The 72,089-nt window shown below is 37.6% G+C and overlaps 1 protein-coding gene and 1 pseudogene across 1 annotated transcript; both read right to left on the minus strand.

Moving 5' to 3' along the window:
* Positions 1–11,022: 11,022 nt before the first annotated feature.
* Positions 11,023–11,356, minus strand: LOC105943165 (60S ribosomal protein L35a-like; annotated as a pseudogene).
* An 11,980-nt stretch (positions 11,357–23,336) lies between these two features.
* LOC101538816 (non-histone chromosomal protein HMG-17-like) lies at positions 23,337–23,801 on the minus strand. The gene has a single exon (XM_055122576.1). It carries the CDS (start codon positions 23,707–23,709, stop codon positions 23,437–23,439), a length of 273 nt encoding a protein of 90 aa, XP_054978551.1. The 5' UTR covers positions 23,710–23,801; the 3' UTR covers positions 23,337–23,436.
* Between the last annotated feature and the right edge of the window lie 48,288 nt (positions 23,802–72,089).

Genomic DNA, 72,089 nt, shown 5'->3' on the forward strand with positions numbered 1-72,089 from the left:
GCCTGCTCGAGAAATCTACGATCAACAGGATTTCGTGATTCGTGATTCGTGAAAATAGGCTGTTATTTAATTTTGGACATAGGAATTCTCCTCATAAGTATTTATCCAATATAAATGAAACAAATGTTCCTACAGAAAATAATTTTAAAGATGTTAGCAACTGCTCCATTAATAATACAAAAAAAACCTCTAATGGAGTAGACAAATTGTGGTATATTTATATAACAAACTACTAGTTGCACTGTAGCACTGTAGCACTGTCCTCTTGTTGTTCATTGATTTGCTCAAGCGGGCACCAGTAATATCTCCATTGTGAGACTTGTTGTTACTGTTTTTGGCATATCAAATATGCTCTGCCATGCGGGTAAGATATTCTCAGTAGCTTGCCGGGCTCTGTGAGAGGGACGGAAGAATCAAACCCAGGTTGGCTATGTGCAAGGCAAATGCCCTGCCCGCTGTTAGTTACTGATTTATGCATCATCATTCATGATCACCACAAACATGCCCAGTAAAAAATTCCAGACAGAAATTATCTTTATGTCCATATTCAGCCAACTTATACCTTCACCCCCGCACCCCATAGTCTGGTATTTTTAATATCATATATTATTTTTGTCTACTTAGAAATGTAAGTAGAAGCATATGGTATTTGCTCTTATTAATATTTGAGATAACAAACGTGGTCTACGTGTGGATATAGAATGTGTATTAAACAAATATATATATATATATCCAAATTACACAGTAATTTGACTGGAGCGATAGCACAGCGAGTATGGCGTTTGTCTTGCATGCGGCCGGCCCAGGTTCAATTCCTCCATCCCTCTTGGTGAGCCCAGAAAGCTACTTCAAGTATCCCGCCCACAAAGAAGAGCCTGGCAAGCTACCCGTGGCATATTTGATATGCCAGAAACAGTAACAACAAGTCTCACAATGGAGATGTTACTGGTGCCCGCTCAAGCAAATCGATGAACAATGAGACAACAGTGCTACAGTTCTGCACAGTAAAGATTTTTGCTTTTGGTGTACATGAATTTTACCTCTGTAAGAAAATTCATATAAATAATTGAGTAACCAACAGAAATGTAATATAAAGTAAAAATTGATAAACACTGTAGCTGGAGATCAGTGACAGTTTTGTGACTTTTTTTGTATATATGTTTTTTGTTGGTATGCTTCATATTTTGATGTTTCAATGTCAGTTTGAGGAAAAGAAGAGTGTCATTAATTCATAGTCCTAAAGTAATTGACATTCTCAGCTTAAAAGTTCAATCTAGGCTAATATAAAAATGTTCAGTTTTTTTAATCATGTTTTATAAAATTAATTTTAAGAACCAAGTAAATGAATCTTTTAGGATTTTCAGGATAGTAAGTGTCCATTATGTGTTGTGGGAGAGGCAACGCTTACTTTTAATGATAGCAAGGCTACTTAATAATCCAGGCATTGCAACTAGTTATGACTATCATAGTAATCACTCAGAGAGTTAAACAATAATGGTCATCAGTTTACATTGGGGTAAAGTGACATCTGGATCACCATAGTGTCTCCCTAGAGTAATGTAAATACTTATTACCTATGGTAAATACTTCAGGCTCATCACAGTGTTTGCCTATAACAAATAAAATACAAGTAAATACTTGCTGGATAAAGAGCTAGTAGTCATGAAGCATATTCATACTGTGGCTACCTTGGATTTTCATATAGTCAGCAAACTTGATTTTCCTCTTTCTACATAAGAGGAGGTTCTAAAAAATGTATATCCAATACTCCCATTCATACCTATATACCCCTGTGCTATGTTGAGTGTTGGAAAAAAAGTATGTGAGGATATCAGACCAGTACTGATAATGAATGAACCAGAAATATATAATACTGACAGAATACCACAGATTTGTGAACCTCAAAGATTAATACAGATTGCAATGAAGAAGACCCATGAGATTCCCATAACAGAAGGAAGGTTAAGACAAATTCCTTGAGACTGTGGTCTAGGGTAGAGGATAGCGACAACAGATTGCTGGCCCAGTGAGGTGCCCTGGGAAAGAAAGATGGAAAATGGTGTAGAAACGACATACACACCATGATCCAGGTGAAGTTCATATGAAGGAGCTGGAATTGTAATATATAGACCAGGACCTGAACAAGGAGGAAGGCTGGCAAAGTAATATGCAAGTTATTCAGATGAAGGACGTGAGGGGCATACGATGTAAAAAGTTAATGAGTAAACTCTGTGATAACAGACAAATTCCATGATGAATGACAGTGTAATGATAATGGGTATCCCAGAAAAGAAAGAGAGAACATGGGGCTATTCAAAGAACTAATAGTGGCAAAGTTCTCAACTCCAGGAAAAGAACAGAATCTAAAGCTACAGAAGCAAGCCAAAACCAAACTAATATGAAACAAACATAAAACCTTATCATTTAAATGCTAAGATACTAACACCAAAGCATAAAACAGTGGAGCTATCAGGAGTTCAAGACAGAAAGGGGCTGGAGTTATAGTATAGCAGGTAAGAAACTTGCCTTGCATGTGGTCAATTTGAATTCAGTTCCTGGCATCACATATGGTCCCCTGAAGACTTCCAAGAGTTATCCCTGCGAGTAAACATAGACAAAACCAAAAGAAACAAATTCGAGAAAAAGAGAATATTGATGAGAGTAGGAGAAAAACAGGTGACTTTTAGAAATGCTGACATCAGAGAGTCTCTTGCCCCCCAACCTGGCTGTCTTGCCCAGGGACCCTTGGAGGAGGTGGGCTTCAGTTTTCCTCCCTGACCCGAGCAGAGCTCCTGAGGCCGAAGACCTCCGGAGCCTAGCCACAGCCATGCTCAAGGCCCTTCTCCACACATTTGGACGAGCCTCACGCATGAAGGAACCGGCAGAGGAACCCAGGTGCATGGGACCCGGGACTGAGACCTCCAAGCCTACTTGAATTGGGACTGGACCTCTTCTACCCAGATTCCCCATTTTCCAGTAGCTAGGCGGTCACACCCAGGGACTTCTCCCGGTGCCGTGTAATACCACTAATGGCCAACATCCAGAGACTATAAAACCAAGCTCCTGGAAGCTTGGACATTTTATAGCCTAGTTCTCTCTCTGGGAGAACCTGGCTAGCTACTGAGAATATCCTGCCCACATGGGAGAGTCTTGCAAACTCCCCATGGTGTATTCATATACCAAAACCAATAACAATGTTGGGTCTCATTCCCCTGACCCTGAAAGAGCCTCCAATGCGGTAACATTGGACAGGATGAATAAAGAGAGGCTTCTAAAATCTCAGGGCTAGAGGGGAAAGGTCTTTCTTTCTCAGCCTTTTTTTCCCTTTTCGGGGAAAGACAGCTTGGCATCTGCCATTTTATAAGGACCACTAAGGAGGTACAAACTTGGAGGCGCGGGAAGAAAAAAAAAAGAGGTATGAACGTGCAACAGCGGGACGCGTGGGTGATCTCGGGACAGGGGCGATACCGGAGTGCTCTCCGCCGAGATGCGACCCGGGTGACCGCACATTTGTTATGGGTGCTGCTCTGCTGCTGATTGACCACAATCTGGAGGCCAGCTAGACTACTTTTGGTACCAGCAGCTGCTTGCAGCAATGTCTCTAGACTGTAAACTAAGCCATAGCCCCATGCTGCCCCAGGAAGGGAAATGATGCAATTTCTAACATAAATCTCCCTGGACTTAGTTACTAAAATACTAAAATACAGAAATCCCAAACCTTCATATGTCTTCATTCTCAGCAATGGAAAACTAATTATCAAATGCTTCCTTTTCAGCAGGCAGGGCTGTTTTTTTTAGGGAAACTCCAATGACAATAGTGAGTTTTGCGTTGAAATATGGAATGTAATCAATGTAAAGAGAAACTGAAGTGAAATTTATCAGCTACACACGCGGGGGTGGGGGGCGAGGGGGTGGGAGGTATACTGGGGTTTTTGGTGGTGGAATATGTGCAGTGGTGAAGGAATGGGTGTTTGAACATTGTATAACTGAGACATAAGCCTGAAAGCTTTGTAACTTTCCACAGAGTGATTCAATAAAATAAATAAATTAAAAAAATAAATAAAATCTCAGGGCTAGGACTAATGGAGATGTTACTGAGACCGTGTGAGAAATTCGACAACCAACGGGATGATGATGATGATGATGATGATGATGATGATGATGACGACGACGACACCAGGTTATCACCAAATTTATTAGAATAAACTCCACAGGAAAGAAGACAGTGGAATGAAACATTCAAAATACTCAGAAATAAAAAACTTCCAGCCAAAAATACTATATCCTGCAATACTTTGAGATATGGGGAAAAATTCAGACCTTCACAGAAAAACAATATCTGAAAAATACCAACATAGGATTCCCCTACAAGAAATCTTGAAAGAAGCATTGGTATATAACCCATCAAAAAAGTTCACAAAGAAAATGAACAAGTAAACAGACATAAGCAACCAGAAAACTAAAGACAAAATGGCAGTAAAAATACTTTGTATATCAATAATCATCCTTAATATAAATGAACTGAACTCGCCAATCAAAAGTCACAAATAGACAAGATAAATTAAAAAGCAAAAACAGAAAGAAAATCACCAAGTGATTTCATTTCAAATCACTAAGGTATTTTAAATAGCTTAGTTATTTCAATCACTAAGTGTTTTCAAATCACTAAGGTGTTTATTTAAATATCTTAAATGAAAAATGAGTCAAAAGAGACTTAATATTTATAGAGAATAGCCACTCCAAAAACATTACAAATACACATTATTTCTAGTGCTCATAGAACTCAAGGATAGACACAAAATAAGTTTCAAAAACTGATAAACATCAAAAGCATGTCAAATAGCTTTTCAGATCATACTGGTAAGAAACTAGAATGTAGCCGAAAGAATAAATATGCTGTGCATAATTATTTAATCAATGGTGATATAAAAGGAATACTTAGAGATGAATGAAAATGAAATCCTAACAAAACCATAGAATTCAAAGAAGTAGTGCAAAGAGAAAAATTTTTATCTATACTGGTCTATCTTAGAAAACAAAAATAATCCACACACAAAACTCACCTCACAGCAAAGCTCTCTCCCCGGCTGAGGCCCCTTTGGAGCGCCTGGCCAAAGAGGGGCTCTTCAAGCCTCAGGAGTGCATCATAGGGAACTCCAAGTCCCAAGCAGGCACTGAAGCAGCCTCCACCCTGAAAGCAAGAGGGAGTCACTGATAGTGAACTGGAGGGACCCACATCCATACTACCACAGCAACACAAAGAAACAGCGCAGATCCCCACAATGAGGAGTGGATGAAGAAAAGAGCCCTGAAGCTTCGACAGGGAATTCCCACAAATATAATCTCTCCATAAAGAATTTAGAGATGAAATGTTGAGGATGTTCAATGAGCTCAAAGAAGCTCTGGAACAGGCATCTAGTAAATTAAAGGAAGACATGAAAGAAACAGTGGAATGGATAGCCAACAAAATATAAGAAGAAATGAGAGCAGAAGTAAGAAAGCTACAAACAATAGTGTCACTAATAAAAGATTCGGTAGATAAAATTTAAAACTCAGTGGGTGCCCTAAACAGTAAAACAACAACAGCTGAAGACAGAATCAGTGAGCTTGAAGATAGCTGCAGAAAGCATACAGGAAACAAGAATATAATAGAAAAAGACCTCAAAGTAATACTCGGGCGAATAAGAGACCTAGGGGATGAATTCAAGAGGACCAACATACGAATAATCTGAGTACCAGAAAGACAGGGAGGAAACACCGATGAAGTAACAATAGTTAAAAATAACAGCCCTGAGAAGTTCCCAGAGTTGAAAAATGCAGGAATCCAGATCCAAGGAGCCCAAAGGGTACCAGCTAAAAGAGACTTTATTAAAAAGCCTCCAAGACACATCACAATCCGAATGACAGATACCACAGATAGAGACACAATATTGCAAGCAGCAAGGTCAAAGAAGGAAATCACATGCAAAGTAGCATCCCTTAGATTTACAGAAGACTTATCAGAGGAAACCATCCAAGCCTGAAGGCAATGGTGGGATAAAGTGAAAAAAATTCAATGAAATGAATGCCTCACAAAGAATACTTTATTGGCTAAACTCTCACTCAAAATAGGAGGAACAATACACTACTTCACAACTAAACAACAGCTCAGAGAACTTCATAGACTCAAAACCAACCTTAAAAGAAGGAATAAAGGGGCTACTGTAAAACAAGAAAAAAATCTACAAGCACAACAAACCTTTATAGAAAGATGGCACAAAACACCACAACAATAATCTCTCTCTATGTAAATGGTTAAATGCACCAATTAAGAGACACAGAATAGCAAAATGTATTAAAAAACTGAAACCAACATTCTGCTGCCTACAAGAAACACATTTAACAGTCAGAGCAAACACAGACTCAAAGTCAAAGGATGGAGAACAATTCTTCAAGCAAATAACTCCCTGAAAACAGCTGAAGTGGCTATACTAGTATCTGACAACAGATTTCAGGATTAAAAAGATTAGAAGGGACAGTGAAGGCCATATTTTAATCACTGTCACTGTCATCCTGTTGCTCATCTATTTGTTCGAGCGGGCACCAGTAACGTCTCTCATTGAGAGACTTATTGTTACTGTTTTTGGCATATCCAATACACACGAGTAGCTTGCCAGGCTCTGCCATGCAGGTGAGATACTCTCGGTAGCTTGCCGGGCTCTCCGAGAGGGGCAGAGGAATCGAACACAGGTCGGCAGAGTGAAAGGAGAATGCCCAACCTCTGTGCTATTGCTCCAGCCCATATTTTAATAATCAAGGGATATGTACATCAGGAAGAAATCACACTCCTAAACATATCCTCACACAATAAGGGGACAGCAAAATACTTAAAACTGCTAATAGACTTCAAGGAGGACATTGGTAGCAACACAATAGTAGTCTGACACTTCAACACTTCCCTATCATCTCTTGATAGATCAACAAGACTAAAACTCAGCCAGGAAGTACTGGCTTTAAAGGAAGAAATGGAAGAGAGAGGGCTAATAGATATATGCAGGGCATTTCATCTCACCCAAACCAAATATGCATTCTTTTCCAGTGCACATGGAACATTTTCCAAGATAAACCACGTGCTGGGCCACAAAACATACCTCAATAGAATCAGAAAGATATAAATTGTATGAACTTTCTTTTCAGACCATGATGCACTGAAGATAGAAGTGAATCACACACAGAAACGGAGAAGCAAATCAGACACCTGGAAATTAAACAACTCAATGTTGAACAATGAATGATTGGGTCAGGAAGGAAATCAAGGAAGAAATCAAAAGATACCTGGAAACAAATGAGAATGAGGATACGAGGTAGCAGAGCTTGTGGGACACAGCTAAAGCAGTGTTGAGGGGTAAAATTAGTATTTTTATAAGTATTATTAGTATACTCTGCAAGTATTACTAAGGAAGGAAGAAAAGGCACACATAAATAACTTGACTTCACAGCTCAAGATCTTAGTAAAAGACCAACAAAAGAAGCCCAAACCAGGCAGGAGGGAAAAAAAAACTTAGAGCAGAAATTAACAACATGGAAACCCCAAAAAACAATCTGAAAGATCAATGAAACCAAGAGCTGGTTCTTTGAGAAAATAAATAAGATTGATAAACCACTAGCAAGACTCACAAGGAAAGAGAGAGCGAACCCTAAAAAACCAAATCAGAAATAAAAAGAGGACATCATAACAGAAACCAAAGAAATTTAAAAGATCATCAGAGACTACTTTGAAAATCTGTATGCCACGAAGCAAGAGAACCTAGAAGAAATGGATAAATTTCTGGATTCTTATACCTCCCAAGTCTGAACCAAGAAGATTTGGAATACCTCAATAGAAATTGAAGCAGTAATCAGAAGTCTTGCTCAAAGCAAAAGCCTAGGTCCAGATGGATTCACTAGCGAATTCTTCCAAACATTTAAAGAGGACCTATTGCCAGTACTTTTCAAGCTTTTCCAGGAAACTGAAGAAACAGAAACTCTCCCAAACAGTTTCAATGAGGCACATATCACCCTAATACCAAAAGCAAACAGAGACATCACAAAAAAAGAAAATTACAGGTCGATATCCCCGACAAACATGAATGCAAAGATCCTCAACAAAATATTAGCAAATAGAACCCAACAACTCATCAAAAAGTTCATACACCATGACCAAGAGGGATTTATCTGGGGGATGCAAGGATGGTTCAACATTCTTAAGTCAATCAATATAATCCATAATATCAATAAAAGAAAAGATAAAAACCATACACTCATATTAATAGATGCATAGAAAGCATTTGACAAGATCCAGCACTCATTTATGATGAAAACTCTCAGCAAAATGGGAAGTGAAGGAACTTTCCTCAATATAGTCAAAGCCATCTGCCACAAGCCTACGGCAAGCATTATCCTCAATGGGGAAAAACTAAGAACCTTTCCTCTAAAATCAGGGACAAGACAAAGATGCTGAGTCTCAACACTACTATTCAATATAGTACTGGAAGTACTTGCTATAGCAATTAGGCAAGAAAAAGGCATTAAGGACATCGAAATAAGAAAGGAAGAAATCAAACTCTCACTATTCAGAGATGGCGTGATACTATATTTAGAGAACTCTAAAGCCTCTACCAAGAAGTTCCTAGAAACAATAGACTTGTATAGTAATGTTGCAGGCTATAAAATCAATACCCAAGATTCCATGACTTTCTTATATGCAAATATGCAAATATGCGAGAGAAGAAAGCGATATAAAAAAAGAATTCCGTTCACAGTCATGACTCAGAAAATCAAATACCTCGGAATTAACTTAACCAAGGAGGTAAAGGACCTGTACAAAGAAAACTACAAAATGCTACTTCAAGAAATAAAAGAGGACACGAGGAAATGGAAACAGATCCCCTGCTCATGGATTGGGAGAATTAACATTGTCAAAATAACAATACTCCCCAAAGCATTATACAGATTTAATGCAATCCCTATAAGGGTACCCATGACATTTTTCAAAGAAACTGATCAAATACTCCTGAAATTGATATGGAGTAAGAAGTTCCCATGAGTAATTAAAGCAATTCTTGGGGAAAAAATGTTGGACGGGGGGCATGATCTTCTCTAACTTTAAGCCATACTACAAAGCAGTAGTCATTAAAACAAATTATTAGAACAAAGTATTGGAACAAAAGCAGATCAGTGGAATAGGTTTGAATATCCTTACACACACCCTCAAATATATGATCATATAATCTTTGATAAGGGAGCAAGAAGTGTGAAGTGCAGCAAGGAAAGCCGCTTTAACAAATAGTGCTGGCAAAACTGGACAGCTACATGCAAAAAAATGGGCTCAGACATATACCTAACACCATGACAAAAGTCAGATCAAAGTGGATTAAAGACCTCAACATCAAACCAGAAAGACCTCAACATCAAACCAGAATACACAAGGTACATTGAAGAAAAGGTCAGCAAAACCCTCCACGACATTGAAGCTAAGAGTATCTTCAAAGACGAAATGCCACTGACCAAGCAAGTGGAAATAGAGATCAACAAATGGAAAGATCTTTTTGTTTTCTTTATAATGAATCACCGTGAGGTACAGTTACAGATTACAAACTTTCGTGATTACATTCAGTCATAAAATCATCAAGTACCCAACCCTTCACCAGTGCCTATCTCCACTACCAGTGTTCCTGGTATCCCTCCCACCACTCCATCCCACCCTCCCCACCCCCTGCCTCTGTGGCAGGTGCGTTCCCTTTTACTCTCGCTCTCCTTTAGGGTGTTGTGGTTTGCAATGCAGGTATTAAGTGGCCATCATATTTGGTCTATAGTCTACTTCCAGCATGCACCTCCCATCCTAAGCGGGCCCTCCAAGCACCCATTATTTGATGGTCCCCTTCTCTATCTGAGCTGCATGTGAGGCTGGCTTCCAAGCCATGGAGCAATCGTCCTGGTCATTATCTCTACTACCCTTGGGTGTTAGTCTCCTATTCTGTTACTTTATATTCCACAAATGAATGCAGTCCTCTCTTTCTGACTCATTTAAGTTAGCATGATACCTTCCATGCTGATCCACTTATATGCAAATTTTACGACTTCTTCTTTTCTAGCAGCTGCATAGTATTCCATTGTGTAGATGTAACAAAGTTTCTTTAACCAGTCATCTGTTCTCCACACTGGGGTTTTCTCCAGATTCTGGCTATTGTAAATAGTGCTGCCATACACACACAAGTGCAGATGTCATTTCTACTGTACGTTTTTGCATCTCCAGGATATATTCCCAGAAGTGGTGTTGCCAGATCGAATGGGAGCTCAATTTCTAGTTTTTTGAGAAATGTCCATATTTTCCAAAAAGGCTGAACTAGTTGGCATTCCCACCAGCAATGAAGGAGAGTCCTTTTCTCCCCACATCCAGGCCAACACAGGTTGCCTTTGTTCTTTTGGATGTGTGCCAGTCTCTGTGGTGCGAGATGTTATCTCATTGTTTTGATCTGCATCTCCCTGATGATTAGTGATGAAGAACATTTTTTTCATGTGCCTTTTGGCCACTCGGATTTCTTCTTTGAGAAACTTTCTGTTCATAAGGGGTTAATATCAAGGATACGCAAGGCACTGGCTGAACTTTACAAGAAGAAAACATCTAATTCCATCAGAAAACGGGGAGTTTTACCTTTTAAATCTAAGCTTTTGCTCCAAAATTTAACAATATAGCTGTATCTCATCTCAAAATCTCTAATCTTGAGTATTTTATGCTTTTTTCTTCAGTCTGTAATAATATTAGACAAATCTATTTGTCCAAGTCATATCAGTGTAAAACAATAAACCTCTCATTCACACATATTGATCTGATTGAATTACATGTTGAACATCAAACTTGTAAAAAAATCAACATGGCATAGCCATATGGGAAACTTATATAAAAGTACAAGTGTGTGTTTAGTGTAGACTCTTTTTACATCTCAGCTTTAAGAGAATGTTGTCTTTTTTAAACACCTACACTTTATTTAGTTCTCAGTAAGTTTAAATCCTTGAGGGGTATACTATCACCTGTATTCTGTGACCAAGTGCCTTGGAAGAAAGTTTGCTTCAGAATTTGGCTCAAATCATGCCATTGTTTCCATGGACTTGAGTTACCTTTCCCTAGATCACTCTGGTTTTATTAAGTTTCCCACCAGGCATCACTGTGTTGTTCTTTGCTTTGTATACATTAAGTGCATCTCTTTCCCAGATAGAATTCAGCTTCATATCGATGATAAACACCTTCAGTTTTAAGAAGAGCTGAGTGCTCCCTCTGGTTCCTGAAACCCCATCTATAGCCAGCAAAAGTGTCTTTGGAAAAAGCCATTTCTGTCATTCAATTAAACCAGGCCACCCTGAAAATCTCAGGTGGAAAAAAGAGCCAGAATGATATCCCACATTATTTTTCTCTTGCTTTTCCAATATTAAAATTTTTCCAGTTTAAAAATTATTCAGATTATCAAAATTATTTTTAAAAATAAATGTAATATTATAAAAATATAGAAAACCAATAAATGTGATATACCACATCAACAAAAGGAAGGCCAAAGTCATATAATCATCTCAATAGAAATGGTATCAAATGCTTTTGAAAAACAGAATTTGATAATATTATTTACTTAGTTCTATTTACAGGGGCCATGCCGCAGCAATACTCAGGTAACACAAGGCCTAGTCCTGGAGATCCTTTGCTCAATTGAGTGGGTCTGATGCTTTGGCTCTTGGGCCTTGCATTGTGCTTATTAAGCCCAGTAGTGCTTAGGAGCTATCAAAAATCAAAGCCACACAGTAAGTGCTTGTGGACCACCAGGACTATATCCGGTAGTATTAAGGGAGTCTTGTAGTGCTGGGGATCAAACTCAGGGCCTTGCTTATGCCAGGCACATATTCCACTGTTTTAGCATTTTTCTGACTCCACGATTTCCCTTTATGACTAAACACTTCCAACAGACTTGAAATAGAAAGAACATATGTCAGCCTAATAAAAACCATATATGATAAGCCCGTAGTCAGCTTCATACTTAAACTATAAGATTTTCCTGTAAGATAAACAACAAGAATTTGCACTCTTACCATCTTTTACTCAATAAAGAGTTGGAGATCCAGTAAAAATAGTTAGAAAAGAATATGAGAATATGAGAAGAATATCTGAGGGCTGAGCTTGAGTGACAGATAGCACAGCGGGTAGGGCGTTTGCCTTGCACTCAGCCGATCCGGATTCGATTCCTCTGCCCCTCTCGGAGAGCCCAGCAAACTATTGAGAGTGTATCGCCTGCACAGCAGAGCCTGGCAAGCTACCCATGGCGTATTCCATATGCCAAAAACAGTAACAACAGGTCTCACAATGGAGATGTTACTGATGCCCGCTCGAGCAAATCGATGAGCAATGGGATGACAGTGATACAGTGACAGTGATCTGAGGCTAACGAGATAGTATACCAAGTAGGGCACTTGCTTGCACACACAGCGATTCTAAATTTGATCTGTGATACTGCATATGGCCCCCAAGTGCCACCAGGAGTGATCCCTGAGCATAGTCAGGAGTAAGCCCTAAGCACAGCTGGGAGTAGTGTTAAAACTTGAAGACAAAGAGGTTGGATAGATCACAAAACTGAACCCAACATCAAGAAACACACCTGAACAGTAAATGCAAACACAAGCAAAAGTTGGAAAACAATTTTATAGCAAAAATTGCCTTAAAAACACTGTGGTGGCCATACATATATAAGACAGCAGTCTTCAAATTAAATAAAACTATATGAACTCTGTCATCTCTTTAGTTCCTCAACCAGATCCCAAACCTTCTGCTTGTCCATTTATTTCTCACCAAACCCTATTTCATTCACATCCTAGTCCCTTAACTATGCTCACTACTGTTTGTATCCTAAACTGTGCAGCTAAATAAAGATGACAACTCTACTTATTGAATATAACAGTGCAAAAATAAACACAACAGGAAACTTGTCTCAAACATTTGGAAATTAAACAATTTACGATTGAGCAAGAAATCATAAGTTTTCTGGAAACAAACAAGAATAAAGACACCAGTCACCAAAACATATGGACACAACAAAGTGTTGTTAATAGGGAAGTTCGTAGTAATCCAAGTGTTCCTTGGAAACAGAATAAAAACCTAACAGCACATTTTATTTCTCTAACGTTTTAAAAATGTATTTTGATGTAGAAAAGAACGTACAACTGTTGACACAAATCTAGAAGTAAAATTGATTAGATAACAAAGTTGCAATATTGAAATCAATAGATTCTTAAAAATTAATTTATGTGAATAATGTTATATTTGATCTCAGTGTCGTTAAGTCCTTGTCTAACAACTCATTAAGCTTTTTGTTACTTTACGAGGTGTTGCGTGGCTACATATGTAGCTGCGCATTTCAGAGACTTCAGGATCTATGGTCTGGGCCAAAGCTGTATCAGGGTGAGGGTGTTACTGCCAGAGCTTCGGCTGGAGGAGTATTTGGCCTGCCCGCCTCCCGCTGGCAGCACCTTTTAAGCTACTAGAAAATACCAACAAAAGGATTTAAAGTAAGCAGAAGAAAGAACATAATAAAATTTAGAGCAGACATAAATGAAACAAAAAAATTAAAAACATAATTCAAAGGATCAAAGAAAACAGGAGCTAGTTTTTGAAAGATTAAACAAGACTGACAAACCATTGCTAGATTCATAAAGAAAGAGAGAAAAATCAAATAAACCAAATAAGAAATGAAAGAGAATGTGTAACAAAACCACAGATATGAAAAAATCATCAGGGATCACTATGAAAATGTTTGTACCACAAAATTGGAGAACATAGAATAAATGGATACATTTTGAACTCAAAAGTTTCCAATGCGGAATCAAGAGGAAACAGCACAAATGAATACATTTTGAACTCATAAGCTCTAAGGCTGAATCAAAAGGAAACAGAACACTTGAAAAAACATTACAAGCTAGGAGATTGAAATAATAACCAAAAGGCATCCTCAAAATAAAGCTGGGGCCCAGGTGAGCTTACTAGTGCGTTCTACCAACGCTTCAGAGAGAACACTTATTCCCAGTTCTTCTCAGGTCTTCCAAAGAGTAAAAGACGACAAAAATCCTCCCAAAAAATTCTAGGAGGCAAAAATTACCCTGATACAAAAAGAAAACAGATATCACTAAAGAAAATTATAGGCCTATATTCCTGATAAATATAAATGCAAATATCAAGTATTGGGGAAACACTTTTTAAAAAGAGGTAAAATGTAATTGTAAAGAAATCTATATTTTGCACGCGGCCGACCCGGGTTCAGTTCCCAGCATCCCATATGGTCCCCTGAGCACCACCAGGAGTAATTCCTTAGTGCAAAGCCAGGAGTAACCCCAGTGCATTGCCAGGTGTGACCCTCCCCCCAAAATAAAGATAAAGTAGCATTTTTTTAAAAAAAAGAAAACTATATTTCTCTACTAAAAAATGAAAAGAAGACCCAAGACAAAGGAAACTCTTTCTCTGTTCATGATTAATATTAATATTAATTAATTAATTAGATTAATATTATCAAAATGTAAGTCTTATCCAAAGCACCATACATATTCAACACATTTGCTCTAAAAATGCCCATGACATTTTAAGATATAAACCAAATGCTGTTGAAATTTATATGGAGTAATTTATATGGCGTAATAACAAAAACTTTTGAAAAGTACCACCACCAGTACTCCTATGAATAGCCAAAGCAATGCCAGGAAAAATTTAGATGGGATCTTCTCTTTCCCAAACTTTAAATGAAAGTATAAAGCTATGATAATCAATACTGTGTGGTACTGGAATGACAATATACTTTCAGACCAGGGAAATAGAAACGAGAACCCAGAGATAGATCCTCAGGTATTTGCATAGCTAATCTTGGACAAAGGAGCAATGAATAGGAAGTGGAGCAAGAAAAGCCTCATCAATAAATGGTGCTTCGAAAACTAGTCAGCCACATGAAAAAAAAAAACTCAAACCCCTTTCTAACACCATATGCAAGTCAATTAATAATGGATTAAAGACTGCAATGTCCCACCTGAATCCATAAATTACACTGAAAAAATATAGGACACTTCATAAAATTGAATCTAGAGTGTATTGTCCAAGCAAACAGATGCGAGATAGATGAGTATGATCACATCAAATAAGAAACTTCTGTATCACAAAAAGAAATGATGATCATAATAAAAAGACACCTTATGAACTACAAGAAAATATTTGTCTACTACTCATCTGGAAAAGGGTTAATATCCAAGATACATAAAGCACAAGTAAAACTTAACAAACAAACTCATCATAAAATGGAGGGAAGATATGAAAATATGTTTTAGAAAGGATATACAGCTAGCAATAGGTGTATGATAAAATGCTTTGCGTCAGGGAAATGCAAATCAAATGAATAATGAGACATCTCACATCATTGAGACTGCCACACATCAAAAACCAAAAAACTGAAACAATCAGTATTGGTGTGGTTGCTGGGAAAAAGAAACCCTCATCAACTGCTGGTGGGAACATCGACTGATCCAGCACTTTTATAGCAATATTGATGTGTCTCAAAAATCAAGCTATGAATCAAGCTTCCAAATGACCAGTAATTCTACTTCTTTAACATCTACCCCAGAGGCACCAAACCGCAATTTAAAAAATACATGTGTTCCTATGTACATTACAGCATCATTCACAAGACTTGTATGTAAAATACAGAGGAGAATACAAAAGTTATATTGTCCTTGACAGAAACCTTAAAAATGTGTTTGGGAACTCCACTGTAAAGGAAAAAATAACAAATAAATAGGACTACATCAAACAAACAGATTCTACTTAAGAAAATAACCTTGCATTCAAATGAAAAGACAGGGGGTCAGGGCAGTAATCAGTAGTTAGTTCGCAAGCGAGGCATGTGTGTTTAGTCCTGAATTTAATCTCTAAATTTAATTATTGGCAGTACATGATCCCCCAAAATATGCCAAGATGTCATGTCAATGCTTAAGAGGAAATCCACGTAATTAAAGCATTAGCAGAGCACCCAGAGAAACAGTTTTCTAAAGAGACATAGAGATGGTCAATAGGCACAAGTAATGATTTTTTTACAATTTTGTATTATTGGGTAAATCCAATTCAGAACAACAGTGAGATATCACCTCATGCCTGTAAGAGTAGCTAGCTATTTTACACAAACAAACAAATGAACAAAAACCACAACAGGTATCAAAGATGTGTGAAAGGAGCCCTTCCTTACACACTATTGATGGGAATGCAAACTGGTGCAACTATCCAGGAAACAGTATAGAGATTCTGAAAAATCAAGAATAGAGGGGTTAGAGTGATAGTACCATGAGTAGAGTGCTTGCCTTGCACACTGCCAACCTGAGTTCAATCCCCAGCACCACATATGGTGCCCACACAAGGAATAGCCTGGCATTATTCCTGAGCTAAGAGCTAGAAATAAGCCCTGAGAGCCTCTGGGTGTGGTTGTACCAAGGATTAAGAATAGAACTTATATAAAATTCAGTTATTTCACTTCTGATAGCTACTTGAAAACTACAGAAGCAAAAATTCAAATATGAGAGAAATAAGAAGGATATACAAACTCATGTTTATTGCAGTATAATTCATGATAGTATCAGGAAACATCTTAAATGCTCATCAACTGATGGATAGACAAAGAGTGGCATATGTTCACAATGGAATACTACCTGGCTACTGGAAAAGGTAAATTCCTGCTACTTGCAACACTATGAATAGAAATGATAGTATGTGAAATAATCCAGGTTAACAAAGATAAACACCATACAATTTTACTCACATGTGATATAGACATTTTAAAAAGCAGATGAACTAAAAAAACAAAAAGAAAATTTGGACTTTAAGTCCAATTAGGGGTTACAACAAGGGCAGGATAGAAGAGGGGTGGGTAAATTGGGTCAAAGGGGACAATTGTATGATGAATGATAGAATTGTACTTTCAGAGAAAAATTTATTTGTTTATCTTTCATTTTCTTCATTTCTTAGGAAAATAGTTTTACTAAGAAAATATGAGATAAGACAGATGTGGTTTTGTAATGTAAAGGAAGAAAAATAATGAGCCAAACCTGGAACACAATAGATTTCAAAATGGAGTGCCTAGAGGTAAGTTGAATGTAATATACACATGTTGATTTTACATCAACACTTCAAACTTTTATAAGAACAAATTTTGCTTTGATTAAAAAGTATATCTGAGAAATATACACAAGAATGGTTAGCAGCTACATGAGTTATTTAACCACGTCTTGGCTCATCACCTCACTTGTAAAATGGGAAGAATCCTAGTGTTGACTACAGAGTTATTGTGTAAGAATTAAATGAACCATTAAGTATAAAATATATAGAACAGTATTTGAAATATAATGCTATGAAATTTGCTATTATTATTATAAATGTAGTGATTAGAGTGAGGAAATAACAAGCTGAGGGCTATTTTTGTGATTTTAAGTCACCCAGAATTTAAGTCAACCAGTAATTAGTTGGTTAAATTATTTCTTTTCTGTATGTGTCAAATTTTCTTCTGCTTTCCTCTCATAAGAATACTTGCAGGTAGTACAAGATAATTTTCCCATCTCAGAATCTAGAACTTAATCACACAAGCAGTCTTTCTGCTATATAAGATAACATTCAGTTAATGTAGGTGTTAGACCATAACTTAACCTACCACCTATAGATAATTTAAATTTAAGACTGACTATATAACACCTCCACTCAGTTGCCTGTTTTGTATTCATGGAAGCTCATGACAAACAATTATTTACCAGGAAAATATCAACTGACTGGACAATGTACAGTAAGAATGAAATGTTATCATTCAACGAAATGATTTATTTAGGCTGCAATATATTTCTGAGACTGATGAGCTTGATCTGTTATAATGGTTTATAAACACTGAAAGGAATTGCATGAGCATCTTGGTACCTCTGGGAATATTTTGGCTATTAAATACAAACAGTGAAATAACAATCTGATAGAAAAACTTAAGAAGTGTTTAGAACATTTTTTATCGGTTTCCCCTCTGGTTTAAATTCAAGCATTGCAGAAATACGGTAAATAAGCACATTTCGCACACTTGGTTCATAAAAGTGTCTTTTTACCAATTTTATGCAGACTGCATCTGGCTAAATAAACAATAAAATCTAGAATTAATGTTCCAAATTGTAATGCTGGGAGCAGGGAAGGACAGTGAAAAGCCTCAAAAAGAAATGACACTTAAAAATAAACCCTTGAGTGACTTCCAGCCTGTCTGATATCTCTTTCCTAAAGTACAGAGCATTTGTTTCCTCTCATCTGAAATAGATGATTTTTGTCTTGCTAGAGCTTACACATATGTACATTTGTTTATTTTCTGAAAGTTATTCTTCATCATACGGTATTGGAACATACTCTTCAGGGAAAACATCTGTTCATCTTTGTTGCTAGCATCTGCCAAGTTAGGTATGCTAAGAAAAGAAGAAATTACTGGACCTCAAATCCGCAAGTTAGCATGATATCAAAAACAGACAAATTTTATCCGTACTAGATTGCTTCCAAACATAGCCTGGCTTTGGTCATACCAGACACAGAACACACAGACCCCATGGTCTTAGATCAATCAGTTCTGGGGGTAGAGGTAATTTGGTCTACTGAGGAAAAGGGTGTAAGAACAAAGTAGACACCATCTCTGCTTCAGTGTTTACTTAGAACTTTCTCAGTGGCTCCAGATGGGCTTGTTGATGGATAGAACACCAGGGACTGGGAATAGTGTGAGAAACATATAGAATTGAGTATAGGAATGAGCATTTGGTCCAAATACTTGGCTCTACTACTGTTACTTGGGAAACGTGTTAGTTTGGGAAAAGTTGCTTAACCTATCTGAGCCTCTATTTCTGCATCTGTAAAATATCACTGTGTCAGTGTATCTCTGTCATCTTGTTGTCCATTAATTTTCTCAAGAGGGCACCAATAATGTCTCCATTTGTTCTAGCCCTGAGATTTTAGCAGACTCTCTTTACTCGTCCTTCCCAACGGTGCCACATTGGAGGCTCTTTCAGGGCCAGGGAAATGAGACCCATCATTGTTAACTGTTTTTGGCATATGGAATACACCATGAGGAGCTTGCCAGGCTCTGCTGTGGGGCAGGATACTCTCTGTAGCTTGCCGAGTTCTCCTAGAGGGAGAACTAGACAATAAGAGGTCTCACAGCTATGAATTTGGCCACGCGCTTCCGGGAGCTTTGTCTTATAGTCTCTGGATCTTGGCTGTTGATGGTATTACATGGCCCCAGGGGCAGTTTGTGGGTGTGACTACCTAGCTACTCAGAAAAGGGGGATCTAGGTGAAGGAGACCTCCTCCCGATCTGAACAGGCTTGGAGATCTCAGTCCCGGGTCCGGCACACCTGGGTTCCTCTGCCAGTTCCTTCATGCATGAGGCTCATGAGGCTGTAAAATAAAGCTAGTTATATTAGAATAAAATGTAAATGGATAAAGAGTTATAGGTACTATATGCAAAGTGAAAAATATGCTTTATAGAATATCTTGGAAAGAATAGCAAAGTGGTTTATACAGACCAACTCAAACCTAGGTAGCAATTTATTTACACTTTCATGAAAAGTATCCTTGGGAGAAGGCTCTGAGGCTCCAGTGAATTTCAGTCTATATATAATCTTACTTTATTTCAACTCTCTTTTCTCCAATGAACTCTATAAACTTCCCTCACATATTTTCTGTGTTTTATTCTATGGGAATGTTAAGCAACTTGTATACTACCTGAAATTTGCAGAGGATTTGCAAGACCTAAGCTGATGGAGGCTCAGTTTCCTCTCCATTACCATGCCACAAATATTTTCTGAATGTTTTGGAACTTGAGGTCAAGATATTTTGTACTAAGACTATGCTGATAGAAAAGACAGCTTTTGACTCCAAAATATATTCTCTGAATGAAAGCCATGAACCTAACACACATATATAAGGTTGTTCATTACTAAACACTTGGGTGCACATTCTTCTCCAATATACCTGGGAATTCTCTAAGACAGACTTTATGCTAGTTCGCAAAACATAACTACATAAAATAAAAATACAGAAATATTATCAACTATCCTCTTAGACCATGATTCTTTTAAAATGTACATGAATTACAATCATAATTGGGGGTTAACACACTTGAGAATGAGACAAAAAATTAAAATATGTATTCCCTATCCTGATTCTTTTGAATAACCCTTATTTGATTCTGTATTTTGCTATTATCTCTGTCCTAAAAGCTCTTTTTAAATTTTTGCTCCTACTTTACCCTTGTTTTTAAACCTACTGTAATGCAGATCCACATTGTTGTTCTTATAGGTCACAATGAAGTGCCAACTTATAAATTTAGGGGGAAAATGTTAAAAATAAAATTGTTGTTTGACAATTAAACTTCAAGGGGCATGTGCAACAGATGGCAGGGAAGAATTAGTTTCATGTTTCTGGGACCATCATCACTGGACAGCAATTAAAACTTCTCTGTTAGCATTTATAAAGAATTAAACAGCCTTGATAGTGGTTGAAAGGGAGTCCCACATTCTCATGATTCTTGTAAACACAATAGAGTAAACAGGGAATCTGAACTAAGTAGAATGGTAGGTAGAGTATCCTTGGGAAATCTTAACCTAGACTGGGAGAGGAAACTTAGACTTTTTCATCTGAAGACTTAGATGAAACTTTGACTATTTCCCAGAATCACCAAAATTATCTTGGTCTAAATCCATAGTCATCAAGACTTCTGGCTTCCCATTTGAAGAGAGAATGTACTGCTATATCACTTGGGGCCTTCTGTTGTTACTTTTAACATTTGTTTTTCATAATCATTGGATGAGTCATCATTGAGGAGAGGCATCAACAATTTTGGTCTCATGAGCTTGAAGAGATGAAGATGCATATCAGAGTAGGAATCTCATTTCTATTACATATGCAGTAAATCATATTTTTTCTTATTGTGCCGTGTTTGCCTTACTTATTTTGGTTCTGTTTTTTGCACAAGCATATTTAAAATTAATATTTTATAAAACACTAAAATGGAATATAATGATTTAGTTATATGTAGTTTTGAAAAAAATAGTGTATTTTATTTTTTGTTTTGTCTTTTTGGATCACACCCAGCAATGCTCAGGGGTTACTCTTGGCTCTGTACTCAGGAATTATCCCTGGCAGTGCTTGGGAGACCATATGGGATGCTGGGGATTGAACCAAGGCAAACACCCTCCCTTGTACTATGTACTATGACTCCAGCCCCTTTTGTATATTTTCTGCCTAATTCCTACAAGTAAAAATCTACTTGAGAGTGAAAAAATACATATTCCAACACATCAATCCATAGAATGGTTTCTTCCAGTATGCTAGCTCAGGAGAATGCTTGGCACAATACTATAGAATGATCTCCGTTTCAATCCATGACCATTATTTTTAACGAAAAATTAGACTAACATTTACTTTTGTTTCCTTCAGCTATTTTCCTGTCTACATTTAAAATTTTCTTTTCATATCTATTCTTTTGTCAGCAGCTATATTATGTGACCTAAATTTGATGACTTCTTTTGTAGTTTCCCAGATTGGGCTTATTTGGATTTCTGAATATATAGACAGTTGTTTTTTAAAAAAATTTTATCGAATCACAGTGAGATAGTTACAAGATTTCATGTTTGGGTTACAATATCACAATAATCAAACACCCATCCTTCCACCAGTGTACATTTCCCACCACCAATATCCCAGGTATACCCCCCCTTTCCCACTCTCCCCCTGCCTCTATGGCAGACAGTATTCCCCATACTATCTCTCTACTTTTGGGCATTATGGCTTGCAACACAGACACTGAGAGATCATCATATTTGGTCCATTATCTACTTTCGGGATGCATCTCCCATCCGAGACAGTTGCTTTTTTAATGTGGAGCGTTTCATTCACATCTTTAAAAAGTATTGCTTTTGTTTAAGCCATGAACAGCCAGCGGTGCTCATGGCTTACTCCTGACTTCTCTCAAAGATCACTCCTAGTGGTGCTCAGGGAACCACATGTTGTGCCAGAGATTGAACTTTTGTCTGCTGCATGAAAGAGAACCATGCTACTCAGTGTACTATATCTCTCCACCCCTCTTCAAATAATACATCATTATCTATTTCTCCTGTCAATCTGACACCACAATTATATGTGTGCCTGATATTATCCCATAGGTTAGTATAGCTTATTTCAATTTCTCTTTAAATTTTGCTCACCCTGTGCTTCACTAATTACTGTACTCAAATTCATTGATTCTTTCTTCTGTCAGATTAAATATTCTGTCTAAGAAATTCATATAATTTTAACTTATTGATATTTATCTCACTGATATTGTACAATTTTAGTTCTGGAAAATATACTTGCCTCTTTTTGTATAGTTTTAAAAGATCTCTCCTGGAACTAACTTATATTCCTCCATCATTTACCAATATTTCTGTAATTTTTAAAATTTATTTATAATATTAATCTAAGAACTCTTGTCTAATAATTAAAGCCTTTGTTTTATCTGCATGTTTAATATTTTAAAATATTTTATTTATTTTTTATTTTTTTCAAACTGTATCCAGCTTTATTAAAGATACTTTTCATAAACAATCATGGTATTTCAGGCAGGACATGGGCAGACAATCATTAACAGTGTACAATAACTTTCAAACTCCCTTCTTCAATGGACTACCAAAATCAGAAAGCCACTATAAAACCCAATGACATCTTCATTTGATGCTCTGAACAGCGAAAGTTTAGAGTGAGGGTTGACATTTCACATTTAGTATGTTGTTTAACAACTTTTCACTAGCCGACCCTGACTTTCAAGAAATGAAAGAAAAATGGCAGAATGATCAATCTGAAGATCCACAGTCTAAAAAAGGAACCGTTCTTTTGAGGGCTGCCGTCTCAGTTGGGGCACTGCAAAATCCAGATGGCCTGACATCCTGGTAACCACTTTTTGGGAGTCCAGGCTCAACAGGTCTCTCTGGGGTTAAGGGAGTCAAGTCTATGCTGAAGGCGGAGAGGGAGACAGGACACAGAAACACATTTTAGCTTTTCCCCACCACAAGGCATTGGGTGCCAGGGTGGCTACCGTGTCAAGTCAAGGAATCCCTCCTTTTGGAAATCAAGAGGGAGTCTCTTAAAACTAGTGAGGAAAAGTTGTTTTTCCCCAGGGCAATCCAGTTTTGGAGACCATCTATTAGTGACTTATGCCCTTCCCCCAAAGCAACAATGAAGTGTTCTGTGTGCTAACAACATAGCTTTAAAAAAAAAGTAAAACAAAATTCTGCATTTTTATAAAACTTGATAAAAAATAGTATTTCAAACTGTACAGTCACCAGAAGTACACAGTTATCAAAAATGCACACACTTCACTTGGCATCTCCAGCACCTTCAGCTTTCTGTGCCTGGTCTGTTTTGGCATCTCCGTTTTCTGCAGGGTTATTTCCATCCTTGCCAGCATCAGCCTTCCCCTTTTTCCCTTTGGGTACCTTCTCTCCCTTCTTTGCAGGGGCCTTTTTAGGCTTGGGCTCTGGCTTTCGAGGAGCTGGTTTAGCTGATAACCTTGCGGATCTTCTCTGTGGTTCATCCTTCACCTTGGCTTTATCTCCTTTAGCATCCCCTTCAGCCTTTCTCTTGGGCATGGTGGCGACAGCGGCGGGACGTAGGCGCTGGACGCGGGGTGCAGCGGCGCGCGGGCTTTGGTCGGTCCAGGGGTCGTTCTCGCCTCTTCTTCTTCACACTGCTCCAATATTTTAAAATATTTTAACATTAATATTTTACAATATATTTTTACATAATGCCTTTCTCTCACTTGTCTTTGATTATACATTGCATGGCACATTACAGAGATTCTAAAATCTTTTATCTTCCTGTAAATAGTGCTGAGTTGTTTTGTAATAGGTGGTTCAGTTATTGGTGAATCACCTTGGTTTTCTAGAACTTAGGTGTCAGGTTTAATTAAAGAAGGTTTATTTTAGGTTTTCCTTTTGTCTTTGTATGAATCCCTTAATCATACCACCTGACATTTATTATAAATGTGTGGCCCTGGTGGAATTGCAATGGAAAATCTGAGGGGTTTACAAAACTCTTCTAACTAATGTACCAAAACTTTGAACAATTTTTCCTATGCAGTAGGTAGGTGTTTAAATTTTTACTCAGTTACTCAGTTCATTCAGCTTTCCAATTGTTCTTTCTTTCTCAGTGTCCTTATCCTACGTGGCAAAATTCAGAAATCAGCTAAAGATTTGAGGAGTGTTTATTTGCAGATTTTGTGGCTTCCTTCTTTCTTGGAATCTCCCCTCTTCAGTTTCCAGCTGCTCTGCTGGGTCCAAATTTCGTCTTCTAAATCTTCATGTCCACAAAATTAGGGGTTTAATTTTAGATATATCCAGGAGATATGTGAGAACCAAGAAATGCCTTCAAAGACATACATGTGACCCTTTGCTAATGTGATTCCTTATCTCATGAGTTATGTTTCTTCTAGTGTCTTTCCATTTTTGGGTTAATTTCCAGTGCCTGAAAACAATCATTTTAAATATCATTCAGAATTTATAATTGCTATTATTAGAAAAGTTATCTGTATCAGTTAGAATGTTATTACTAGCAATACTCAGTTCTGATGGTTATTACCTTTCAGTACAACTTCTAAGACACAAAGTGGAGTCTCATCCTACCAAAGCCTTCGATGATTACATTTTCTTTGCCTGTAGCAGGTATTTCAGCACAATTGTAGTTTGTGTGAATGCAGGCCAGAAAGATATTGTAGTTGGCAGGGTGCTTGTCTTTGATGTGGCTGACCCAGTCTCAATCTCTGGCACTCCATATAATCCCCTGAGCACTATGAGGAGTGATTGCTGAATTCAGAACCAAGAGTAAGCTCTAAGCACCACTGGGTGTAGCCCCCAAAACAAAACTATGTGAAAGATTTTTTTCAAATGGTATGAATTATTATAGTGAATAACCAATGATCGTGGTAACTGAGTGCATATCAGAAATATACAACATATTTACGAAACTCAGGGAAGCTAGAGGGCAAAAACTTGGAACAAACAATTTTGTGGGGGTGGGAGCCTTTCAAACAGTGCCCGGGGTCCCAGGGGCACACTCCTGGTAATTCTCGGCAACTGACTCAGAGGTTCAATGTGAGGGCTTGAGGATGCAAAATGCTTGGGCACTATGATGCTCGAGTTTACCTGGACCATCCTGTTGTCCCTTGAGGTCCTCTAGAGCTGCACTTGGTAATGCTCAGGGAACCATGTGCTGCCAGGGATTTAAGCCTGATCAGAAACATGCAGGGTGTGCTTGTTAATGTCAGCAACTATCCACAAATGCTATTTTTAATTGAACAGATACATTTATTTAACAAATATGATAGAAGAGAAAGAATCCACATAAAATAAAGAAACAATGCATTCTACTTTGCAATGCTTGCATGACTCTACAATGATTATGGGAATAAATGATTTGAAGTCATATATCCAAAGTTTGTTTTAGAGCAATTCACCTATCTTCCCCAGTTCCGTAATCTCGCAGCTTGTAAAAAGGGATATTATTTCATAGGGTTATTGTGATAATTATACATTTTTTCATAATTATACACACACTGTATATAAATGACTGTATATATGTACATATATGTTTTTATGGCAGCATGTGGCAAATAGTAAATGTTCACTTGATCACTAAACATTTTGTGTTTTACTTTTTAAGGAAATAAAATAACTTTATTTAGGAAATATGAGAAGGATGTTATCCCATAAAGTAAAAGGAAAGAATCATACACTCTATTGCCACATGCTAGAAAATGCTGAAATAGCAAATTCAAGATGAATTTTCTCTGGGTCACTGTTTCCCAGAAAGTAATCAGCAGATCCTTTACATTAGAGTTATCTGGGAAAAAAACATTTATACTTGTAAGGTAAATATTAGTTTATCCATAGTATAATTTGTAAATGTCTAACACAAATAAACATTTATTGTATATAGAGCAATGTAAAAAAAATAGAGTTATCTGGGTTACCTTGTAAATTAGGCAACATTTGTTTGTCTCCGGGTTTTGAACTACCAAACCAAAAGTTGCAAGGGGATGTCAAGAATAAGAATTTCTCTCAACCCCCAAGTAATTCTTATGCTAATTAAGTTTTAATAATTACAGATAATGCAGAAGTAAAGAGAAGTTTTCTTTATAGGGAAGTACAGAGATTTGCAAAACTTTGAACTCCCTTCTCATTTTCTAGAGCCCTACATCTATTGTCCTTCTGGCTTTGATGTCTATAAGGTTATTTCTTTATATGGAGACCAAAAAGTTTTAGTTACTCATAAGTGTCTAGCTAGAGGGAGATCAGCAGAGTGATTAAACCAAAAGAAATTATAATTTATCCTTCAGATTTGTGGTTACAGGCATCCTAATGCATAACTATTCACCTGTGCAGTATTCCACAGCTTTTAAATCATCTTTTACTAAGTGGAAATCCTAAAAGAGTACATATTGTTTTCATCCTTCATTTCTCCACTTTTAACAAGCATTCTGGAAACAATTAAATGTTGGATTGCCATTTTAATTTCCTTTTTATGGTGGAATTGTGGCAGAGTTTTATAATGTACTTAATATTACATCTGGACTTATCATAACACAGAGTAATTATAAGGATCTTAGATTCTGTGTGATCATAGCTTTTAAAATCAGAGTGTTTTAGAAGAGAATATTTCTTATCTTTAACAAACAGGAAGAATGAGATAGCATCACCAGTCAGAAGGAAAAGAGGCCAAGATAAGAATTCCTGAGGGTGAATATTTAACATATTTACTTATCACTCAATAGGTCAGGATTTGTTGGATGAATGAATGAATGGTTGCTGTGTGCTTTATAGTTGGAATTGATGGGGATTCATATTTTTGTTGGCAAGTAGGTATGTCTTGTCTTATGGGAGGCTTCCCCTCTCTGTGTCTTTTCTTTCAATCAAAAATGGTGGTATGGAGAGGCTCTTACATGTGTCAGTGGCAGAAGTTGCCAAATGGTTGTCAGGCGGATTCAGGGTCAAGGACCATCAAACACTGGTGTCTTGTTTGTGACATGTTTCTCTCCACTCCACTCAAAAAATGTTTAGAGGCTGGAGCAATATCACAGTGGGTAGGGCTCTTGCCTTGCACCTGGCTGACCCAGGTTCATTCCCCCACATCCCCTGGTCCCTCAAGCCCTGCGAGCAGTGATCCTTGAGAGCAGAGCCAAGAGGAAGTGCTGAGCTCTGTGGCCCAAAACATCCAAAATATTTAGAGGAATAAATGCTTATTTTTATTTTTTTGCTGGGCTATGGATTGAACTTAGGACCTCATATGCAAGGCAAGGCTTCTACCACTGAATCACATCCTCATTTCCACTCAAGTCTACACTACAACTCACTTCCCAGAATTATCCAGACAATTTCCAGATTACACATCTATATTGTCTCCCAGAATACTACTCAACTTAGGTTCCTTCCTTACTGCTTTCCAAGAAGTCCTTTATGAAAATCTTACCAGAGAAATAGGGAACAAAAGTCATAACTATTAAACAAACCCCCTTTGATCTGGAAAAATAATTCTAATTCCCAGCAAAACTTGCCAGACACCTGCTCAATAACAGCAGTGATGGTGCTATGGATTGCTTGCTAGCTGCTTCACTTGCTCTGAGAATTGTTTTAATTTTTAAGGCTTAGAAATGGAAAAACATTCTAATATGCAAGGCACAGGCCCCAATTAATGTTTTACCCATTTTATGTGACTTTATAGTTCTCCTGGCTTGTTGCAATCGTAAGTGTGAGGCTCTAGGGGCTTCAGTTGTTTTGTGACATGCAGCCTAATTGTTTTTATTCCAAAACCTAACTGTATAACTTCTCTTTAAAAATTTGAGAGTATTGAGTTCTATAAAAGCTCTCTATCTATCTATCTATCTATCTATCTATCTATCTATCTATCTATCTATCTATCTATCTATCTATCTATTTATCTATCTATCTATCCATCCACATGTAATGTTTTTTTCACAAAATATATTCTATGTGTTGTAAGGAATATCCTTTTAAGGAATTTATGCTGATAAATAACCAATAGACACATTGTTCCCTATGGGGCAAGTATTTACTACAAAAAATGTATAGAGGAAGGTGAAACAAAGTCAACAGTAAATACAAACTCCAACTGATCTTGGGTGTATGGTTTGTGTGGGTGAGAAAGGGAAGAGCTTATATGGAATAGCATGGTGGTGATTATTAGACTGCAGCACATACTACCAAAGGTCCTTCTCATATTCTCTCAGAACACTTTGTGGTGGTTTAACAGTGATAACATATGTATTCATGTCTTCATTCAGAATGTATGAAAGAGACCTTGCTTAGAAAAAGGAAACTTTTCAAAGATAATTAAGTAGATTTTCTTGGGATGAGATTAGTCTGAATTTAGGGTAGGCACCAAATTCAAAGATAAATATTATCAGAAGAGAAGAGAGGCTAGGAGATGAGGTGGCTGGGTAGGGGAGGAAAGCAGAGGGGTAAGGGGAGGATCAGGGGAGGAGAGGGGAGAGGAGAGGAGGGAAGATGAAATACAAAGACAAAATAACGAACTCGATCAAATCAAGCACAAGTAAAAGCTCACCAGGAATGGCTGGAATCACCAGAAACTGAAAGACAAAAGGAAAGATTCTCCCCTAGAGTTTTAAGAAGGAATACACTAATATGATGCCTTGATTTTGTACCTCTGGCTTTCTGAATTCTGAACAGGATTTTCCGTATTTAAACCACCCAGTTTCTGCTAATCTGTTATAACCCTAAGGAACAAATTCATGATCTCTGTGCACACTTATCAGTTGAACTTTCAACTGGCAAAATCTGTGTTTCTTTATCCTGAGGCTTCATCTGGCAGTCAAGACCTACTCTTGATGTCCCTTAGCAACTTTTATTCAAGGATTGATAGAAGTCAGTAAACATTGTCTTTGGTTCACTGTGGTAAATCCGAGGCATACAATTTATACTGGACCAGAATTTAGTTCTAAGTCTGTGACAATATGCGTGATGATGTCTGTACTAGATTCCCTTCCTTACTCTAGTTTCAATTGTATCTTCTGTTCAAGGGTTTTACTAGGATCATTTCTGATATAGATTGCTACTGCTTGAATGTTTCTTTCAGGGTCTGCTTCTGGCTGGAATCCAAAATAAAACCTAAGTATTGAGAAAACAGCACATAGTCCTGATGGAATAGAGAAGGTACCGTCCAAGTGATGTGATACCTTGGTCAATTTCTTAGGCTGTTTTCGTAAAAGTTGTCTGTCTCTGACCTTAACCAACAGAATGCTGCTGTCATGAATAATTATGTTTCAAGATGTATATTTATTCATGACATTTTTTTGGAAAGAATTTGAATTGTGATGTTGAATGCATCATGTCATATTTTTATTTTCTTCACTACAAAAATTATACTGCCTTGCATATTTAAAAGTTGCTAAGAGAATAGTTAGGTCCTAAAAATCATCATAAGAAAAATTGTACAACTATGTATAGAGATGGATGTGAACTGGATTTATTGTGGTGGTCATTTTTAATATATAATCATGTCAAAACATGTCTTCACCTGATATTAATGTTACAGGTCAATACCCCAATTATAAATAAATAAGAGGCTGGTGCTGAGAAATAACACATAAGGTAGGGCACTTGCCTTGCATGTAGACAACCTGAGTTTGATCCCCTACATCTCATATGGCCCCCTCGAGCACTGTCAGAAGTGATACTTGAGTACAGAGCCAGGAGTAACCCCTGAGCATTGCTGGGTGTGTCCCTGCAAAAATATCAAAAAAAGTAAAAAATAAAGAGCCAAGGAGAGTTCAAAGAATTAGATAGAGCACATGCCCTGGACCCACAAAATCTTGAGTTCAATCCCTAGTACCACATGACCCCCATACCACTGGGTTCACACTCGTGACTCCCAGGACTGAGCACCCTTAATACAAAATTGGGCAGCTAAGACATTGCTGGGAGTGGTCCCTGCATCACGAAGTTGTGCTGAGAAGCCCCTGCACAATAAACATTAATAATTTAGACACACATGAAACATTATACTTCAGTAAGTAAAATGCTGTAATTCATTGTTCAGTATTGTAAGTTTCCTCATTTTTGTTTGCATTTAATATTTTCTACCACTTTTATTTCAAATAGATTCTTCTTTGCATTTTTTAAGCAAGCAAACGACAAGCTCTAAAGTGAAGAAAAATGTGAATAATTTCTCATAATGAGACATGACTGCAAAGCCTGTCCTTTCATTCCAAAATACTTGCTAGCTTGATGTTTATCTTCAGTGGTTAAGTTAATCTTCTCCAAATATTGGTAAAAATTTTGAAGCCACTGACTTCATTGGTCTTTTTTACCTCATTTCAAAACATTGAGGAGCAGACTGAAGGTCAAGTAAACAAGTTTATAAAGTAAGGATAATAAGCGACTGGATTTTAAAACTAAAAACTTTTTAGTATGGATATGCCTTGGTGCAGCTAACATGTTTTAATTTGAGAATTATCTGAAAATAACTGACCAGTCCAGTCTCTGTAGAAAATATTATATTTGACCTTTAAAAATGCACAACCCACACTAATGAATCCTCTCCCCCTTAAGGAAATATAGGAAAGTATGACAAGTTTCATGTTTGTTAAAAAAATAGCAACTGGCTGTGGAAAAGTCTGCTAAAGTCATGCAACCAAGAAATGGCTATTGCCTTCATTCCAAAAGTGGCAGGCTCCCTTTAAATTCTTACTCATTTTTTAACAAACCACTTTTGGTCCATGCATTTAATCAAGAAATCTTGACTGGAAGTTGCTTAGATCTTCAGAATGAAGTAGATAAGCTTTTTTGCTTCTATTTATTAATTTATTATCAAAAACACCATTCACTGGAAAAATGTGAGCAAATTTTATATTAATATAACTAGATAGTGTATTAACTTTAATCTTTAATAAAATTTTGCAGAGTGGGACAGAATGTGATAATGTTTCAATAGCCCATTCTTACTGTCCGCACTCGTAGTGAATTGAATGCTTATCCCTATTTTCTGTCACGGGAAACAAAGCATTTTTTAATTTAAGGAAGCTATTGCTGAACTGTGAGTTTATATATGATTTTAAACATTGTTGAAAAGTGTAAAGCCTGCGGACAAATATCATCTAAAAAAGAAATTAAACTGAGATATTTTGTATTAAGGTACAAAATCCAGGAGTTATGGGATTGATTGATCCAAGGAAGAAGTCTAAGTTAAGATCCCATTCTTGTGTCAGCCTTGGAAAGAGAAAAAAAAACATCATCTATATCTTATCATAAATGCTGGTGCAAATAAGTTTTCAGTTGAGGTTATGAATTGAATTTAAAATAGTACAAAGTACTTTATTAATAACTTTCAGATGGTTTATTCCTTTATGTGACAATCTATCCAGGCATCACTCAAATATAAAGGAAGCCTCAGTATTTCCACTGCAGAAGCAGCCATTTCATCTGATTTCTTTTTTTATTTTGAGATTAACCTATTATCAGCCTATTCCAAATGACTTTCCCATAATTTTAACAGGTTTTAGATAGATTCTTTTTACATTTGTGATGCAATTTCAGAATGACCCTTCTTCCCAATTATACTTTGGGGTGGTGTGGATTTGCACGTAGTGATAATCTAGTTCACACTTCAAACTAATTCAGGGACCACTGTGCATTTCATTATGCATTATTCCTACACAGATATGCCAAATGTCACTGCTTCTGCTTAGTAGAATCTTGATACAGGTTTGCATTTCCTTAGTAGTCACACTGCTGGTGTGTGTGTGTGTGTGTGTGTGTATGCGGCACTGCTAGTGAAGTTTGATCCAATAATAAGAGAAAGCTCTATGGCATAAGTGATTTATATTCTCCAGTTTTTTAAAAAAAATTTATTATAGAATCACTGTGATGTACAGTTACGAACTTCTGAACTTTTGTGTTTGCATTTCACTCATACAGTGATCATTTACCCATCCCTCCACCAGTCCCATTCACCTCCATCAATGATCCCAGTATCCCTCTCACCACCCGCACCCCATCCCCCACCACCCTGCATCTGTGGCAGGGCATTCCCTTTTGTTCTCTCTCCTTTTGGGTGTTGTGCTTTGCAATAGAGGTATTGAGTGGCCTTCATGTTCGGTCTATAACCTACTTTTAGTTCGCATCTTTCAACCCGAATGGGTCCTCCCAATATCTTCTACTTGGTGTTCCCTTCTCTATCTCAGCTGCCTTTTCCCCCAGCATGTGAAGCCAGTTTCCAAGCTGTGGGGCAGACCTCCTCATCCTTATCTCTACAACTCTTTTAGTCTCCCACTCTGTTATTTTATATTTCACAGATGAATGTAATTTTTCTATGTCTGTCTCTCTCTTTCTGACTCATTTCACTTAACATGATACTTTCCATGTTGATCCACTTATATGCAAATTTCATGACTTCATCTTTTCTAATAGCTGCTTAGTATTCCATTATGTAGATGTACCAAAGTTTCTTTAACCAGTCATCTGTTTGGGGGCACTCCAGTTTTTTCCATATTTTGGCTATTGTAAACTGTGCTGCAATGAACATACAAATGCAGATGGCATTTCTACTGTACCTTTTTTCCTCTTCGGGTTATATTCCAGCAGTGGTATTGCTTGGTCAAATGGGACCTCGATATCTAATTTTTTGAGAATCGTCCATATTGTTTTCCCATTATTGTGACTGGGCTGCACCAGTCGGCATTCCCACCAGCAGTGAAGGAGAGTCCCTTTCTCCCCACATTCACGCCAACACCGGTTGCCTTTGTTCTTTTGGATGTGGGTCAGTCTCTGTGGTGTGGAATAATATCTCATTGTTGTTTTAATCTGCATCTCCCTGACGATTAGTGAAATAGAGCACTTTCTCATGTGTTTTTTAGCCATTTGGATTTCTTCTTTGAGAAAAATTCTGTTGATTTCCATCCCCCATTTTTTGATGGGGTTGGGAGTTTTCTTGTAGAGTTCAACCAGTCTTGTATATCCTTGATATCAACCCCTTATCAGATGCATATTGGGTGAATATCCTTTCCCATTCTGTAGACTGTTTTTGTATTTTGGTTACTGTTTCTATTGAGGTGCAGAAGCTTCTTAGTTTAAGATAGTCCCATTTGTTTATCCCTGTTTTCAGTTGCTTGGCCAGTGGTGTGCCATCTTTGAAAATACCTTTAGGTTCAATGTTGTGGAGGGTTTTGCCAACCTTGTCTTCAATGTACCTTATGGATTCTTGTCTGATGTTGAGGTCTTTAATCCATTTTGATCTGACTTCTGTACATCGTGATAAGTGGAGATCTAAGCCCATATTTTTCTGCATGTAGTTGTCCAGTTTTGCCAGCACCATTTTGTTGAAGATGTTTTCCTTGCTCCACTTTAAATTTCTTGCTCCCTTATCAAAGATTAGATGACCATATATTTGAGGGTGTGTGTCAGGATATCCAACCCTGTTCCATTGATCTGCAGCTCTGCATTTGTTCCAGTACCATGCTGTTTTAATTATTACTGCTTTGTAGTAGAGATTGAGGTTGGTGAGGGTGATTCCTCCCATATTCTTTTTCCCAAGATTTGCTTTAGCTAGTCGTGGGGGCTTTTGTTCCATATGAATTTCAGGAGTGTTCATTCCATTTCTTTGAAGAATGTAATGGGTATTGTTATAGGGATCACATTGAATGTGTACAATGCTTTGGGGAGTATTGCCATTTTGACAATGTTAATCTTCCCAATCGATGAGCAGGGGATATCTTTTCATTTCCTCATGTCCTCTATTATTTCTTGAAGTAGAGTTTTGAAGTTTTCTTTGTACAAGCTCTTTACCTCCTTAGTTATTCTCAAGTCTTGACTATAGGTTTTAGCATGCGAGTCTCCTTTAGTTCTTATCTCAGTAGTGAAGATGAGGAATATTTGGTACTACTTATTCTGAGCCAATCCTTCAGGAATTACAAGCTAAACAGCCCTCTTCCCTGGTTAAACTCTAAACTCAAGCTCCAGGTCTGCTCCATTTCATATTTACTGGCACAAGACAGATGAAGGATAAATCTCTCATCACCCCATGTCTTTCACAAAATAGTTTGATTTCAAAGATTTTGCAAAGAAAAATTTTTGAAAGAGAACACATTCCAGCTTTTTGTACAAACTGAACCTCTTTTCTCTGCATGTGAATGCCACCAGGAACCTAATTGATAGGTCAAGTTTTTCCATAGAACAGGATATTTTTGAAGCTTTGTGTAAGCAAGCTACTTGCCAACACTCAAACACAAAAGATTGTGCATTATATTGAGTAAATTCTCAAGAACTGGGACTCACTGTTATCCAGATCTGAGTGGGCCTCTCCAGGAATTGTGTCCCTGTTTTGTCACTCCCTTGTATATGTTTGAGAAGGAAAAACACTGAACAGAACTAGTTACTCTTGTCCATGGAGTAGACTTCAGCAGATTACAGTGTAAGTAGTCTTCCCTCATCAATATCTGGCAGCAGGACTGGGGGATGAAGACCAACACAGTTCTGTTTTCACTGACTTTGCCTCCCTGCTGTTCGCTTTCTCGGAGCATCACAAGCACAATAGCTAAGTTGTGCATGTAAGTCCATAATCACACTGAGTTACTCCTAGAGAAGTGTTGGTTAAAATAAAGCAACAAAGCGCATTGAAGATTTTTCTCAGGTGTTTCTGTCTTCATGCAGATTCATTTGTAAAGCATTATGAGTCTTCAAGGTTCCATGAACCACTTTCACTTGGGCCTTTTCTAGACACAAAGTAGATAATAGCTTAACAGTTCTGGTACACATGAATCTCCCTGTGCCGCAACAGATTTAAGCTTTATGACACTGCAGATAGCAATGCTTGCAGTACGTGAGAAACAGTCTCTAATGTACTAATGTTTTATGGCAGCTCTGTAATCCCACCAAGTCTGGCCCAGGTCTTCTGTATTCCTTGGGGATCCTAGGGAGTAAGATTACAAAGGGCAGATATTGTATCAATTTGTCAGAGTGAACCCTGTTGCAACTCTTCATGACAAGTTTCCAAATTATATTTCTCCTTGGGATCAGCTGTAAATAACTCCTTTTACCTTATCAAATCCTAGCTGCAATATAAAAATATAATTTTTGAAAAGTTTAAAAGACAACTTTCATGCAGATAGTATAACATGTTGAAGATATGTCAATTCTTAAGTAAGACAATCGGCAACCTCATACTAGCTGTTTGAAAGAGCCTTTAGAGGGACATAATTTAAGCACTTTAACAACTAATAAACTTCTATTAATTATAAAATTTATATACACAACCTAATTGAATATAAAATATAAACATTTGGGGCTCAAGAAATAGTACGATGGGTAAGATACTTGCCTTTGACACAGCTAACTTGGATTCAAATCTTGACACTGCATATGATCCACTGTGCACCACCAAGAATGTTTCCTGAGCACAGATCCAGGAGTTAGCCTGGGTGTGATGATGAGAAAAAAAAATGAAAAATATATATACTGTGAGAGGGATACTGGGAACATTTTTGGTGAAAAATGCGCACTTGGTGTAGGGATGGTTGTTCGATCATTGATGACTGAAACTTAATCACTAAAGTTTGCAATTGTATCTCACAGTGATTCAAATATTTATACATATATGATTTTGGAATTTATTTCACAATAGATAGAAATTATTGAAATTGCTACTTGAAAAGAGCTACATGTTATCATGCAACCTTATGGAATCTAATCTAATAATTGATAGTGGATAGCAAAGTCAAACAATTGTTGGGGAAAATTCCAGACAATAATAGTGAGTTCTCTATTGAAATATTGAATGTATTCAAAGTATAGAGAGAATAAAGTGAAGAACATTAGCTCCTTAGGTTGGGGGTGGGTGGGAGGGGGGTATATTGGGGTTCTTGGTGGTGGAACATGTGCACTGGTGAAGGCATAGAGGTTTAATCATTATATGACTGAGACTTAAACCTGAAAGCTTTGTATTTTTTTCACGATGATTCAATAAAATAAAAATTAAAAAAAAAGATTACATCCATATATATAAGTAAAGTGATCTTTGATTCGTCCTAATATGACAATGAAAGAAATTTATTTTCAACTTTTATATACTTTTGCTTCATACTTTGTGATATTACTATGATAATCCTAGATTTATTTTGCTTCTGTCTCATTCCCCATTCTTTTAATTTTTTAAAGTTAATTCACTGATCGATAAATAGCTACAAAGTTGTCTATGATTGGGTTTCAATCATGCAATGTTCAAACACCACCAATGATCCCAATTACCCTCCTTCCACCTCTCCACCCCAGTCTGCCTCTATGGCAGAGTATCTCTCTCTCTCTCTCTCTCTCTCTCTCTCTCTCTCTTTTTCTTTCTCTTTTTTTCTTTTTGGTCATTATGGTTTGTGGTACAGAGATCATTCCCCATTCCTATCCCAGTTTTGATTTAAGGTTCTCTTTCTCTTCAAATTAATCACTTCCCCTGTCTGCCGATCTGCTGATAGGAATATCATCTTTTCATCTTTTCATTTGCCTGAGGATCAGTTTGATTGGGTTCTTTTGGTTGACATTTCCATCCCTCTGGCTATCAAATTCTATGTTATCATTTCTTAATGGTTAGACCTTTAGAACACCTGAAACTTGTGACTGTTCTAGAATGGTCGGGTCTGCAACCTTGTGTATATTATAGAGCAGCATTTCTTGGCATGGGTTATATGGGCCTCTGTTGGCCCCTGAGATCTTCCAAAGATTATAGGTGAAAATAGTGTAAAGAGGGTATGGCACAAGACTTGGGGGGCAACTGGTTAGACAGTGGGTTAACAGAAAGGAAACAAGATTGGAAGGGGGCCTCCATTGGAGGAAGGTTGAAAAACACTGCTCCACATGGTCAACAACTGGTTCACAGAAAAAACTACACCCTGAGTTCTAACAGTTGCTACTTTTCACTCTGTAAAAGGTTCTTCTGTTACCAAATTCAAGTGTCCTACGGACTATTCACCAGGTAAGCAAGTACAAGCTAGCTCTGACAAACCACTGGCTAGAGAGAGATGTTCTTATCACAATTGAGCAAAACACTGGTCAAGAAACAAAACAGTGCCTCGAGGCATGTTTGCCTGTTTTAGTAAAACAACTTGGTATTTTTCCTTTCCATGCTGTTCTTGATAATAACCCAGTCAGAGTTTCTTAGTCATTTTAGAGAAGAAGCACTTCTAGTCGGCCCCAGAGTTACATTGTGGCTTACTTGGCCAATTCCATCCACTACTAGGTTCAGCTGAGTCCTGAGAATGGAAGGCTATAAAAATGATTACAGTTTGTTTATAAAATCCTGGAAAATGGTCTCAGAAATATTATATGGGATACTCGAGAACTCAGAACTTATTTGAAACTACACTACTGTTTGTAACTATCACTGTATCACACTGCATCACTGTCATCATGTTGTTCATGGATTTACTCGAGAGGGCACCAATAACGCCTCTATTCCTCCCAGCCCTGAGAAAATTTAGCACCCTCTCCTTACTCGTCTTTCTCAATGATTGGAGGCTATTTCAGAGTCGGGAAAATGAGACCTATTGTTAGTGTTTTTGGCATACCACGGGAAGCTTGCCAGGCTCTGCCCGTGCAGTCAGGATACTCTCTGTAGCTTGCCGGGCTCTCCGAGAGGTATGTGTGTGTATGTGTATATATATACACATATATTATGTATATATACATAATATATATACACATATTATGTATATATGTGTATATATACACATATATATTATGTATATATATATTACTCTCTTTGATTTGTTGCCTACTGTTTGAACTCCATTAAAATATGGTATGGTAATTATGGAAAATGGGTAGGAAGTGTCTGGAAAGCAGCCTGGAATTTGGGAGCAGTTGGGTAGTGGAGGTTGGCTGCCGGGGCTTGGTCCCTTGGGACTGGGAGGGCTCTCATCCGCCCGCCTTTGGGACACCCCAAGTGAAAACAGCCTGGCTCGGAGTCCGGTAACTATAGGAATTTTAATGTATACAACCTATATATAAATGTATGTAGCATTCTGTTTTAAATCTAAGTGAGAATAATACATTTGGTGATTGACTTAGAGGTTACTATTTACTAGAAAGATAAGAGCCTGCCCCAGTATTTGTGCTTCGTTATTATATCTATTATCCAAGTTCTTGCCAGTTTTGAGTGACAGAAATTTGCTTCATTGTTATTGCTAAACCTATAGTGGTCCCGTCCACCTTTACTTTTTTTCTGAAGAGTAGCTCTTTCAGGATCCTGTTTCACCACATCACCTGTACCATTTTGTTTCCTTGGAGTTCTTCCTAATCCTTTGTGTACTTCTTGAGTGCTGTCAACAGAGTTGCACAGAATGTTCCAGCTGTGGATACATTGCTTTCAGTACAATGAATGGAATAATTTCTGGTTTATTTTATATACCTCTTCAGAGGTGTTCCAGGATTGTTCCACACTGGCTTCTCTTATCTGTAGAATAATGCCATAACAATGTTTCAGGGAGACAGCAAGATATCTGCATGTTCAGGGAATTTTTTGTTTATTGTACTTCTCAAATGGACAGGGTTATAATAATCGTCCTTGCTAGGCTATTTTGGGCTGACTTTAATCTAAAAGAGAAAGTTGTTCTTTTTTTTTTTCCTAAATTGAAGAAATTCTGTGTTATGTCTCAAGGTGTGTTGAGAAGAATATGAGAGATTTTACCATGAATTCTTAGGTATTGGACTATATTTACCTTCCTATCATCCAGTTACACCATCTAGAGAAGATTTATCCTCCACAAGATTACGTTCAAAACAGGACCTTTTAAAAGATGCTCTTCTCAAGGAGAGCTGCTACAAAGGCAGTTCACTCAGGGGCAGGGCAGAGGGGAGGTTGGGCCAAACATGGTGGTGCTTGAAGGTTGCTTCTGGCTGTGTTTGAGGGTCACTACCAGGGGGACTTGGAGGAACATGTGCTGCTAGGGATCAAACTGAGGGGGTTCTGCTACATGCAACGGAAGTTCCTTTACCTTATATTATCTTTATATTCCCAAAGCAGTCCAATTTTCCAGAACTGAATTGTAGCAGACGGGGCAGTAACCCTATATGGCTGAGATGGCCCCACCTGCTGCTAACCCAGACCTTTGCTTCTATCTCAGACCTCTGTATTTGGTAAGAATTTTGACATTTTTCTTTTGCGCTTGTTGCCTAAAATAAAAAATCTCAATTAAAAACTGCATAGGTCCAGGATATTTTTAAGTTGGCATGTATTTTCCCCCTAAACTTAGATTGCTGCAAGAGATGTAATTTGTAGTATACTATAAATATTGACATTTAAAAATAAAATGCTTGCATTATTCTTTTGAATGTGTCTTATTCCATTTGGAGTACTATAATAATATACCATGCATTGAGTGTCTTACAAACAAGGAAATCATTTGTCACAGTTGAAGAAGCTGGGAAATCCAAGATCAAGTTGCCTTCACAATTGATGTACGGTGAGAAACTCTGGTACATGGACATTATCTTTTGCTGTGGCTCTCATGATATAAGGAAGCCTTCCAGGGTCTCTTTTAAACATGAACTAGTCCTTTGCCTGAGACTTTCATCCTCATGACCCATTCAGCACCCCACAAAGTCCATAATTAAAATGGAGATTAATTTTCAACATATGAAATTTGTGAAGGGCACCAACACTCAATCTGTAGTAGAATTAGTAAAAGGAATCTAAATATCATAGATTGATTTGACATCAATGACCATTCACTACAAATTTTAATTAACAAGCTTTTAGTATTTATTCTTATTTAATCACTCATTTACAAAGTTGTTGACAATAGCATTTCAGGCATACAATATTCCAAATCCATTTCTGGCAGCAGTGTCTGCATCCATCCACCAATGACACTGGATTCTCTTCCACTCACCAATCTGTCCCCTTAACAGACGCATTTCTAATTTTAATTATTGTAGTTTAGGTCCGTGATTATATTAGTGTTGGCTCTGATGATTTAGATCTATACCTTGCCTCTATGGACTGGAGCAATAGCACAGCAGGTAGGGCATTTGCCTTGCACGTGGCTGACCCTGGTTCAACTATTCTGTCCCTCTCGGAGAGCCCAGCAAGCTATCAAGAGTATCCCTGCCCACATGGCAGAGCCTGGCAAGCTACCTGTGGTGTATTCGATACGCAAAAAACAGTAACAACAAGTCTCACAATGGAAATGTTACTGGTCCCCGCTCAAGCAAATCGATGAACAACAACGGGACTACAGTGCACGACACTGCTACAGAGCTACCTCACCTCTATGCCACAGTTAAGCCCAAGGACTCTTGCCCCTTTGTTAGCTGAAGATTGCCTCATCTTGCTACTTACCTCCATTTTTCTTCATTTCTTTTACTTTTATGCAATATAGACCAAGGGTTTGCCCACTTTTGATACTTTATATTTCTTTTTCATGTTATTCTATATTCCGTATTAGTGAGACCCTCTAGTAAAATAAACATCTTGTGCTTCTCGTTTATTTTACTTAATGTGAGATTCTTCAGTTTCATACATCACTGTATCACTGTCATCCCATTGCTCATCGATTGCTCAAGCGGGCACCAGTAACGTCTCCATTTGTCCCTGTCACGTGCCAGTGTAGCCCAATGGCGTCTGCAAGCTCCAAGAATATGAAGAGCACATTGTTACTGTTTTTGGCATATCAAATACGTCACGGGTAGCTTGCCAGTCTCTGCCATTAGGGAGGGATATCCTTGGTAGCTTACCAGGCTCTCCGAGAAGTGAGCTTATATAGCTCAGCTGGAGGTGGTTTGTGGGTGTATCTCTCACATAACTAACTTTTGGCCATTTAATTTCTTGGTTTCATACATGTTGTAGTAAATTATATGGTTTCATCTTTACTTGTGCTGCACCATATTTTGTTGTGTATATATACCAAAACTTTATTATCTACTCATTTCTCATTAGACACTGTAGGTTGCTTCCATATGGCTATTGTACTCAGAACTGCAATGGGAATAGGTGTGCCTATATATATTTTTCTCTTTTTTAATAAGCATCTTTATTTTTTAAAATGAATTTTTTGTATCTTAGGGGTAGATACTAAGAAGTGAAATCACTGGGTTGTGGGGGAGTTCTAGTTTACCACAGGAGCTGAATCAGTCAAAATTCCTGTTGACAGTGAATGAGGGTTCCTCTATAACCATATTCCTGCCAACAAAGGTTATTTCCAGTACACCACTCTCATTAATATAATCTCATTGTCATCATGATTTAGAGTTCACTTATAATAATAATGATAAACCCCTTTTCTTTTTTTTCAGTGTTTCAGTAATTTTTTATTTAATAGTTTATTTTTAATTAGTAAATCAACGTGGGGGTACAGTTACAGATTTATACATTTCTGAGCTCATGTTTCCCCCATACAGAGTTTGATAACCCATCCCTTCACCATTGCCCATTCTCCACCACCAGTAAACCCAGGGTCCCTCCCACCCTCCCCAGTCCCGTCTCCCCCCACCCCAAACTGCCACTATGGCAGGGTATTCCCTTTAGTTCTCTCTCTCTGATTAGGTGTTGTGGTTTGTAATAAAGGTGTTGAGCAGTCATTGTGTTCAGTCTATAGTCTACATTCGGCTCGTGTCACTCCTCCCACGCATGACCTCCGACCACATTTTACTTGGTGCTCCCTTCTCTGAGTTGCCCAGAATGAGAGATCAACCTCCAAGCCATGGAGTCAACCTCCTAGTACTTATTTCTACTGTTCTTGGGTATTAGACTCCTAGTCTATTATTCTATATTCCATAGATGAGTGCAATCTTTCTATGTCTGTCTCTCTCTTTCTGACTCATTTCACTTAGCATGATACTTTCCATGTTGATCCACTTATATGTAAACTTCATGACCTCATTTTTTCTAACAGCTGCATAGTATTCCATTGTATAGATGTTCCAAAGTTTCTTCAACCAGTCATCTGTTCTAGGGCACTCGGGTTTTTTCCAGATTCTGGCTATTGTAAACAGTGCTGTGATGAACATGTAAGTGCAGATGTCACTTCGACTATATTTTTTGGCTTTTCTGGGATATATTCCCAGCAGTGGTATTGCTGGGTCAAATGGGAGCTCAACGCCTAGTTTTTTGAGAATCGTCCATATTGTTTTCCAAAAGGGCTGAACTAGCCGGCATTCCCACCAGCAGTGTAGAAGGGTCCCTTTCTCCCCACATCCTCTCCAACAGCGGTTGCTTTTGTTCTTTTGGATGTGTGCTAGTCTTTGTGGGGTGAGGTGGTATCTCATGGTCGTTTTGATCTGCATATCTCTGATGATTAGTGATGCAGGGCACTTTTTCATATGCCTTTTGGCCATTCGTATCTCTTCCTTGGAAAAGTTTCTGTTCATTTCCTCCCCCCATTTTTTGATGGGGTTGGATGTTTTCTTCTTGTAGAGTTCAACCAGTGCTTTATATACCATTGATATCAACCCCTTATCTGATGGGTATTGTGTAAATATCCTTTCCCATTCTGTAGATAGTCTTTGTATTTTGGTCACTGTATCTTTTGCGGTGCAGAAGCTTTTTAGTTTAATGTAGTTCCATTTGTTGATCTCTGTTTTCACTAGATTGCTTAGTTCCATGTCACCTTTGAAGATACCTTTATCTTCAATATTGTGGAGGGTTTTGCCGACCTTGTCTTCAATGTACCTTATGGTTTGTGGTCTGATGTTGAGGTCATTAATCCATTTTGATCTGACTTTTGTGCAGGGTGTCAGGTCGAGGTCTAAGCCCATTCTTTAACACGTGGTTGTCCAGTTGTGCCAGCACCATTTGTTAAAGAGGCTTTCCTTGCTCCACTTCACATCTCTTGCTCCCTTATCAAAGATTAGATGATCGTACATTTGAGGTTGTGTGTAGGGATATTCCACCCTGTTCCATTGGTCTTCATCTCTGCCTTTGTTCCAGTACCATGCTGTTTTAATTGTTACCACTTTGTAGTAGAGTTTAAGGTTGGGGACGATGATGCCTCCCATCATCTTTTTCCCAAGAATTGTTTTAGCTATCCTTGGGCGTTTATTGTTCCATATAACTTTCAGGATTGCTTGATCCATTTCTTTGAAGAATGCCATGGGTATCCTTATAGGGATCGCGTTAAATCTGTATAATGCTTTTGGGAGTATTGCCATTTTGACAATGTTTTTTCTCCCTATCCATGAGCAGGGTATATGTTTCCATTTCCTCATGTCCTCTTTTATTTCATGGAGTAGGGTTTTATAGTTTTCTTTGTAGAGGTCCTTTACTTCTTTAGGTAAGTTTATTCCAAGGTATTTGATTTTCTGGGGCACGATTGTGAACGGGATTGCTTTTTTCATGTCCCTTTCCTCTGTCTCATTGTTTGCACATAGGAAGGCCATGGATTTTTGGTATTGATTTTATAGCCTGCGACTTTACTGTACAGGTCAATTGTTTCTAACAGTTTCTTACCAGAGCTTTTAGGCTTCGCTAGGTATAGTATCATATCGTCTGCGAATAGTGAGAGCTTGATTTCTTCCTTTCCAATCTGAATCCCCTTAATATCTTTTTCTTGCCTGATGGCTATTGCTAATACTTCCAGTACTATATTAAAGAGAAGTGGTGAGAGTGGGCATCCTTGTCTTGTCCCCGATCTTAGAGGAAAGGCCTTTAGTTTTTCTCCATTGATGATAATGCTTGCCATAGGTTTGTGGTAGATGGCTTTGACTATCTTGAGAAAAGTTCCTCCAAAACCCATTTTGGTGAGAGTTTATATCATGAATGGGTGTTGGATCTTGTCAAATGCTTTCTCAGCATCTATGGATATTATCATATGGTTTTTATCTTTACTTTTGTTGATATGATGGATTATATTGATTGATTTCCGAATGTTAAACCATCCTTGCATCCCCGGGATGAATCCCACTTGGTCATGGTGTATGATCTTTTTGATGAGTTGTTGGATTCTATTTGCAAGTATTTTGTTGAGGATCTTTGCATCGGTGTTCATCAAGGATATTGATCTATAGTTTTCCTTGTTAGTGGTGTCTTTGTTTGCTTTTGGTATTAGGGAGATATGTGCCTCGTAGAAACTGTTCGGAAGGGTTCCTGTCTTTTCAATTTCCTGGAAAAGCTTGAGGAGAACTGGCAGCAAGTCTTCTTTAAATGTTTGGAAGAATTTGCCAGTGAATCCGTCTGGACCTGGGCTTTTGTTTTTGGGGAGACTTTTGATTACGGTTTCGATTTCCTTGATATTTATGGGCCTATTCAGGTATTTCATGTCTTCTTGGTTCAGTCTTGGGAGATTGTAGGAGTCAAGGAATACATCCATTTCTTTTAGGTTCTCTTGTTTCGTGGCATACAGACTTTCAAAGTAGTCTCTGATGATCCTTTGAATCTCCTTGGTTTCTGTTGTGATGTCCCCCTTTTCATTTCTGATTCGGTTTATTAGGGTTTTCTCTCTTTCTTTCTTTGTGAGTCTTGCTAGCGGTTTATCAATCTTATCTATTTTCTCAAAGAACCAGGTCTTTGTTTCATTGATCTTTCGGATTGTTTTTCGGGTTTCCATATCATTAATTTCTGCTCTAAGTTTTATTGTTTCTTTCCTTCGATCTGGTTTGGGTTCCTTTTGCTGGTCCTCTTCTAAGATCTTGAGCTGAGAAGTCAAGCACTCTGTATAGGCCCTTTCTTCTTTTCTGAGGAAGGCTTTCAGAGCTATAAATTTTCCCCTTAACACAGCTTTAGCTGCGTCCCATAGGTTCTGGTAGCTTGTGTTTTCGTTCTCATTTGTTTCGAGGTATCTCTTGATTTCTTCCTTAATTTCCTTCGTGACCCACTTGTTGTTCAATAGTGAGTTGTTTAATTTCCAAGTGTTTGATTTGGTTCTTCGCGTCTGTGCGTGATTAACTTCCATCTTCAGTGCATCATGGTCTGAAAAGATAGTTGATACAATTTCTATCTTCCCGATACTATTAAGGTATAATTTGTGGCCCAGAACGTGGTCTATTTTGGAAAACGTTCCGTGTGCGCTGGAAAAGAATGTGTATTCTTTCTTTTTGGGGTGTATAGCCCTATATAGGTCTATCAGCCCTGTCTCCTCCATTTCTTCCTTCAGGGCCATCGTTTCCTTGCTGAGTGTTGTTCTTGTCGACCTATCCAGAGGTGATAAGGCAGTGTTGAAGTCTCCAACTACTATCGTGGTGCTAGTTATGTCCTCCTTAAATTCTGTTAAGAGTTCTTTTAAGTATTTAGCTTGTCGTTCATTAGGTGCGTATACATTTAGGAGTGTGATTTCTTCCTGTTGTACATATCCCTTGATGAATAGAAAATGCCCTTCGCTGTCCCTTCTGATCTTTTTCAGCCTGAAATCTATGCTATCGGATACTAGTATGGCCACCCCCGCTTTTTTTTGAGGGATCTGTTTGCTTGCAGGATTGTTTTCCATCCTTTGATTTTGAGTCTGTGTTTGTTCTGACTATTCAGATGTGTTTCTTGTAGGCAGCAGAAAGTTGGGTTTAGTTTTCGAATCCATTTTGCCACTCTGTGCCTCTTGATTGGTGCATTTAGACCGTTTACATTAAGGGAGATTATTATCATGGGATTTTTTGTCATTTTTCTGTAGGGTTTGTTGTTCTTGTAGGTTTTTTCCTTGTCTTATAGTAGCTCTCTGAGTCCTTCTTTTAAATTTGGTCTTGAGTCTATGAAGTTCCTGAGCTGTTGCTTTTCCGTGAAATAGTGTATGGTTCCTTCAAGTTTAACTGAGAGTTTAGCCGGGTAGAGTATTCTTGGTGAGGTATTTATTTCATGAAGTTTTTTCACTATATCCTACCATTGTCTTCGGGCTTGGAGGGTTTCTTCTGATAGGTCTGCTGTGAATCTAAGGGGTTCGCCTTTGTATATGATCTCCGTCTTTGATCTTGCTGCTTGCAGTATTGTGTCTCTATCCACGGCATCCATCATTCTGACTATGATATGCCTTGGGGATTTTCTATTTGGGTCCCTTTTAGCTGGCACCCTTCGGACTCCTTGTATCTGGATGTCCGCATTCTCTAGCTCTGCGAATTTTTTAGCAATGATGTCTTTAATGGTGTTTTTTTCATTGGGATTGGTTCCGTGTGGTTCCAGCACTCCCATTATTCTTATGTTGTTTCTCCTGTGGTCGTCCCCTAGAACTCTAATTCGCTCTAGAGCCATTTTGAGGTCTTTTGTCATTATTTGTTGTTGCCTATATGCTTTGTGCATCTCATCTTCAAGCTCACTGATTCTGTCTTCGGCTGTAGTCATTCTACAATTGAGGGCTCCTACGGAGTTTTTAATTTCATCTACTGATTCTTTTAGTTGTGTGACTTCTGTTCGTAGTTTTGAGATTTCTGTTCTCATTTCTTCCTGGATTATCTTGGTGGAGCGTTCCAATGCTGCATCCATATCCTCCCTTAATTTATTGGAAGTTCGTTCCATAGTTTCTTTGAGTTCGTGAACCATCCTCACAATTTCCTCTCTGAATTCTTTATCCGAGAGGAGGTTGTATTTCTGGGAAACCACTGCTGAGGTTAATGAGATATTTTCTTGGATCTCTCCTGGTGGTGGGGATTTTCGCCGTTTCTTCATGTTGTTATGGGCTTTACTATCCGGTGGTCTCCTTAGCTTGGGAGGGGTAACAACTGAGGATGTGGAGCTATGCTCTTTTTACAAAGGACTTTTCTGTGCAAGTTGATGTGTTCACTGACAGTTTTTGTGAAATTAGGGTAGGGTAGGTTAGTTGACTATTAACATATAGTGACTTAGATGATGAGGGAATTCTTCAGAGTAGTGGGTTTTATCAGTTATGGCCAAAAGATAATGCATGGAAAGGTAAAGAAATAACTGCAGCTGCGTTAGGTGCCGCCGCTCCGAAATTAGGCCACGCCCACTTTTGAGGCCACGCCCCTACGGCGAGGACACGCCCCTAACCTGCAGAGTTGGGGGAGGTCAGGAATGGATGGCGGCGGCCCAAAGGTGCCAGGCGGGGGTGGGGGCGGTGGGGCAAGCCCCAAACTGCAGGCAGGGCGAGGGGAGGGGGCTTCTCCGTGCTGGGCAGTGTCTTGGAGGGGATTTCCTAGTTACCTGCAGAGTTGGGGGAGGTCAGGAACGGATGGAGGCGGCCCAAAGGTGCCAGGCAGGGGTGGGGGCGGTGGGGCAAGCCCCAAAATGAAGGCAGGGCGCGGGGAGGGGGCTTCTCCGCGCTGATAAACCCCTTTTCACCTGCCTACTGGCTGTCTTTATTCAGAGAAGTATCTTTTCATTTCTTCTCATTTTTATGAATTTATTGGATTTATTATTGTTGATCTTTGTGAGTGCTTTATATTTCTTGGGTATTATTCCTTTATGTGGCAGATTGTGTGCAAAACTTCTCTTTCAATAGAGTGTCTTTTAATTTGCATTTTTTTGCTGTGCAGAAAAGTTTTAATTTTATGTAGTCCCATTTGTTTATTTTTTTCTGTTGTTCTTGTCAGTAGAATCATATCACTGAAAATACCTTTGGGTTTTAAACCCCAGAGCATTCTGTCTATATTTTCTTTAATGTACCTTATGGACTAATCTCATGGTCTTTTATCTTCTTTGAATTTACTTTTGTTTAAGGTGTATCATGTGGATCCAGTTTCACTTTTTGTGTGTTATCCCAATCCCATTTGTTTCAGAGGCTATCTTTACTCCACTTCATGTATCCTTCTTCTTTGTCATAATGTTCCTATTTCAGAGAGTTTATATTTGGGTTCTCAATTATAGCCCATTATTAGTCTATTATTATGCTAATACCATGCACTTTTGGTTACTATAGCTTTATAGAACAGCTTATAGTCAGGTAACATAGTACCTCCCAATTTCTTCTTTCTATGAATAGCTTTAGCGATTAAAGGCATTTTATGTTTTCATACAAATTTTATTAATGACTTTTCTAAGTTCTTGAAGAATGTCTTTGAGATTTTGATGGGGATTGTATTGAATCTATATAGTAATTTGGTAGATTGATAATTTTGATAATGTTTATTCTACCAGTAGGTGAACATGGAATGCTTTTTCATTTCCTAAGTTCCTCTTCTATTTATTTCATAAGTGACTTATAGTTCACTTTCAACTCTTGGTAATTTGGTTCAGAGGTGATTTTGGACACTATTTTGGAGTAGTCTTTTGATGTCTTTCTCTTCTAGTTTATTATTTTCATAAAGGAATACAAAATATTTCTGTGTATTAATTTGAATAAGCTCTTCTTTTAGTAAGCAGATATTTTATATCCTTTCATTATCCTATTGAATTCCTTGTCCCATTCTGCTTCTACCAAAGGGTTTTATTCTAATATAACATATTAGTCACCATTTTACACTCATAATAAAATAGATATAAATTAGCAATATTGCTATTTTCATTTCCCATGACGTTTTAAGTGTTTAAAGTGTCTCTTGGGACATTGGTAAAAAATATTTCTTTCCAAACTCATTAAAATAATATAAATATGTTAAAATTTGGATAATTAATTGGCACAGAAGAAAAAATTTATTTATTTATTTTTGTTTTGTTTTTGGCAACGTTTGGCAATATTCAGGAGCTTCTCCTGGCTCCGTAATAGGGATTAGTCCTAGTGGTTTTGGGGGAAGAATATATAATGCTGGGAATCATACTTGGTATTGGTCACATGCAAGGCAAGTATCCTAACTGCTGTATTATCTCTCCAGGCCGTGAGAACAAAATGTTATTGAAAATTACATCTTATATTATAGCAAGTGATTATCTTAAAATATTTCATGTATCTGTGGTTAAATTATTTTTATTGCAAGAATGAAATAAGACTTAAGATAATTTTATTCCTTTTTTTTAAAAAAATAATAGCACTGTAGCACTGTCCTCCTGTTCATTGATTTTCTCCAGCGGGCACCAGTAATATCTCCATTGTGAGACTTGTTCTTACTGTTTTTGACATATCACCTTGTGGGCTAGATACTCTCGGTAGTTTTCCGGGATCTCTGAGAGGGATGGAGGAATCGAACCCGGGTTGGCCACGTGCAAGGCAAATGTCCTACCCTTTGTGCTATGAGCCATAAATAATATGAAGGAAATTGTTACATTGATTTTAGTCAGCTTTTTGAAAACTTCAAGTTATATACCAAAATATTACACCTGCATTTACTTTCAAAAATAATCTTAATTGATCTATCAACTGACAGCTCACTAGTCTGATAAAAGTTAGAACCACCTGTCTTATTCTCAAGACTGTCATGATCCAGTCTTGAGAATCCTCTTTTTCATCAGCAATCCCAATTATTTTTAATTACACCTTTGCTTGGTATTTTGGGGATTTTAACATTGCAGGGCAATGCACTGGATTCAGATTCTGGAAGAAAGAGAGAATAAAGAAGGAGGAGACAGGCATGTGTGAAAGAGATGATAAAAGGTGATAGCCTCATTCACAGACTTTTTCTTAGCAGATCACTTGTGGGAAAACTGAGGGGTTTTTTTCACTCAAATTTTTCTCCGTTAAAATTCAGTTGGATATTGGTGGTTGGAAATGTACACTGCTGGATGGATGGGTGTTGAACCATTTTATGACTGAACCTCTATCATAAACAGTCCTGTAACTAAATAAAAAAAATCAGTTGTGTCTACATACCTCATGGGAAGTCTTCATTTGCATCCAAGGAATGTTCCAGTTTGAAAACCATTGTCCCTAATACCTACAGTTGCCAGATTTAGCAGTTGACTGTACGGATATTTAGTTAAATTTATGTATGCTTCATGTGGTAATTTTGACATGTACATACATATATTAAAACATATTAATTATTTATATGAAATTCTAATTTAATTAAAGAGCCTGCATTTTATTTGACAACTCTAGACAGCCAACTAGCATAAAGTATTGTTTTAGATTTTTGGAGGTGGTTCTTTCCTACACACAATAAAACTCTTCAAGTGCAAACTTATCTCTAACTCTCATCTTTGTAGTTTTGGTTTCCTCATCATCTGGTAAACTGGTAATCATCAAGGAATACTTGCTGAATGTTCTATTAAAAGAATAGTTGACATATAACAGGTGTTCTATAACATCTGTTATTAAATGAGTCAACCTGGTCTTAACTTCTCAACAACGAATTTCTGGACTTCTTTTTGAATAACATTTAATGCCCTCCATGTGAATAGTTGTTAGGGATTTTGCTGCTTATTCAGCCTCCTGTTTCTATGTCTTTCATGATTGGATAATTTCTCCTTTCATTCAACATATGTAGACATAAAGTTCATTTCACTATTTGTTATGTTCGATATGTGGAAGTGGAAGAATCTTTCGATGGTTTTTCAATCCACTCCAATTATTCCAATAAAATTCGAATACCTTAAATGACCTATAAGGCTATATATGATTTGGCCCCTGCACTCTCACTTATCTTAGCTTCTAACTTTGGTTTTAATCTAGTTATTTCGACTCTTACCTTAGGATTTTGCATTTGCAATTTTTTCAGACAGATATTTTCCTCAAGTTCTTTGCATGCTTCACTTACTTTATTCACTCTCTTTTCTTATGAAATGTCACTTCTGTGAGACTTTTTGACCATTCTGATTGCAATAACTCTCCTCTCTGCACCTTAAGGCTCTTCTGATTTTTTCCTAGTTGTTTAGGGATATTTTGATTTCTGCTTAAGAGGAAGAAACTCAAAATTCTTTATGCCTGAGATGACAGTCTAAATAGCAGGGGATTTTGAGGAGAGATCTTTGCCTCATTTATACCTTTAAATATCATGTGAGTTTGTCTGATTGTCAGAATATTAATCATATCTAGAATCTAACAGCAAAAGTCCAAGAATTTTTTATCTTTCCAGTTGCTGACTTCAACAAAATGCGAAATAGAAGGAATGGAATGAATATCATATTCACCATATCCACCACAAGTATGTAGCCACTGTACATAATGTCTCAAAGTCTATTTGTAACTACAATAATTAAAACAAAAAATGAGTTTGCTAAGGATGAAGCAAGGCAGTTTAGAGGGAACTTTAGCACAGTGGTTGAAGAATGCTGACACTGGTGGTATGTTCAGAGTTGGAACATTGTATGCTGAAACTATTATTAATCATTGGATCTACACAAAATATTTTATTAAATGCAGAGCCAGAGAGATAGCATCGGGTTAAGGTTCTTAAGTCACACATGGTTCACATATGGCTAACCTCCTAGTGCCACATGCAGTTCCCTGAGTACCACCAGAAGTGATCCCTGAGTACTTCTGGCTAGAAGTAGCCCCTGAACACTATTTGGTATGGTCCCAAATTGAAAACTAAAGGAAAAAAGATGTACTTCTGCTTTTAAAAAAGAGATGTTTATATGCAAAAAAGGTTATAAAAATCAATAGATTTATTTTTTTAAATCAATGACATATATGTACATATACATACAAACTGGGAAGAATATATACCAAAATTAATGGTATTTCTGAGTAGTGGCTCTAATATGTTGATAGAATAAGTATTTCATTAGGATGAGAATGAAGGTGAGATTCAAACACATGTTAGGATTGGCTTTGTGACAAGACAAAGTATCCTCTCCTAAGAGGATGCAGAAAAGATAATGACAGTTGAAAAGACAAGTTGTCAGTAGTTGTATGGAAAATAACATGCAGGAAGTTTATGAGTAAGAGCTCATATAGAATGGGATAGAATGGGAAGGAAGCAGGAAAGAAAAGAGAAATCATCATACTGTAATATCCCATGTATATATTCCATGTAATAACATTCATCCTGCGGAGGATTGAGTATTGGATGCTATCACAGACTTCTTTTGGACTGGAAAAGAGACTCCAGCCTTGACACCAGTGAACTGACTGAATATTTGATAGAGACTGTCATTCGAGGATAAAGCAGACCCTTGGTTTATAATGGATTTTCTTTAGCAGATGCAGGCCTCATACAGATCTGACAACTGAGAGCCACTTTCTGATAGCTCTACCAATAACTAGGAGAATAATTCCCCTTCTTACTGAAGGGGTACCTGAATGTCACCACCAGATATTTCGAGCACCATTATCTGAATGTCAGTTGCCCTATATGGTAAAAGTACAGTTTTGCTAAAAGGAAACCTTAAGCAATCAATTACCATGTGAAAGAAATTCTATAGTGCTTTGAATTTGCATAGTAACAAAATTCAAATTGCTATTTTCTTGCTTGTTAAGCTGTATCATTACTCTAGTGTGGAGAATGTCCTAAGAATATGTGTCTGCCTCTGTGTGTGTGTATTTGTGTTCCAATATAATAAAGACATTTTTATTTTTTTTCTCTTTCCCTGTAAACCATCTCTCCACCCTCCCAGTTATGGTTTATCTGTCTCTTCTGTTCAATATTCTTTAATACTACATTTCCTTGCAACGGAAGGGAATGTAAACCAGAGCCACAGGGGAATTGACCTTCTTGTGTTGTTCTCTATAGATGTCAAGGATTAGCTGAAACAGACACTTTTGAGAGGAAGGATTACCCAAAGGACACAGCAGGTCCTAGGGGAGAGAGGTGAGTACTCTGACTGAGCAATAGTCATAGCAGCTGGTATCACAGACTTGCTGGCCTGGGCACAGGGGTGAACGTTGGCCACTAGACCTTTGTTTGTGAATAATGTCTCTTTTTGTACCAAACTATAGTATTTCACTATAGTCAGTATCTGCTGGGATTGGAGATTAAACATGAAGCTAGCCAGAGTTTACCCTGTCCTTTACTTTATATTTAGCTTGTCCTATCAGAGACTTAATATTTTTTTCTGGTTACTGAAAAGCATTGCTATTTATTATCTGGCAAAGATGGCTAGGAATTGTCTGGCGAAGCTCGTGGTTTAGGCAAGGGAGATAGAAGTGCTAGCAGGTGTGTATTACCGGTGGGAACACAAATGTGAATGATTTTTGCACGAGAATTTGTGAAGAAAATGAGAGTTGTTCAAGAGTGGAGGAGATAGGACTGGAAAAGTGGTTGGGGGCCTCTTGGGGGAACTTCTGTGCTCACCTTAGCAATATCACACAGGGGCAAAGGTGGATGGGAGAGAGGCCCAATGTTTGAAAGAGGTGAGGCTGAAGGTAAAGATTGAAAAAGATTGGAATTGGTGGGAGAGACCACGAGAGAAATAAAAGAAGCTCACATCTTGGTGTTAGGTCTGGGAATGGAAGGATAATCAGTGGCCATGAGGGCGCCACTTAATATGTCTTAACATTGTCTAAACAGTGGGAGAAAATGAACACTTGGTGGTAGTGATGTTCGTGTTAAATAAGGTAAAGTAGCATAAAATGCTTTTTTTAATTTGTTTTTGGGGCCTGGGGAGTAGTTGTAACTAAATTGGGGAAAGTCTGAGTGAGGTGGAGAGAACCTACCTGAGTGCCTTCTTCTTTTTATTGATATTGTTTTGGGGGGCCACATCCGGCGATACTCCGGTTGTTCCTGGCTCTGCACACAGGAATTAATCCTGGAAGTGCCGGCATTGGGGGACCAGATGTGATGCTGGGTCTAACCCAAGTCCACCACATGTAAGGCAAGTGCCTTATGCTATCCTATCTTTCCAGCTCTTGTTTCTTTTAGTTTTGAAATAAACGGGAAGTGCTTTCATTTTATTTGTTTGATTTTCAGCCATACCTGGCTGTACTTAGGGGTTATACCTTGCATGATATGCAGGGGTGGTTCCCAGAGGTGCTGGCCAGACCATGTGGTACTGAAGATTAAACTTGACCTTTTGAATGCAAACAGTCCATGCTGCAGTCCAGTCCTTTTAACTAGCACTGTGGCCCTGAGTACTTTTGTACTTGCATGTTTTTGCTGTAATATTTGACACTGCTTTGCCTGCCATTGCTTGACTGCTAGGGCTCTGCTTGGGGCAGGGAGGGGAACTCAACCCACCCCCTCCGAGGGGCCCCTGTGAAGACAACCAGGTGCAAGGGCAAGAGACTCTGACAAGTTTGGACAAGCCTCACACATGAAGGAACCAGCAGAGGAACCTAGGTGTGTAGGACCCGGAATTGAGATATCCAAGCCTGCTCAGATCAAGACTGGGCCTCTTCTGCCCAGATTCCCTATTTTCCAGTAGCTAGGCTGTCACACCCAGAAACTGCCTCTGGCGCAGTGTAATCCCATCAGCAGCCAACATCCAGAGACTATAAAACCAAGCTCCCGGAAGCTTGGACATCTTATAGCCTAGTTCTCCCTCTCGAAGAACCTGGCAAGCTACTGAGAGTTTCCTGCCCACATGGGAGAGCCTGGCAAGCTCCCTGTGGCATATTCATATGCCAAACCAAGTAACAATGATGGGTCTTATTCCCCTAACCCTGAAAGAGCCTCCAATGCGGCACCATTGCGAAGGACAAGTAAAGAGAGGCTTCTGAAATCTCAGGTCTAGGATGAATGGAGATGTTACTGAGACCGCTCGAGAAAATTGACAATCAACGGGATGATGATGATAATGATGATGATGATGATGATGATGATGATGATGATGATGATGATGATGATGGTGATGATGATGACTGAAAAACATTTTTCTAACCAGGACTCAGGATAATGGCAAGACACTTTGATTGTTTTTAACACTGTTTCAGTCCCGATGGTAGGGTAGGTGATTAGGTTACTCTTGGAAAACATCTACAGAAAAGTAAAAGCAAAAGAAATATTGGAGCCCTGATCTGAAGTGAATAGAAAATGGTGATAGTAAATGATGACAATCAGATGAAGAGTTCAAACATTGTATTTTCCCCTTCCAAGACTCCATGTGGGATTTATTACTTTTTACTATTACCTATAATAGTGACAATTTATAATTAGCTATTAAAATGCATGGCCTTTTATTTTTCTGTTGGGGTTTGTGACTATAACTGGGGGTGCTCCGTAATCTCTCCCAGTTCAGTGCTGGGGGAATCAGTGCTAAGATTGAATAGGGGTTCTTGCATGTAATACATGCATTCATCCTGTTATACTATCTCCCCAACCATGCATGACATTTTAAAGAAGGGGAAATACTAGTTACAGTGGAGTGCAGGACATGGTAATGCAGGATGAAAAATTAGACAACAAATTTGTGTTGAGAATATTGATGGCATTTAGCGTGCCAGAACATACAGGAGAGGGAGGAATTTGAATCAGTAGCAGATGCTGGCAGTAAACATTATCATTACTACTTCATACACAAGGGTCTCATATATGACTCTTAGCACCTTAATGTTATTGCCTGGGGTCTTTCTTTCTTTAGCAATCAGATATCACTTCCTTGCATTTAGGGCAACCCAGAAGTTCTAAGAATTAATATTCCTTAGGAACAGACTTCAGTCATGTGCACAGAAGTGGGTAAACAATCAGTCCACCTCTATCCCAAACATATACACATGCACACACACACACACACACACACACACACACACACACTGGCTTTATCACGAAACATTTATTGACTGCTTTGCTTTGCCTCATCCCACTTCTCTACTCCTCAATGGGAATTTCTAAAAATCATCTGTAAACTCAACCACTTGTACTCTTTTCATTTCTCTTCCTTCTTGCCTTCCCTTTTGTTATAATGATCAAGGTTGCACTCTTAATTATGGTGCTGGCACACTTACACGTGGTCTTCACAAGTGCCATCTGCCATGATTGTGATATATCATAGAGATCACATATGGTTGTAGTGCCAGAGATACCAAATACTCAAGCACTGTGTAACAAGGATCTCACTTTGTGTATGCGGTGAAGCCAGGGATTAAAACCTTATGCATACAGGACACAGCTTCACCACAGAACTATATCTGTATTCTGATCTTTATCTTACAATCTTTTGGGGTTCCCAGCTAAAGCCCGGTTTGTTTTTAAAAGCAGTCATGCTGACAAGTATGAGCAGAGCTACAAGGAGAAATACCGATTTGCTTCAAGTCACAATTTTTCTGCTTAACTTTCAGTGTGATGTTCAGGGTCTTCTGTCATAAGGAAGATAAATAGGTAAGGAAGAACTACTTATTTTGCTGTGTATTGTAAACAGAAGTTTTGCTGCTTTTATTGAAAAAGGAGAAAAGTGATTATGAGCCCAACTGTGAACATGATGATTCTGCCCTCTGTGTTGAAAGGTTGGAAATACTTCTGATGTGAACAGCTGAATCTGTAAAGAGTGGGGTAGAGGGCTCTGCAGGGCGACAAAGAAAAGAAATAGATGGGTCATTTTCCCAAGACTTCTGTAGTGGATTGAATAACATTAAACACATGTTGGATAACATGATATGTAAAGCACTTTGTTAGCTTTTATACCTAAAGTCAATAGGATCAAAAGGATTAGACCTGAAACTAAGAAAAAATCATTTCCCAGACTGTTACAGACCATTCCAAAGTGAATCTTTTGTATTAATAGTGACAAGCCACCCTGCCTGTAAGTTATTTATGATAGCGCAACAGCTGCAATTCCACAGATACGGATGCATTCCCTAAAATCTCTTAAGCTTGCTTTCAACAACTGATTTCATTAGCATCAGGGATTGTCTCTATTGAGTAGTTTGGTGTATAGTTAAGCATACTCTTTCTCTTTAGTCTGATCTTGGGATAGGTTGCTTAAGCCAGGCTGTGAAATGCCACATTGTTTGGGGATACCACTGTTCTCTCTGTTAGCCTACTATTGACATCATGCGGAACTGATGTCAGATACTGTATAGCAGAAAAAAAGAAAAGGAGGTGAACTCCCCTTTTCATCCCTACTCTCCTTCCTCAGGTTCTAGGCACAGAGGACCTCCTTGACTTAGAGCACAGGAGGAGGAACTCAGAGCTTCTGAGGTAAATTATTGTCACAATATTTCTCTTAGGGGCATAACTGCCCATCAAAGGAGTCCTATAGTTTGACATTTCCCTCCTTCATTTCCAGCTGAAGAATAGTGTTGTCGAAGGTTCTACCAGGCAGAAAATGCTTGGAGTGGGGAGCAGAGGGGAGGAAGTTGTGCTCCTAGACAAATGCTTGAGAATGTAGGTGTACATTCTGTCTTCCCCCTGGAATAATCTCCTCTGCAGTCAGATTTCCTTTATTCAGATTTGTGCCAGTGCAGAAAAATACATTCAGTATCCAACATGAATAGCACATTAATGCAGCTTAGTTCAGACTGTTGTTGGTGAGATTCTTCTTCTGAACAGTGGTTAAAAGGTAAAGTTGTTCTTATTTGTCATAAGGGTGAATAATAAATATTGGGATCTGGTGGACTCTGTATGATTGGCAACCTATAAGAGTAGAGCTTGCTGATTTCACAGAAAATAATTTGACTTCTAGAGTTGTTATTTAAAGATCACATTGATTTTTTTTAAATGAGGATTTCACCTGCATGCACGGAGGAGAAAAGAAAAGGTGCCAGGAAATGAAAACCTGGTGAGGGAAATTAGAGATGACTATTCTTAAGCTACATCTAACACTGGGTATCAAGGCTGGTCTTGGAAAGGCTCCAGTCTGAGAAAAAAGAGCAGACTGTCCTTGCCAACTGCAGTGGGCAGAGCTAACAGAACAAGAGCTGAAAAAGGGTAGTCGAGAGGATAAAAGTGAATAAAAAGGAGACTGTTAATTCAGTATTTAAGAATAATTTTTGCTTTTATACTGCAGATGTTGTTTAAGTTAAAGGAATCAAATGGGTGTGGGAGGAAGGATAGACCCCCAAGCCTTCTAGAAGAGTTAGTAGCAAAGAGTACTCTTTCTCTTTATTTCATCAGTAAGCTTCATCTGTTCACTGTGTGATTCCCTCAGGCCTTTTTGCGCCTCTATGAAGCTATTTGATTAGGCTGCACTGATGTATTGGACACTCATTATGTTTCTCTGCGCTGGTAGTAAATTTAAAAGAGGGTCTACATTTGAAGAAAAATTATAATGTATTAAGAGGAAGAGAGACAGAGAGAGAGAGAGAGAGAGAGAGAGAGAGAGAGAGAGAAGAAAAGTACCTGCCATTGAGGACTGGGGTGGTGGTGGTGGGAGGGAAACTGGGGACACTGGTGGTAGGAAATGATATACACTAGTGAAGGGACACGTTTTGGAACATTGATTAAACCCAATCATAAACAACTTTGTAATCATGTATCTCACAGTGATTCAGTAAAAAAGAAAAATTATTGTGGGCACACTGAGGTGAGAGTCAGATTCTGTTCCCTGCCCTATTCTTATCATAGAGATTTTGCTTGTGAGTTCATCAAACATCTTTATATATTTATATTTTCATTGAATGATTGATCAACAAAAGATAATTTCATTGGTGAGAAATGTAAAGAAGTAGCAAGGGTGAGATGGGAGAGAGCACAAAGGGAGGGCATGCTTTCTATGTGGAGACCCTGTGATATAGCCCTGGCATCACATGGTCACAAGAACAGCTGGGAGTGGCTCTCATAGCCCCTGGGGAATTGTTTGTATTGCCCTTTGGTATCTCTGAGCACTGCTTTAGAGGGCCCAAAATCAATGAATTTGTTCTGTTTGTTTTGTGGGTCACACCTGGTGCTCAGGGTTTACTCCTGGTTCTGTACTCAAGAATCACTCCTAGCATGCATGCTCAGGGGACCATATGGGATTCCAGAGATCAAACCAAAGCCATCCACATGTATGGCAAGTGCTTCACCTGCTGTACTATTGTTCCAGCCCATATTTTCTTTATATGTATATATGTGTGTGTATACATGCATATATATACATATATATTTTTAATTAAGTCACCATGACTTACTAAGTTATTTATAATAGAATTTTAGGCATGAAATGTTCTAACGTCCCTACCAGTCCCACTTCTAGAGTGATGTTCCCTCCACCAATATGCTCAGGTTCCTTCCCACCCTTCCTAGCAGGCACACATTTTAGTTTAGTTATATTAGTTTGTGTGTCCTGCATGCGGTGTTGTTGGCTCTGTGCTTTAGGCATAATTAAATTTTAAAACTAATAAAGGAAAATTATGATAAGGAATGGCAGAGATGTGAACATTTGTAAACACTTTTACCCCAACCAGCCCCATGTCTGGATGAAAGCATCTTCAGAAGCTACACAGCTTTCACTTTGTGATCTCTGAGCTGAATTTTAACAGAAGACTTGACTGCTTCCCAGAATTTGCCAGGATATAATGATCCATCGCAGAGTCTTTCGATATCTGTGGCACCATGTCACTCCATGGAAGTAATCAAGTTATAAACCCCATCAAACTCTAGTCTATAATTAATATATTTATTTATTTCAGTATTTTAAGGCAAACAATTTTGTAGTAGAACTTTCTATAATGATGGAAGTGTTCCATATCTGTACCCTCAAATTCTAACCACTAACACTTGAAATGTGTCAAGTTTGGGGAAGTACATTTCAACTTTTGTCAAATTTAAGTTGATCTTGAAAATGATAAATAGAATGATTAGCTACAATTACCTTAAAGAGGAGCTTGATGATCCTGAGTCAGTTGTTTAAATAGCTATTCATTATCATGGTTATATATGTCTGAATGACCATGATTTAATTTTGCTTTCTGGGGGGACATGTAAACCTGGTGTTAAATGATAGAAGCCCTTATCTACTTTTTTGGCCTCTACTTTAGACCAATATATAGAAGTGTTTTCCCTCTGAACAGACATTGCCTTTCAGAGACAGATGAAAATTTTGTTTTTTTCAGTTAGAAACTGGAGTCTTTCCAACAAATAAAAGCTTTCCTTGAAGACCAGACATTCTCTAGACACTGGCTGTGAGTGGAAACCAGCGGAGTCTCTTAAGTGAATATAATGGCAGTCCTTCCTTTAAGTCCACCTAGAAATAATAGCGTTAGTGGTTTGAACACATTAAAGCCAGATCATTCTATGGCCAGTTCAGGCAGATCTTATGTGTAAACACATACATTCATATTTATATATTTAATTCCTTGTCTTTGGTCAGTCAACAAAAGGGAATTGGGACTGAAATCCCATTCTTGGAATTTAAAGCCCACTTTGCTGAGACAGAATCAAGCAAAATGAAGGAAAAGGCAAGAAAATGAACATAAACATAATTAGACTAGACCAGCCTTCTAGTCAAATCATGTGCAATTTCCAATATAAAAAGATTTAATTATTCTATTGTGACCAAAATCTGCCTTCTGGGGGTACATGTAAACCTGGTGTTAAAGGGTAGAAGGCCTTATCTACGTTTTTGGCCGGACTGGACTGGAAAGACATACAAGAAAATTTAAACTTGGTTTCAGCCCACTATATAGACAGTAGCAAAATAGAAAGATATTCAGGCTAGGAACTAATTGCATTAATGAATATTTGCATTCATTGCAAATGTAGCCTCCTCAAAGCAGGCTTGAAACTGAAAAGACTAAACAAAGTTTTTTTCTCACTTGGATGTAGAAGGTGGTGGGAGGAGGAAGAATGGGCTGCTTCGTTGTGTTCATGTCTTTGCAATGTGTATGAACATGTTATTTGTGCTTTGGGTAAGGTGCATTTGTGTGTGAGAGAGACAAATAGACAAAGACAGAGAAAGACAGAGAGAGGAGGGAGAGAAGGAGGGGAAGGAAGGAAGGAAGCAAGGAAGGAAGGAGGGAAGGAAGGAAGGAAGGAAGGAAGGAAGGAAGGAAGGAAGGAAGGAAGGAAGGAAGGAAGGAAGGAAGGAAGGAAGGAAGGAAGGAAGGAAGGAAGGAAGGAAGGAAGGAAGGGAGGGAGGAAGGAAGGAAGAAGGGAAGGAGGGAGGGAAGGAAGGAGGGAAGGAAGGAAGGAAGGAAGGAAGGAAGGAAGGAAGGAAGGAAGAAGGGAAGGAGGGAGGGAAGAAAGAAGAGAAGGAAGGAAGGAGGGAAAGAAGAAAGGATGGAGGAAAGGAAGGAAAGAAGGAAGGAAGGAAGGAAGGAAGGAAGGAAGGAAGGAAGGAAGGAAGGAAGGAAGGAAGGAAGGAAGGAAGGAAGGAAGGAAGGAAGGAAGGAAGGAAGGAGAGGGCAGTGAGGGTAAAAGACAGTGAGAAGAGGAAGGAGTAACTGTTCCTCTAGGGCAGAGCAGAGTTTCCCCGCCCCCACCCCCGAGGTTGTGGAATTGAGAAAAGTCATCTTAACTTAAAGTTAACCTGAGGATGATGGGCAAGAAACCAAGAAGTGGAACCGAAAGTTTTATGAAGCCTAAGGGTTACAAGTATTAGCATGAGTACAGAGTCGGGAATAAAATAAAATAAAACAAAACAAACATAACAGGAAGATGTGGGAGGGAAGAAGAGTGAAAAAACAGGAAAATTTGGGGGATGTTTAGAATAGTTACAATTCTCTGAAGCTTGTTTATGTTAGTGCATTCTTTGGTCATTTAGCTAAGTTTGAAAAGTTAGACGGGTCAATGAGGTAAAGATAGCCAGTTACTTTGTAGGTCATCAGTTGGAAGGTATAGCATCATGTAGATCTGCAGTAACCCATTAGGAAGCAGTAACTCTTCTTTGTATTGGTGCCACACCTGGAGGTTCTCAGGGCATACTCATGGCTCAGTGCTCAGGGATCACTCTAGTTAAGCTCAAATAATCATATCGGGTGCCGAATTGAACCTGGGTTGGGTGTGTATAAATCAAGCACCCTACCCACTGTGCAACCTCCCTGGCCCGAGCTATGCGTAACTCTTAAGATAATTCATATCAAAATCAAAGTGCCAACCTTGAGAAATTAAGAAGAAAAAGTATGAGAATTCTCGAAGTGTGCTGGTGTGATATGAAGAGGTGATCTTTCTATTACAATTGGTGTGGGTCATGGAGGAGTCTAAAGCAGATAACGTACAGCAAAGGAATAGAAAAACTGAAAAGGACATAGAAGCTCTCTTAAATACACTTATTCAAAGGCTGTATCTCACTAAATCCAGTAGAAATTTAGTCTATTTGATTAAATTTGACAGTATTACTCAGTGTTACCTTCTGGAAAGATTTTGGCATTGGCTTGTGTAACATCAGATTTTCCTGGTTTTCCAGTCTCTGCATTAGATCCTCTCTCTTTTCTCTCCTTAAATCCATTTACTTTTATGGAATTGATGAATGGTCTTTGGGTGATCCATGATCCATCTCTTTCAAGCTGCCATCAATTCCTTAACTGGATGCCACAAAATTTTATCTTGCTTTTTCATTCTGTTTTTTGTTTTGTTTTGTTTTGTTTAAAAGGTGCTGCACTTTCTTTTTCTTTTTGCATTTCTGCCTTAGCTCATGAGATGGATGCTTCTGGTGATCTTTTATCTCTTCCAGAAATTGCAGTTAATTTCAACACTGCCTGGGAAGTAGAGAAGACCTTAATATTATTTCCATTCCTCCATCCCCCTATTATTAAGAACCACGAAGCATATTAGTCTTATCTTTGGAGTAAGATTTTGTTTAGTATGGTGCTCCCTTTTTGTCATCCAGGTAATGACCTGCATGTATACACTTTTGAGGCGGTACTTTTTCCTTCCCACTTCTGTGTTCATTTGGCGAGCTAATCAGAGTTAGTTTACCATGCCTTAAAATGGAGTCTGTATATTTCGAATTTGTCCATCTGAATAAATTCTATTCAAGGGTAGAAAGTAGACAAAGCCATTAGAACTTTGGTCCTATTTATAGTCAATCCAGTCTTACCAGTAACAAAGCTTATCATATAACATCATATAACATATTTCAATCCACATATGCTTCTTGTAACTGATCTTAATTGTAAAAACCCCAGAGGCCGGAAACAATATGTTAATAATTGACATCTTCAAACACCAACACGTTCCTTTTCTTTAATTTTTTTCCTCTGTAGTTATGGATAACCATGTGTCCTGATTTATCCAGAACAATCTCAGTCTATGCTTATTGTCTCTGTAGTTGTAAAAAGAATCTTCTTAGCGATTTTGGTATGAAGTTAATCAAATTTACTTGCACAAACCCTTCTAAGTCAATTTAAGTAACTTTCTAATTAATATCCTTTTATAGTTTTTAGAGTCTTCTCAAAAGTCTACTCTTTAGGCATATAAACCTAGATCTACCTTTATATCCCTTTTCACTCTCAGGAATGCCCTGTTTGGATGTAATACAGGGGTGTGGGAAATAGTTCTTGTGTAGTTTGGTGGTGGTAAGTTGAAGTAGTTCTGTATACCAAGACCACGCATGTCAACACCGTTGGAAACACACTGCCTTAACTGTAATAATTTTTTAAAAAAACTGGTTGTAATAAGGATTTATGTCCAGAATATATCAAGAGTTCTTAAAACTCAATAATAAATAAATAGAAGAATTAACAGATGGCATAAGGTGAAATGAATGCTTCATTAATGATTATGGATTATCAATTGAGGAGCTACAAAGTCAGAATATGGAAGCTACCACATGATTTTTAGAATAATTAAGAAAAATCCTCAAACTTGACAATATCATATTTTGGTGAAGTTATGTACCACTTAGAACTCTTGTATATTGTTAGCAGGTAAGGAATACTATTTAGTAGTTTCATATAGAGTTTAAAATACACTTAAACAAATGTTCCCTTAAATCTCAATTGTCCTTTAATTGGTGAATGAATAAGTACACAGTGGCAATCTTCATCAGTGGTAATATTTCAATAATAAAAAGTGAATTTCTGAAATTGGAAATATTTTTAATTGGGAAATTTTTAAATGATTAAAATCATTTACTTTAAAAAGTAAAGTTATTTTTCAAGTGAAGAAATCCAGGCAGAGCTGGGGTAGTAGAGGTTATTCACTTAAAAAGGGGCTCTGAAAGATATTACAGAAATAATGAAATTGTTCCATGTCTTTTTTCTGTTAGTAGTTACATTACCACAAGTGTTATGAAACCTCAGAATTTTAAGTAAAAGTAAATTTTACTGGATGTGTATTATAATCCAGTGATCTAGAATTTGAAAAACTGCCTACCATGAAAATAAAAACAGAAGTAGAATAAAATATTATCTCATACCTGTTAGAATGTATATCATAAAAAAGAAAATGGAGCTAAAGATACTACAGGCATTATGGCTCTTGCCTTGCAAGTGGCAGATCATGGTTCGATTTCCTGCATTGCACGTGGTCCTCTGAGCAATACCAGGAGCAGATCTCAGGTAAGGACATCAACTGTTAATGAGGCTGTGGAGAAATTTTAACTGCTGGATACTGTTGTAAAAGCAAAATGATGTGATAAATATGAAAAGTGCAGTGAAGTTTCCTAAAACTTTAAATGTCAAGTTATCATATTGTCCAGCAATCCTAGTTCTGGGTATGCAACATAATTAAAATCAGAATATCAAAGTACTACTAACATGTCCATGTTCATTGTATCACTGTTTACAACAGTTGAGGATGTGGAAATAACCTCAATGTAGCCAAAAAGATAGTACAGTGGGTAGCGTGCTTGCCTTGGATCCAGTCAACGCAGATTCAATTCCTGGTGCCACAAATGGTCCCCAAAACACTGCTTAGAGTGCCCCCAGAGCATGATTCACTAGTAAGGCCAGGGCAGTGCTAGATGAGACCTCCAAACAAAAAAGCAAATAACTGTCACCCCGTTGTTCATTGATTTGCTCGAGCGGGCACCAGTAATGTCTCCATGGTTAGACTTGTTATGACTGTTTTTGGCATATCGAATATACCACGGGTTGCTTGCCAGGCTCTGCCATGCAGGTGAGATATTCTCGGTAGCTTGCTGGGCTCTTGGAGATGGACAGAGGAATCGAACCTGGGTCGGCCATATGCAAGGCAAACACCCTACCCGCTATGCTTTCCCCCAAATATTAAAAAAGTGCATTAATGAAAAACAAAAAAATTCAGAAAACAATAAAAGCTTGTCTTGAGGAGGCTGCTCCGAAAAGGCAAGTAATTTTAAAAAATTATTGAATCACCATGTCACTGTGAGATAGTTACAAAACTTTCATGATTGAGTTTCAGTCACAATATTCCAACTTCCATCCCTCCACCAGTGCACATTTCTCATCATCAATATCCCCTGTATCCCTCCTGCCACCCCCCCCGCCAGTCTGCCTCTATGGCAGGCACTTTTCTTCTCTCTCTCTCTCTCTCTCTCTCTCTCTCTCTCTCTCTCTCTCTCTCTCTCTGTCTCTCTCTCTCTCTTTTCCCCCTTTCCCCTTTTGGGCATTATCATTTGCAATAAGGATACTGAGAGGCCAGCATGTTTGGTCATTTGCCCACTTTCAGCACACATCTCCAATCCAGAGCGATCCCTCCCAACCATTATTGTCATAAAGGTTCATTCTCTGTCCCAACTACATTCTCCCCTGCCCTTTCAATCATGGATCATTCGTCCTAAACTTTGTTTCTACTGTCCTTGGGTGTTAGTCTCTTACTGTGTTTTCTTTCTTTTTTATCCCACAAATGAATTAAGTCATTCTATGTCTATCCTTCTCCTTCTGACTTATTTCACTTAGTATGATACTCTCCATTTCCATCCTAAAATTAAATAATTTTTTAAAAGCCAAAATGTACATTGACCAATTAGTAGACTAAATATCATACACACAATGGGATATTATTCAATATAAAAAATAAGAAATTAAGAGAAAGAAATATTGTCATTTGTGACAACATAAATGAATCTTGAGGACGTTTAGTGAAAGAAAAGAAACCTAACATAGAAAGGCAAATACTACCTGATTCCACTCATATACGATGTGGGGCTGAGCAAAGGAGACATGAAAAGTTTCTATTCGATATGTATATATTTTCAGATATGTAAGATGAATAAGTTCTAAAAAGCAACAGAACAACATTGCACTTACAGTTAACGTTGTTGTATTGTACACTTAAAAAAGATACTGAGAGAAATTCATATTAAGTACTCTTGCCATAGTAAAATAAAAAATGATGCTGACAGATATTAAAAATGTGTGATCACTTTACATATGACATATTTCCTTTGGCATTCCTTGTGATGTATGATGTGACCTTAGCCTTACTTCCCATTGTCATTGCCCATCTTTTGACCCTTAAATGCAGCTTCTTTTACATGTACATCTGTTCCCATCTCTAATTGACTCCTGCTGGAATATGCTTCCTTATCAGCTGCTTGATTGACTGGCTAACCCTTAGTTTCTTTGGGTCATAATTTTCTGATTTATTTTTATCGTAAGTTTTTCCTCACCATCCTAGACTAGGTTTAGTCTTCAAATCACTTTGTGTCTACTCTATAATGACACATACCATACAACATTACATTGGTCTATAAAATGTCTGACTCTTCTAGACTGGGATTTTATTTAGACAGGGACCATGTTCAGTTTGCCTCCTTGGTTCCAACACCCAGTACAGCTTACAGTCAGCACAGTTCGAATTCTTGGTAGATACTTCTTGAAAATACAAAAATATAAGCGTCAACACATAAACTGATAATATATGTTCTAAATTTATTAATACAACACAACAATCAAATGGATGAATTTTACAGTAATTATAAAATTATAAAACATTTTAAAATACGGGCAGGTGAGATAATACAGTGGATAGGATGCTTGCCTTTCACATAGCCAACCCAGGTTTAATCCCAATCACCCCATATGGTCCCCTAAGCAATGCCAGGAGTAATTTCTGAGCACAGAGCCAGGAATAAACCCTAAGAACCTCCATGTATGGCACAAAAACAAAAACAAAAACAAACACAAAACTGTTTGCAGACATATTTGATGAAGGCTGATTGAGCAGCCTTCATGAAGTAGTTAAGATATGAAGAATGAAGACATGAAAAGACTCGCGAAAGTAGGAAGAACAGGTTCACAAAGCCAGTGGAATGATACAGGCACACAGAACAGAAGATGCCAAGAATGTTAAGGGCGAAAATGCATACCAATTTGGCTCAAAAACATTATAAGTCAATAAAGATGGAATTCCCCTTCCTCAGCCACAAGCATTATAGCAATCCCTAGCCAATTAAGTAAATTTAAATGCAAGAACTAGAAACAAAGTTGACAATGTTGGTGGGACTGGTGATGGAACAATATGTGCCTAAAATTCAACTCCAAATAATTTTTCAAATCATGGTATCTTAATTTAAAAATAAATAAAATGAATAAAAAGTTTATAAAGGAAGCAAATATCATAATTCCCACATACGCCTAGATCTATCAGCAATAGCTTAATAACCTTAATAATATAAATGGTCTAAATTAAGTAAGTACCATTCATTAGAAGTGTGGAACAAAAACATAATCCAAAATATACACCGTCTACAAGTTTACTTTAAACGTGTCTACACTGGGGCCAAAGAGATATCATAAAGGGTAAATTTCTTGCCTTGCAAATGAGACTGTTTGATTCCCGGCACCTATCTGGTCCCTCCAGCCTTCCTAGAGAGAGCCTTGAGTGCAGAGCAGCCAGATGTGGCTCCAGAACTAAACAAACACAAATACTAAACTTCTCTACACTGTTCTCTTTAAAGGCAACATCAAATATATATTGAAATTAATAAAAAATAGAAAAAGGCATGTGATGTGAACATTAATTTTTAAAGCAAATATATTTGCATCAAAATCAAGTAAACTAAACTTCAGAACAAAGAGAACTACAAAAAGGGAGAGAGATATTACAATGATAAAAGAATCAACCCACTAAAAAGACATAATTATTCTGTGTCAGTATGAAACAACAGAATTTTAAAGTACACATAGTAAAAGCTGATAGAGCTAAAGAAAAATGTAAGTGAATCCAAAAATATAGTCGGAGACTTTAACACTTCACTCAAAATTTAATAGAACTAATAGAAAGAAAATTAGTCATCATGCATAAAAACTGTACAACACAATGAACCAAGATTGAATTCACATATATGTAGAGCACTTTACCCAACAAGAGTAAAATACACATTTTTAAGTCCCCAAGGTAGACAGTATCCTAGATTATTATTCCAAACTTTAACAAATATAAAATAATTGAAATCATATATTATAAAATTATCAAGCTAAAAATCAGTAACAGAAATTAAAATTTTCAAACACTTAAAGATTAGACAATACACATAAATAATATGTGTCAAATAGAAATTCAGAAGAAATAAAAATAGTACATAATGAAAATATAAAAATCCGATATAGGATCCAGTTAAAACAAAGATGAAAAATTTGCAGCACTAAATTACTGCCAGGAAATGTCTGAGGTCAGTAATCTAAGTTCCTACCTCAAGAAACTAGAAAAAGAAAAACAAGACAAATCCAAATCAAGCAGATTAAAGGAAATAACAAAGAGCAGAGCTACATGAAATTGAAAAGAGAAAATGAATAGAGAAAATCAATAAATTAAAAAGCAAGTTCTTAAAATTAAGTCAAGAAAAGATAACATTCTGAAAAGATTGGCAAAGATGAAAGAAGTAGATACAAAAAAATAAATATTAAGAAAGAAATGGGCTAGTGTTTGCAAATCCTACAACCATTAAAGTGATACAGGAATACTATGGACAACTTTACACATGAAATTAACAGATTTTCTGATTATAAACCAATTCTTCCAAAAGTCCAAAACTGCTAAAAATCACCAAATTGAGACAAATAATATGGATATGTCTATAACCATTAAAGAAATTGAGTTTGTAATGAAAGCTTCCTAAAAAGTTAACTCCAGGCCAACATGGATTCTTTAGGAAATCCCATGAAACATTTAAATACTAGTTTTGTTCAATATCTCCCAGACTAAAGATGATTATTATTGTTCTAAGTCACTCCATTTTGTAGTTAGTTGTATTATGGCAATAGGTGACAAAAACAGTAGGTTACTGACATTCTCTAACCATGGTCCTATCCTATTATGTAATCCATACCCGTACAAGTTGGAAGAGCTATTATGTTAATTGTAGAGAGTTCTGCACACCTTGAGGTCTATCAACAATTGTTCTGTCTCCACACTTGCATATGGGTTATCAGTGTTTTATTTATATCTCTTTGTTATTCCTATTTCTAGATAACTTATCTCTTAACACATGCAGTGTTGGACCCCTTCATAGGACATGCTGAAGTAATTAATATAAACTTCAGATCATATGTCAGTTAATTGCCATCCCAAATTTCTCTGTCTCCCTTAGAGAGAGTGCTTATTCATACTTTCACCACGATATATGTTGGCTGGTTGTTATGGTTCTAGCTGTTATTTATTGTAAACATCTATTGGGTTCTTAATATGTTCTGGGACTTTAAATATATTATTTCAATTATTTTTTACAAAGTACTAAACTAGAAGAGAACTACTACTATACATGTGTATAAGTGACATAACTGTCACTTATAGGGTGGTATAAATTAGATAGTGCCTCACTCCCTAATTCATTCCACCCAGGGTTTCAAAATATTAGTTCATTTGGAAATATCTGAAGATTTAACATCTATCACTGTTAATAAAGTATTGCATAAGGTCATGCAAGCGTATGGTGGGCTGCTAATCCAATAATGTCCCTAAAAGAAAAATGAGAGACACCTGGAAACATATAGAGAAGAATCCTGTAAAAATGGAAGCAGCAGAAATTGAAGTGATGCAATTTTACAGAACAGAATTTGTTCTGTAATTTACAGCCAAGAATTTGCAACAACTGCTAGAATCCAGGAAAGGTATTACATAGATTTCGTTCTCAGAGTGTTCAGAAGGAACCAATTCTGCCAGCACCTTGACTTAGAATTTTGTTTTTACCTCCTGAACTATGGATACATTTCCATAATTCTGAGCCACCAAGTTCGTGTTAATTTTTTATGACAATGCTAGCTAAGTAAAGAGTTATCTTTATTAAAATAATGGCTTTTAACAGGTCTGCCTGATTTCATAATCACAATTGCTAATAAATATATGGTACTTTTTCTGTGGAGCAAAACTTCAAAAATACTATCCAGAAACTATCCTCTTTATGAAAAACTGAAGAAGTGTTAAGCATCCTTCTTGGACCAGGAAGTCTGGATTTTATTGTTTGACCATTCCATGCCCCCTTTATGTAAGTTAAACCAGTTCCTGTGATCAAGAACACAGATATACACATCAAAACAGATGTAGACACAGTTGTAGATAGCTATAAATCAAATTCAGCAAAGCAAGGTTTGGGTCTTATTTACCTTTGTATTTTCTTCCTATGTGTTTGGTATAGTGGGCATCTATATATAACAAAAATCAATAGTATTTTTAATTAATTATGAAAGGTTGAGTGGATGCCCTCCCTTGAGGGCCTTATAATCTCATCTCAAAGATTAAGTAAATCTCTCATACCAAGTCTGTGCATCTAGTCAAATAAAGGGGAGCATAGAAATTAATTTTTATGTGGCAATTAAGAACATGGACTTAAGCCCAATCATTTTATTCAAGCCTAAATTAGATAATCTAATTTCTATTAATTTAATTATAAAGTAATCTATTTTAATTTGCATTTGTTGAATATTAATTACAGTTTTGAATGGTCATCAATATTTTTGTGAATTGTTTACTGTTGTGCTTTGGCTCTCATTAATAGAACTTAAAGACATTTAAGGCTCACTGGGTGCTGGGAGACTAACATGACGGACCATAGGAGATGGGAAAGAGGGGCAAGGGGAAACTGGAGTGGGGCTCACAGTGAGACTGGAATAGGCGTGGGAAGAATGGAAAAAATGGTTAGAGGGAGATTGGAATAAACGGCAACCGGTCACAAAAAATAAAGAAAGAAACTCAAAGCTCAAGTTAAAAATCTACTTATATTTTTTAACTTGCTTAATAACTAGCACTGTAACCTCAGATACAAGAAGGATTTCATGAGTATACCTCAGAACTACAAACTGGGGAGTCATATTCTTTTATTTTACTTTATTCTTATAAAGTTGTTCACAATAATTTATTACATTTAATATTCCAACACTAATCCCACCATTATACCTACCCACCACTGTATTTTGAATGTTTTCACCCCAACCCAAGACCTGCCCCCAAAGCAGTACCATTAAAAATGATCCAAAAAATTACTTAGAGGAAAGTGTGTGAAGATTGTTGTATTTCACCCTGGAGCCATTCAGCCCTTGTATAAGAGATTACCAACATGTTGTTAAATGTCGAGCCTCATGTGCTTACACACATACATATATATGTGTGTGTGTATATATATATATATATACAAGTATATACATATATATGTGTGTGTGTTTTCTTCCCGAGATGGGTTACCTTCTACTTTACACCCCATCAAATGTGGTATGCTACTCTTGGTATGCTACTCTTGGTATGCTACTCATCAGTGGTGTCAAGTATGAGATGTCGCTCCAGGAATTCTGAAGTTTTAAATGCTGTTATACAACTGAAGTTAATTTCATTTTTTAACTTGATCCTTACTTTGGGGTCCAGTGTCATCTCTATGATGTATTGTTCTGTGTGACTCTCTTCTGAGAGATTTGTGAGTCTCTGGATCATAGTCATTAAGGAGGTAATATGGCACCAGAGGCAGTTCCTGGGAGTGACTGCCAGCCTAGCAGAAACACAGGGAGATGGGGGCAGGTTGCCCATTCCCGACTCCATGAGATCCTGGAGATTTCAGTCACAAGTCCCACATACCTGTGTTTTTTAGCACATTCACTCATGGATGAAGCTTGTCTGATCCTTTGGAGAGCAGCTGGGAGCATGACAGCAATTGAGTTCTGGAGGTTTTCGGCTGTTGATGCTTAGTTCTGGTGGGGAGGGGAAGTTGTCTGGCCCCCTCTGAGTAGATGAGACAGTCGGAAGTCATATTTTTGTGTGAGTGAGAATATATTTTTAAAAGTTATTTGGATTTAAGTTCTTAAAACATAGCAACATTTAAAAAACAAAACTACTGAGTAATGTATAGTCTCCTACTTGATGAAGAAGGTATGTATGTGGATGAAAGTACAATCAAATAAAAGTTGAATAAAAGTTTTAAAGACCTTTCTTTGACAATAGTTCAAACGAAAATGGTTTTGTATTGCTTTGTTTTCTTTTCGTTTAATTGAGTAAGGAAGCTGTTAGTTATATTTTATATCTTGCTAAAAGCCAAGCAATATGAAATGTGAATATAGTTAGAGCAGCCTTTCCATAGATAAGTGAAGTGATCTGGAGGTAGGAAACCAAGGTCTATTAAATGAAATAGATTA

The sequence above is a fragment of the Sorex araneus genome, chromosome X, assembly GCF_027595985.1.
Source record: "Sorex araneus isolate mSorAra2 chromosome X, mSorAra2.pri, whole genome shotgun sequence".
Taxonomy (NCBI): Eukaryota; Metazoa; Chordata; class Mammalia; order Eulipotyphla; family Soricidae; genus Sorex; species Sorex araneus.

Bases quoted from the DNA above. Each gene is read 5' to 3' on its own strand.
- LOC101538816 (XM_055122576.1), bottom strand. From the start codon at position 23,709: ATGCCCAAGAGAAAGGCTGAAGGGGATGCTAAAGGAGATAAAGCCAAG.